The sequence below is a fragment of the Eptesicus fuscus genome, chromosome 5 (genome assembly GCF_027574615.1).
Source record: "Eptesicus fuscus isolate TK198812 chromosome 5, DD_ASM_mEF_20220401, whole genome shotgun sequence".
Lineage (NCBI taxonomy): Eukaryota > Metazoa > Chordata > Mammalia > Chiroptera > Vespertilionidae > Eptesicus > Eptesicus fuscus.
The window spans coordinates 623,256-684,203 of NC_072477.1; the positions used below are offsets into that span (position 1 = coordinate 623,256).

The 60,948-nt window shown below is 65.7% G+C and overlaps 3 protein-coding genes across 10 annotated transcripts in view; all 3 read left to right on the top strand.

Annotated features, from left to right (window-relative positions):
• Positions 1-803, top strand: part of GPR132 (G protein-coupled receptor 132) — a 7,168-nt gene extending 6,365 nt beyond the window's left edge. For both annotated transcript variants that reach the window (XM_054715420.1, XM_054715421.1), the window contains exon 3: positions 1-803. This exon is cut by the window's left edge and continues 1,401 nt beyond it. The gene's annotated coding sequence lies outside the window, so the exon portion shown is untranslated.
• Positions 804-5,679: 4,876 nt separating this feature from the next.
• CDCA4 (cell division cycle associated 4) lies at positions 5,680-14,035 on the top strand. Of its 5 annotated transcripts, XR_008556021.1 has the most exons (4): positions 5,680-5,799; positions 11,581-12,475; positions 12,621-12,667; positions 13,238-14,035. XR_008556021.1 is itself a non-coding variant. In XM_054715686.1 (2 exons), the coding sequence occupies exon 2, from the start codon at positions 11,590-11,592 to the stop codon at positions 12,292-12,294; it is 705 nt and encodes a 234-aa protein (XP_054571661.1). In that variant the 5' UTR covers positions 5,680-5,799; positions 11,581-11,589; the 3' UTR covers positions 12,295-14,035. The 5 variants fall into 5 exon arrangements, 2 of the variants coding, with proteins under 2 accessions (XP_054571661.1, XP_054571662.1); XR_008556020.1 differs by having other exon boundaries at positions 11,581-13,401; positions 13,516-14,035; XR_008556019.1 differs by having other exon boundaries at positions 11,581-12,667.
• Positions 14,036-24,980: 10,945 nt separating this feature from the next.
• Positions 24,981-60,405, top strand: AHNAK2 (AHNAK nucleoprotein 2). Of its 3 annotated transcripts, XM_054715689.1 has the most exons (11): positions 24,981-25,134; positions 38,267-38,325; positions 38,422-38,520; positions 38,982-39,083; positions 39,874-40,015; positions 40,668-40,852; positions 40,975-41,304; positions 42,096-46,943; positions 47,421-49,244; positions 49,749-55,508; positions 56,646-60,405. In XM_054715689.1, exons 1-11 carry the CDS (start codon positions 25,080-25,082, stop codon positions 59,796-59,798), a joined length of 16,557 nt encoding a protein of 5,518 aa, XP_054571664.1. In that variant the 5' UTR covers positions 24,981-25,079; the 3' UTR covers positions 59,799-60,405. The 3 variants fall into 3 exon arrangements, with proteins under 3 accessions (XP_054571664.1, XP_054571663.1, XP_054571665.1); XM_054715688.1 differs by having other exon boundaries at positions 47,421-55,508; XM_054715690.1 differs by lacking the exon at positions 24,981-25,134 and adding an exon at positions 31,540-31,557 and having other exon boundaries at positions 47,421-55,508.
• The last annotated feature ends 543 nt before the right edge of the window (positions 60,406-60,948 follow it).

A 60,948-nucleotide genomic window follows, 5' to 3' on the forward strand; every position in this document is an offset into this window, starting at 1 on the left:
CATGCCGGCACCGCGGAGGTGCCGAGTCAGCATCCAGTGAAGACTTAAAAGAACATGTAGCCCTAACCGGTTTGGCTCAGTGGATAGAGCGTCGGCCTGCAGGCTGCAAGGTCCCGGGTTCGATTCCGGTCAAGGGCATGTACCTTGGTTGCAGGCACATCCCCAGTGGGAGGTGTGCAAGAAGCAGCTGATCGATGTGTCTCTCCCATCGATGTTTCTAACTCTGTAAACCTCTCCCTTTCTCTCTGTTAAAAAAATCAATAAAATAAAAAAAATAAAAAAAAAGAACATGTATATGTTGATATACTGATGTCAGAGAGGAAGCGAGAGGGAGGGGTAGAAACATCCATGATGAGAGGATCATGGATCGCTGCCTCCTGCACGCCCCACACTGGGGACCGAGCCCACAACCCGGGCCTGTGCCCCGACCGGGAATCGAACTTGGCCAACCCCTGAGCCACGCGGCCAGGCCAGCGAAGACTTCATTTCGAGGCTTTCCGGTGGGCGTGGCTCGGACGACCGAGAGTTCGTGGCGGCCGTGCACAGGGAGCGCGCTCGGGCAGGTCACCCTGGGCACCCAGCCCGTGGGCACCCAGGTCACCGTGGGCACCCAGCCCGTGGGCACCCAGGTCACCGTGGGCACCCAGCCCCGAGGGCACCCAGGTCACCGTGGGCACCCAGCCCGTGGGCACCCAGGTCACCGTGGGCACCCAGGTCACCGTGGGCACCCAGCCCGTGGGCACCCAGGTCACCGTGGGCACCCAGCCCGTGGGCACCCAGGTCACCGTGGGCACCCAGGTCACCGTGGGCACCCAGGTCACCGTGGGCACCCAGGTCACCGTGGGCACCCAGCCCGTGGGCACCCAGGTCACCGTGGGCACCCAGCCCGTGGGCACCCAGGTCACCGTGGGCACCCAGGTCACCGTGGGCACCCAGGTCACCGTGGGCACCCAGCCCGTGAGCACCCAGGTCACCGTGGGCACCCAGCCCGTGAGCACCCAGGTCACCGTGGGCACCCAGCCCGTGAGCACCCAGGTCACCGTGGGCACCCAGGTCACCGTGGGCACCCAGGTCACCGTGGGCACCCAGGTCACCGTGGGCACCCAGCCCGTGGGCACCCAGGTCACCGTGGGCACCCAGCCCGTGGGCACCCAGGTCACCGTGGGCACCCAGCCCGTGGGCACCCAGGTCACCCTGGGCACCCAGCCCGTGAGCACCCAGGTCACCGTGGGCACCCAGCCCGTGAGCACCCAGGTCACCGTGGGCACCCAGGTCACCGTGGGCACCCAGCCCGTGGGCACCCAGGTCACCGTGGGCACCCAGCCCGTGGGCACCCAGGTCACCCTGGGCACCCAGCCCCGAGGGCCCTCGCGGGGGTGGCTGCTCTGTGCCGAGAGGTCTGACGCTGAAGGCCACCGAGCCCTCGGGGAGCTGGGGTGCCACGTGTCCTCCGGAGGGAGCCCGGGGCTCCTGTCACCTGGCCATGCTGGGGCGGTGACCGCGGCCGCCGAGGCTCCAAGGCGGTGGGAATCCCTTCACTCGGGCTTCCCGGACTCGCTGTCCGGAGAGCAGCCGGGGGCTGGGACGGGGTGAGTCAGGGCAGGCGCAGGCGGAGCTCGGCCGGCCTGAATGCGGCCGAGAGCGAGTGGGCTCCCCGGAAACCACACAGCTCGGGTCGGACCCAGGCTGGCCCCCGACAAGCCACTTCTGGGCCAAGTCACACCCACCACTGCCTCAGTTTCCCCATCTGCACCAGGGCCAGCGACACCTACCTCACCAGTACCTCCGCCTCGGGCTCCTCACAGCTCGCAGCACAAGGACGGACACAGCAGCCGCCCGGGCCAGGCCCGTCCCTCACCAACCCCCCCCCTCCCTGTTTGGGGGGCCTTTCCCAGGAGGCCGTGCGGGCCGTGTGCTCAGTCACGGTCTCGTGTCTGGAAGGCAGCGCTGGTTGTCTGTTTGTCCTCCCCGGGAGAGGCGCTGAGAAGCACATTTAGAAATAAAACGGGATGCAAGCATGTCGGTCTCAACTTCCCGTTTAAGTGAAATAACGTCCTTCTCCCTTTAGAGTAAAATTTCCCTCTGGGGCGTCCCAGGACTCTCAGGGGGGGGGGGTAAGGGGGGCACGTGACGCTCCGAGGGGCTGCGCAGTCTGCACCACAAACGGGGCGGCCAAAGCGCTCTTTCCCCGAACCTGGGCAGGAAGCCGAGATCAGAGGCGTGTGGGGCCGGTTCCGCCGGAGGCTCCGGGTGCCTGGGCCACATCCCCTCCAGCTCTGGGGCTGCCGCCTCCTGGCCTCATCTCTCCCGGCTCCCCTCCCCCTCTGTGCCCCTGTCTCTTCCATTACTTTATTTCATTTATATATTTTTATAGATTTCTGAGAGGAAGGGAGAGGGAAACATCAATAATGAGAGGGAATCACTGATCAGCTGCCTCCTGCACGCCCCCACTAGGGATCGAACCCACAACCCAGGCATGTGCCCTGACCAGAATCGAACCTGGGACCCTCCAGTCCACAGGCCAGTGCTCTATCCATTGAGCCACACTGGCCAGGGCTCTCTCTTCTATTTATTGTTAAGTTTTCTGGGGTGATTTGTAAGCTTCAAGGGTACAGTTCTCGAAGGTGTCACCTGTGTATCCGTGGTGTGTGCCACGTGCCCCCACGCTTAGCCGTGACCTCATTCGCCGAGACTGTACCGCAGCCACAGCCACAGCCACAGCCACAGCCACAGCCACAGCCTTGGCCTTTCCGCTGACGCGCTGCTTCGGGAAGCTCGGCCGCCTCGTGGCATCTCCCTCCCTCCCTCCCTTCCTCCCCCCTCCCTCCCTCCCTCCTCCCTCCCTCTCACTCTCACTGGTTCTCTCCCATCTCCCCCAGTTCAGTCACTCCCTCCGCTACCCTCTGCCCCGCCCTGTGGTGACCGGCTAGGGAGGAGGCGGCACCCTGAGCTGTGAGGTCCGTGCGGGGAGCCCTGAGAGCCGCCAGGTGTCCCCCCACCAGAGCCCGCCACCGAAGCTCCTGACTCTGCCCACAGGTGTGCCCCGGGGGCTCCAGGGGTCGGGACACCGGGATGTATTCGCTGCCGGACTCCCATCTCCCTGGACAGGACCTGCTCCTGACAGACCCTGGTGTTCCTTCCCGAATCACAACGCGTGAGCCGCGGGCCCGCCGGCTCCTGTGGCGTCCACAGACACACACACACACACACTCACACACGCACACACACGCATACACACACACACACACACTCTCACACACACACACTCACACACACACACACACTCACACTCACACTCACACACACACACACACACACACGCGCGCGCACACACACACATGCACACACTCACACATACACACACACGCGCACACACACACGCATACACACACACACTCACACACACACACTCACACACACACACACACACTCACACACACACACACACACACACACACACACACACACACTCACACACACTCTCTCACACTCACACTCACACACACACACGCCACGTCGACCAGCCGGAGGGCCTTCACCAGACCGCGCCAGCTCCCCACCGCAAGGACATCTGCACACCTGGGGCTCCCCCCGCCCCCCACGATGGTGGCTGGGCCCGCAGGCCGCACACCTGAGGGAGCCCTGGCGGAGAGGCGGCCGCCCGGGGGGTGGGCTCAGAGGGTTGGTGGGAATTCTGGGCTCCCAGCCTCTGGGTCGGACTCCTGACCCCACGGGAGGGTCACGCCAGGGAAGGGCCATGGGGTTCTGCCTTTGCTGGGCCGGGGTGCTGATCACACTGGTGGGCCGACGGCTGTGGGCCGGGGGTGCGGGCGCTGGTGGGGCGCCCCGGCCTCCGGGGAAGCGGCTGGCAGCTGGTGTTGCTCCCACCCCCTGAGGATGCTCCCTGCGCCAGGCTCTCTCGCCCCCGTGCCTCAGGCTCTCGGCCTGTGACTTTTTAAAAATGTTCTTCTAGCCCTGGCTGGTTCGGATCAGTGGGCAGCGCGTTGGCCTGCAGACTGAGGGGTCCCGGCTTCGATTCCAGTCAAGGGCACGTCCCTAGGTTGCGGGCTCGATCCCCACCCCTGGTCGGGGTGCATGCAGGAGGCAACCAATCAATGTGTCTCTCTCATCCTTGATGTTTCTCTCTCTCTCCCACTTCCTTCCTCTCTGAAATCAACACAAATGTATATTTAAGACGCTTTAAAAAATATGTTTTTATTGATTTTAGAGAGGGAGAGGGATAGAGAGATAGCACGCCCCCTACTGGGGATCGAGCCCACAACCCACGCACGTGCCCTGAGGGAATCGAACTGGTGACGGACCTCCTGGCTCCTGAGTCCGCTCAGCCCCTGAGCCCCGCGCCCCGCCGCCTGTGGTTGGGATCGAGCGTGTCCTCCGCTCAGGCCGCCGGACACGGAGGACCGGGGTCACCTCCCCGGGGTCGGTCTTCCCCAGAATCCCAGGGTCGGCACCCGAAGGCCGTGTGTCCCGGGGCCCCTGGAGGGCGCTGGCGGCTGGGAGAGCCCGGGAGTGTCCGATGCCGCCGCTAGTGGGCAGCGTTCCCGGCTGCTGCAGGGAGGGCGTGGGGCGCCGGGCCCACCCTGAGCCCCTGGCCGCGAGCCACCGGGTCGAGCCCCCGCCGAGACGGGGAAGAACCCCAGAGCCTGACCTCAGTGCCAACCCCGGGGCCCGAGAGGCAGGGAGGGCGTCAGGGCGGGGTGCAGGCGGGAGCGGGGCGGGAGCCTAGCCGGCTCCCGGGCGGGTGGGGGCGGGGGGGGCAGGGGCAGCCCACCCTCCTGAGGGGCACCAGCTCTCACCTGCTGAGCGCCCCCATCTCGCAGGAGACCCGGGCTTCCCTCCAACACGCGGCCCCCACACCCACTCGGATGGCCAGTCAAATCCAGACCCTGAGACTGCGCCACGGTGCCGGGGGTGCGGTGGGCAGCTGCGGTGGAAAACGGTCCAGGGCTCCCCGATGGGCAAACCCGGAGTCATCCACTGCTTCCAGGGGACCCCTCCGGCCCGTCCCCTCCCATTCCCGCCTCCTTCCTGCCATACGCCCCGCCCCCTACGGCCCGTCCCCTCCCATTCCCGCCTCCTTCCTGCCATACGCCCCGCCCCCTACGGCCCGTCCACTCCCACGCCCGCCCTCTTTCTGCCATACGCCCCGCCCCCTCCGGCCCGTCCACTCCCACGCCCCGCCCCTTCCTGCCCTGCGCCCCGCCCCTCCTGCCCGTCTCCTCCCACGCCCCGCCTCCTTCCTGCCATACGCCCCGCCCCTCCTGCCCGTCCCCTCCCATGCCCCGCCCCTCCCCTGCCTATCCCTTCCCATGCCCCGCCCTCTTCCTGCCCACGCCCCGCCCCTCCCCTGCCCATCCCTTCCCATGCCCCGCCCTCTTTCTGCCCCACGCCCCGCCCCTCCCCTGCCCATCCCTTCCCATGCCCCGCCCTCTTCCTGCCCTACGCCCCGCCCCTCCACCTGCCTATCCCCTCCCATGCCCGGCCCCCTTCCTGCCCACGTCCCGCCTCCAGGAGGCCCGCGCAGGCGCAGTAGGGCCGCGCGCGGAGACCTGGGAGCCGGCGGGGGCGGGGCGGAGGGCGCGGGCCCAACGGCCAACGCGGCCGCGCGGGAACTCCAGCGGCAGGCCCCGCCCCCGGTTTGAACCAGAGACCCCGCCCCCGATCTCAGCCAATCAGCAGGCGGGGCGGCCGCGTCTGGCGGCCCTTTGTGGGCGCTGAGCGGCCCCGCCCCGGTCCCGCCCCCCCTCGGCGCAGGCGGTGCGGACGGCGGGCGGCCAGGTGAGCAGCGGGTCTGGGCTCCCGGTTCCTCCGCCTTGGGGGGCGGCGGGGCCCGCGGGCGCGGGGAGGCTCGGGTCCGGGGAGGCGGGGAGGCGGCACGTGGTCGCCTGGGTTCCTTGGGTGGCGGGCGGCCTGGGGTCCGGGGTGGCGGGGCGGCCTGGGGGCCTGGGGTGGCGGGGGGCGGCCTGGAATCCTGAGTGGGGGCGGGGGCGGCCCGGGGTCCCGGGGCGGCGGGCGGTGGGCGCCCGGAGGAGGGGCGCGACCTTGTGGACCTCTGCCCCCCCCCCCCACCGCCCCTCCTGCCCCATTTTTACCCAAAAGTAACAGCTCGTGGCTGTAGTCCGGCCCCTTTAGATAGAGACACGCTGAGAGGGTTTGCTGGGCCGGAAGGCGGTGCCTCCGTAGGGAGGCCCCCACCTGCCTCCTTCCCGGGGCCTTGGACCAGGTCGGTGCAGGCTCCCCATCACCCAGGAGATCCTCCGTGAAGTCGGTGGGGACTCGGGGCCGACGCACGTCCCACTGACAAAGTTACAGCTCGACCAGGTGCCCTGTGGCTGCCCGCCTTTCCCACCTACCCACCCACCCAGTCACCCTCCCACCCACCCAGTCACCCTCCCATCCACCCACCCACCCAGTCACCCTACCCTCCCATCCACCCACCCAGTCACCCTCCCATCCACCCACCCAGTCACCCGCTCATCCACCCACCCAGTCACCCTCCCATCCACCCACCCAGTCACTCTCCCACCCACCTAGTCACCCTCCCATACATCCACCCATCCACCCACCCAGTCACCCTCCCATCCAACCACCCACCCAGTCACCCATCCACCCACCCACCCAGTCACCCTCCCATCCATCCACCCACCCAGTCACCCTCCCATCTACCCACCCACCCAGTCACCCTCCCATCTACCCACCCACCCAGTCACCCTCCCATCCATCCAGTCACCCGCCCACCCACCCAGTCACCCTCCCATCCATCCATCCACCCACCCACCCACCCAGTCACCCATCCATCCTTCCATTTATCCGACCGGCCGCCCTTCCACACACCCACCGTGTCGACCAGAGCGGGAGGCTCGGTCCCCCTCCTAACCGCAGTCCTTGCAGAGTGAGTGGTGGCGGGTGTGAGCCATGGGACACTTGCATTTCCTCTCGGGTCTCAGCGAAGCTGGGTCTGCTGGAACATGATGCCTTACAAAGTGGCACCTCCCCGGAGCCGGAGGCCAGGACAGCCTCCCGGAGCCCCGTGGGTGCCCCTTTGTGTCTCGGTCTTGGTTGCCTCGTACACGGACGCTAAGGACATTTTGCAATGGCTTCCCTGCTCCAAACGGCGGTGGGCCCAGCTCTCTCTGGGCTCTCTCTGGTCTGGGAGGGCAGGAGCGAGCGTGCGGCCTCGGGGGTCTGACGCTGGCGCTCTGCCCGCTTCCTGGCAGCCTCCCCAGCGTCCCGGGCCGGTGGAGACTGACGGGGTAGGGTGGGCTGCCCTGTCCCGGAACCGCTGTCTGCTGTGGCTCCTGGTGCCGCCCCGCAGTCAGCCTGGGACGCGGCCCAGCTGTGACTCGGAAAAGTACCAGCAACTCGAGTCCAAGCTCCAGGCCAGCTTAGCTCCACGTCTTCAAAAGCTCATTGTCCCCAAAATAGGGTTACCAGGAAGAGCCCCCGGTGAGGTGCCGGGAGCTGGGGTGCCCAGCCGCCTTTTCTCTGCGGGGCTGTGTGCGCGCTCAGAACGCCGACCGACCGACCGACCGAGGTCACTGACCTCTCCTAGCGAGCCAAGAAAAATACGGAGGTTAATGTCTTAGCGCCTTCCTACCTGCAGCGGCCCAGGTGCCAGTCTGGCCATGTTTTATGGTTAAAGGTGAAACTCAGGACGAAAAGCTCGCAATGACCTTTGCAGGTTTCGCCTGGAAGGAGGGCGGGGAGCCTGTCTCATTCCAGGTGACCAGGCCGGGGTTCCCGGGGGGCTGCCTGTGAGGAGGTCAGGCCACCGCGGGTCGGCCTCGCCTTGTGCCCGTCTCACCGCGCCGGCGCCCTGCTCCTCTCTGATGGAGGGTCCGCAGTGGGTCTGACTGTGGCAGACAGAGTCGCGTTGCCTTAGAAACCTGAGGCCCGTGGGGTGCCTGGCAGTGGCTGAAGGTCACGGTGATGGGTCAGGTCAGAGTCGGTCCTGTCCGCCCTCCTGCTCAGAATTGGGCCTGTGTTCCCATCAGCCTCCCTGAGATTGGCGTGGGCCTGGGTCCCCTCTGCGTGGGGGTGCCGCTCCCCAGGTGAACTCAGCCTTCCCTCCTCTGTCCGGCCAGCGCCTGGGCAGAGGCGGCCTTGGCCATGCACGCTGACGGGGAGAGGTGCCGTGGACTCGGGCATTTAACTAGACGTGCGAACTGGCCGATCCCAGAGGGAATGGCGGTGGGTGAGACCCACGTGTTGTTCATCCTGAACAGGGAGCCGGCGGGCCGTGTCCCCCGTGAGGAGGGTGTGGGCTTTGCCGAGGGCTGTGCTGGGCCAGGCCCACCGAAGGGACGTCCCACCTCCGCCCCGACCTCTCCGGGCCCCTTCAGAGCCACACCACACCGGCTGACTGTCCCAGCACAAGTGTGCGGCGTGCGGCCCGCCCAGGCCACCTCTGGGCCGTCCGTGCGGCACCTGCCTGCTGGGCACGGGGTGAGCAGCTGCTGAGGAGATGTGGACGGAGCACGCCTGGGCCGGCCGGGATCGGAGCTCTGATGTGCGTCCTGGGCGGCGTCCGGCTTAAGCAGCGCGTGGCAGGCTCCTCTCGCCGGTTCGTCCGTCTCGGCCACCAGGTGTGACTAGGGCGTGGCCTGAACGGCCAGCACTCGCCCTGCGTTCTGACAGGCGCACGCGCTGGTGGCGTGCTCAGCGGGCGCTCGGTCAGCCTCCCGTTCTGTGGGCCGAGCGGACAGTCCTATGGCCTCCGTTTGGTTCTTGCTGCCTCATTCGCCATGTGGTGGCCTCGGTTACCCGTGGCCTCTGGTGGAAACAGGCTGGTGGCAGCGGCCCGGGGCGAGTGGGCTTGTGGGCAGGAGCAGTGGGGAGCACGGGCGGGGGACCCGTGCTGGAGGGTCCGGAAGGGAGGGCGGTGCGGAGAACCTGGGGGGGGGCGCGGACTGCTTCCAGTGGGCAGCGTGATGGGGTGCACGGCCCCTCCCCAGTCCTGGTGGAGGCTCCGAGGAGTCCGTGCTGGGCTGTGGGGGGCGGGGGGGGAGGTGAGAGCCCCACATTTGGACGTTGGGGTAAACGTGCAGTGTCGGGAGTGGTCGTGACCTTGCACCTGACAGAACCGTGTGATCAGCAAGAACGCAGGTGAACTCAACTCCACAAACAGAGAAAACGCAGGGAGAACCCGCCGATGGGGTCCCGTCCGCGCCCGGGGGCGTCCAGTGCTTTCTGATCCTCTTCCCCGGAGTCACAGCAGGACGGCCACCAGATGCAAAGCGGCCAGTTCAGAGCTGCGGGCAGCCCCCCTGCTTGGCAGGCACGCAGGCAGGGGAGGAGAAGGGGGCTCAGGGCGACATTGCGTCCTCTGGTGGGCCCGCGGGCGGAATGGGGACGAGGCTTGTCCTCCCGGAGAGACCCGCCTTCTGCAGTCCCGGGTGCCTGCCGCGCTCTGAGGGTGAGCCGGCCCTCGTGCACCCCCGCTCCTGAGTGGGGGCGGGGACCAGTTATGCTAGTCCAGTCGCCAGGCAGAGGCGGGACTGGAGCTTTTGCTGGAAACACTACCGAGAGCCAGAGCTGCAGGCCTCGACCTGGCGTCCGATAGTCTGACATGATCGCATGGTCTCAGCACAGTGTTCGCGTGGAAGTGATGCAGTGACTGATAGGTGACAACACCAGAGCACACGGAATACACGTCTGCGCACGGGCAGCTGTGCACGGCCCGCCGGTGCTAGTGCTTAGCGGGTTTAGCTAGCGACTTCACCAGGTGGTGCGGGCGGTGAGCGCTGGACTAGCTGCTAAGACAGAAAACGTGAACCCGCTACCAGAGGGGTTGGATCGGTCTGAGGAGCTTGGTGGTGACTCCCTGATGTGCGCACAGCCCCTGCGATGGTGTGAGGACGGACGGACGGACGGACAGTGCTGCCGGCTGTGTTGATGCGTTCGACCTGCTTGCTCTTGGGGGAACTAGTCTCGTAGGGGAATAAGCTATGGTCACTCAGGTTTTTGTTTGTGTGGGTTTTAGTTTTTTAAATTGATTTTTAGAGAGAGAGGAAGGGAGAGGGAGAGAGAAATACCCTTGTGAGAGCAAAACAAAACATGGATCGGCTGCCTCCTGCCCGCGCCCTGCTGGGGACCGAGCCCGCAGTCCGGGCCTGTGCCCTGACCGGGAATTGAACTGGCGACCGACCTTTTGGTGCACAGATGACGCCCACACTGGCCAGCGCTGTGGTCACTCGCATTTTAAACCCCCCGGGTGGTCACAGATCTGAATCTGATGGCGTGTGTGTGCGTGTGCACATGTGTGGTTCTGTGCACTTAGCAGGTGCCTGGCTTGTGGACCCACCATGCAGACCTGGTCTGGCCACGCCCGCCCGTCCCCGTCTCTGTTGGAATGTCACCGCCGTGGGGCCAGCGCCCGCGTTCTTTGAGATTGGCTTTCTCACGTGGCAGTTCCCTGGGGTCCCAGGCCACTCCCGTTGCCGGGGGAGGGGGTGCGTGGTGTGGGCCCCGAGAACCCTAGCCACGCCGGTGCGAGCCTGTTCCGTGTTCAGCTCTGAGTGCAGCTGCAGTGAACATGCCTGTACATGTTTGTACGTGAACGTTGGTGTTCATTCCCGGGTTAAATGCCCACGGTCGCTTAAGTTTTACACGTTAAGTACACGGGAGTGAGGTCGAGGGTGTTGAAACTCAGGACAGGGCCCTCAGTCTGCAGGGCTGGCGGGGGGCCTTGCCAGGGGCTCCGGGGGAGGCCTCAGCCCCTCCTTCCTTCACTGCAGACCCCATCGCCACCCCCCCCCCCGGGACTCCCCTCCCAGCACCTTCACGCAGCCTCAGGTTTGGTGTTTTAAAAAGGAAATCCAATAATGGGCAAACGCAGGGTCTAACCCTCACCCACAACGCGAGGGAGTTATCTGAAGTCAAGACGTTGAGCTCCTTGACCAAGCTGGGAAGAGAGACGTCACGCGGTGTGGGCGCCTCTCCTGGAAGGGGCCCGGGTGGGAGGCGCCCACCCACGGTGCTCGGCTTTGTGACGCCAACATGTCAGCTGAGCGCGCTGGTGGCGGCGGTGCCACCCTGAGCGCCAGGCCCTGCAGCCAGCCCTCTGGAGCCCAGGGCACCTGCCCGCAGCCTTTGTCCCTGCAGCGTGCCGGCCCGATGGCCCCGGGGCCCTGGAGAGGAGCCTGGGGGGACAGACGGGGCAGAGGCCCGCTCTCCCGAAGGTGAAGGTGAGGGTCCTCCCCGCACGCGGGACTCGGGGTGCGCGGCAGCGCCTCCTGCCTGCGGGTTCTCTGCACCTCTTCGCAGGGCTGTTTGCGGGTGGGGTGCCGGCGGCTGGCCGGTCAGAGGAAGACGCGCCCTGCCTGGCGCCGCCCTGGGCGTGTGCCTCCGTTTCTAGTCCGTCGTCTTTGCGGGTGGAGACGGCTGTGCGGGGTCAGAGGCTGCGGTTCATGGGCGCACTCGGAGCTCCGCGTGGCTGTGCGTGGCGTAGACGCGCTCTGGAAGCGGCCTCTGGTCTCCGCTCCGCGCCCCGCCCCGGCCCCGGCCCCGCAGACTGGAGGGGCTCTGGAAGGGGCTGAGGGTCTTCCTCGGTCTCCGCAGGACACCACGATGTTCGCCCGCGGGCTGAAGAGGAAGAGCGCGGACGGCGAGGACAGCCCCCCGGCCCCGCCCTCCTACAGCCTGCAGCGCCAGTCGCTGCTGGACATGTCGCTGGTCAAGCTGCAGCTGTGCCACATGCTGGTGGAGCCCAACCTCTGCCGCTCGGTGCTCATCGCCAACACGGTCCGGCAGCTGCAGGAGGAGATGAGCCAGGACGGGACTTGGCGGGTGCCGGCGCCCCCGAGCGCGGGGCAGGGGCCGCTGGAGCGCCTCGTCTCCACCGAGATCCTGTGTCGAACCCCCTGGGAGCAGCAGGGGGGGCACTCGGCTCCTGACTCGGGGGGCAGCCCTGCGCCAGACCTCCTGTCCGAACTGCCGGGGGCCGCGAGTGCGCAGGCGCCGAGGAGCGCCCCCAGCTGCGTGTGGGAGGCGGACAGCCCCCGGGAGGGCAGGGGCAGCTTCCAGAAGTCGCTGGACCAGATATTCGAGACCCTGGAGAGCAGAGCCCCCCGCGCGGGGGAAGGGCTGTTTGCGGACGTGGACGGTCCCTACTACGACCTGGACGCCGTGCTGACGGGCATGGTGGGCGCCAAGTCCGTCCCTGGCGACGGGTTCGAGACCTTGGCCTCCGCGGGCGCCCCGCCCCCTGGCTCCAGCTGCAAGCGGGACCTGGGCGAGCTGGACCACGTGGTGGAGATCCTGGTGGAGACCTGAGCCTGTGCCCTGCCGCCCGCACACGGCCCGGCCCCGCCTGCCCACGGGCAGCCCGCTGCCTGACCACAGGACACCCGGAGTGGCCCCGGCCGCCGCCGCTCGCCCTCCGGCCGGGCTGGGCCGCACTCAGCCGGCGGCTCCCTGAGGACCGGCCACCAGCGGACAGCGCCTGCCTCTCCTGGTGAAGTTTCAAAGATTGAGTTTTATACGTTTTGGGCAACATTTTGGCTTAAGATATATTTTGTAAACTTTTTATTATCTCTAGACTTTCTCGGCTATTTTCTGAAAAGTATATTTTTTCTATGAACGTCCTCTGCTGCTAATAGACCGTCTGTGACCCGAGCACCTGCAGTTGGTGTGTTTACTTCCCAAGGTCAGTTCTTTCTTACGAGTGTCGCTCCCTCCCGAGTCGGGCTTCCCTGTAAACTCACGTGATCCGCCCCACGTGCTGCCACGGCCCTGAGGCCACTCATCTGCTGAGGGAGCCAGCCCACCTTCCAGCTGGGTGGGAAGTGTACAATCTGTAGGGTTTAATGGATGCCTATCCTACATCCTACATGATAAAAGGCTAATATGCAAATTGACCGAATGGCGGACCATGGGTCGCTATGCCACGCACTGACGACCACGGGGGAGACCTCGGCGCAGGAGCTGCCCCCTGGTGGTCAGTGCGCTCCCACAGGGAGGGCTCCGCTCAGCCAGAAGCCGGGCTCACGGCTGGCGAGGGAGCCTCTCCTGGCTCCGAGGCAGCGCTAAGGACCCCTCGGGGGATGTCTGACTGCCGGCTTAGGCTCAGGGTCACTCCCTGCCGGCAGGCGGACGTCCCCCGAGGGGTCCCGGACTGCGAGAGGGCACAGGCCGGGCTGAGGGACCCCCCACCCCCAGTGCACGAATGTCACGCACCGGGCCTCCAGTTTATATATAAATGCTCTTGGGGGCAAAGGTCAGATTGCTGTCTGGCCCTCGTGGATCTTCAGACACCTAAGGGGTCTCTGGTGCCCCCGAGGACCCAGCGCCGGCCTCGGCACAACGGCCTGTGCACACGCTTGCTGTTGGCGGGCTGGGCCGTGCCTGCGCCTGCTCGTACTGCTGGGACCCGCTGTCAAGGTCAGTGTACATCTCGGGTTAAAGCAGCGTGGACGGGTCATCGATGCCCCTCGGTCTTGAGGGTGTGGGCGGGGGGTTGGCGGGGTGCCTGCCCCTCCTCCTCTTTCTCTCCAGCTCGCAAGGCGCTGCCCTCCCCACCATCTTCTGGGCACGGGATGATTTCGTGTCAGTGCTGTCGCCGCGCTTGATCCAAGATGACTCAGTGAAGTGGGGACGCGCAGTGTCCACCGGCCCTCCGGAGGGCGTCTGCTGGCTCGGCTCCGGTGCCCGTGGGCGGGAGGAATGTCACTGGATGTTCAGGGGCAGTGGGACCGCCTGGGCCAAGGACGCGGTCGCTCCCTTCAGGCTTTGAAATCCTCCCTCTCGGGGGACAGTGGTTCCAAGTGTGTGTCTTGGAAGCAGTAAACCAGCCTTCTGTGTCTGCCGGCATTTCTGCCTTTTAACTGGATCCCGATTAGAAGTAGCTGCGGGTCTATCTTGCCGGCCTTCAAAGTGAAGACTCCCAGAGTGACAGGGAGCCCGGCAGGCTCGGCTTCTGGCTTGGGCTCTGGGGTCCCAATTTCTGGGTTCAGGTTTGGCCAATGGGGAGGTGGCTCATGGCAGGGGGCAGGGAGGCGCGGAGGGAATGGGTGAAGTGCGGCATCCAGTCTGAATCGGGGGGTCAGCTCCAAACGCCACCTCCTTCTGGCTGAAGGTGACGGCGACACACAGGCCCCAGGCCCAGCCACAGCCTGCGGGGCGGCCCCACCGGGGTCTGACCCCTGGGAAAGGTGCTGGCCCCACTGTGGTCTCCGGGCCTCAGACCCCCAGACCCCAGGGGTGGGGCAGCCCCCACAGAGCGGTGAGTCAGCCAGAATGCGGCTTATCCAGGCAGTTTTATGTAATAAAGTTTTATAAAAGTCGGTGCTGACTGCCGCTCTGTGAGAAGGGGTTTCCTCAGCTGGTAGCAGGGAAAGCTCGCCCTCTGGGTTGGGGGACGCTGTGGGCACACAGCTGCCCCGGGCAGCGGCACAGGCCGTCGGGCCTGGGTTCCTCAGAGGCCCCCAGGGGCTGGCAGCACTTGCTCGGGCAGAGGGCCCTCGGTGCCCCTTGGAGCCTCCATCTAAACTGATCCGTGGGCACAGGACGGGTCTACCCAGCGGACCCCGGAAGCTGACCTGGACTTGGAAAACCCCACAAAACAGCCCTGGGCTCCACCACCACCAACCAGTGAGGCCGCACAGCAGACGGAGCGCCTGGGAGCCTTCCTCCTGGCGCTGGGACGCACCGCCTGTGGGGGGGCAGGGGTCTGCAGGGACAGGCCGGGTGCGATCAGGAGCCCCTGCGAACTGCCTGGCAGTCCTGAGAGCTGACGGGAGACAGGACATGGCAGGTGCCTGCACACGCGACAGGAAGTGCCGGGCCCGTTGCCTGCCTCCCGCCCCGTATGCCCTCCTGCTGAGACCTCACCCCAGCGGGACCGCAGAGGCGCCCGGGACACAGTGCACAGCTGCTGGCATCCCCCAGAGCACACAGGCCCGGGGCTGTGACTGGCCGGTGGCCCCAGGACAGTGGTGTCGTGCTGGGTCTGGCCTCGCGGGGGACCCCACCGCCCGCCTGCTCTCGCCCCGCTGCGGCCACCTGGCATGTTCTGCTCTGAGATGCCTCCGCCTGCACCTCGGGCGTCCCCACCTCCTGCCCCGGTGCTGTCCTAGGGCAGATGGGCCAAGTGTCGGGCGCCCTGCAGCGAGCCCTGGACGCGGCTGTCCCCTGCTTGCCAGTATCAGGTCACACCGGCCTGCTCCCGCTGGGCCCCCCCGCTGCCCTCCTGCCGGCCCCCGCCCCACAGGGCACTGTCCATGCCCACCCTCCAAGCAGACCCTCCTGGACCCACCACTACCTGCCACTCCGCCTTCTCGGGGAGGGGGGTGTACAAAGCAAACCCAGCTGTGCTCTGGGGTCCCAGGCAGCGCGGCCCCTCCAGGCTGCAGCTGGGCGGCCATGTGCTCCTCGGTCCCGTGCCGGGTGGGCGGAGCCCCTAACAAGAGGACTTCTCTCCGGAGCCCCTCCCGCCATCCTTCCTGCCATGAGCCCCGTGACAGGTGACAGGTGACCGTGCGGCCGGGGCAGGCACTTCGGACCCTGCGGGAGAGCTGTGAGCAGCCTGCAGCCCTGCCCACGGTCTGACAGTAAGGACAGAATGTTCATACGCACGTTTTAATAAGGAAAAAGCGGCTCACGCCGAGATCAGGCGGCCAGCGCGGCCACGGCGGCTCACCTTGGTCTGGGTCAGGGCTCCGCAGAGGGGCAGGCGCAAGCCTCACGGGGACCCCGACTTCTTCAGGCCCTTGGAGCTCGGAACCTTCCAAAACGTGACCCAGCTCCCGGAAAGGGTCTGAGGACACAGCGCCGTCAGCCGGGACAGGGGGGGGGGTGGGGGTCCGCTCCCTGCCCGCCGCCCGCGGAGGAGGGGCCGCTGCCGCTGTCTGAGAACCCCCGCGCTGTCGCCCGCTGTGCTGCCTGCGGGCCCTGCACCTTCTCCACCTCCAGGCCAGGCTGTCACCTCCGCCCCTGCCCAGGCCTCCCCTCCCCTGCCGCCCTGTCCTCCCGGCACCAGGACAGCCAGGTGGCCCTCGTCAGGGTCTGATCCTTCCGGCCCAGTGTGGCCCTCCCCCACACGGCCAGCACTGCCCTGCCCCGTCTTCAGGCGCCTGCCCCCTGCGTCTTCCCCGCGGGGGAGGCTGTGGCCACTCGTGCTGAAGCCAGCCCTCAGCACGGTGCACGAGCCAGGCTGTGCCCGCTGGGTCTCCCGCCGCCCGGCCCTGCCCTGGCTGCCAGGCATCGGGTCAGCTACCACCTCCGTCCTTCACCCGCACCCAGGGCTGCACAGGGCACCGCCAAGGCCACTGCCCTCGGCCCTCCTGCCCACCCGGCTCCCCGCCCACCACAGGAAAGGCTGGGCCTCGGGTCCTGGGGCAGGTGGCCCTGCAGACCAGCCGCTGTTCCTGGCAGCCGCTCCGAGGGGCCGGCCGTGGCCACGGGGTGGCTGGCACCGTCGCTAAGTCCCCGCCCCAGGAGCCCCATCCACCGAGATGACGTCACTGGGCAGCACTGGTGCCAAGAGCGAGGAGGAGGCGTTCCTGGCAGCGGACGCGCTCCAGAGGCTTCGGGAAGTGGCTGTGCTGTCTGCGTTCTGCAGAGCCCTCCAGAACTTTCTAGATTCCGAGCTGGAAAGGATGCATGAGTTAGAAGGCAACCTCGAACACCTTCAGAACAGAAACGGGGGGCCTTCCCTCCGGGCGGGCCCGCGCCCACTCTGCCCTGCACCCCGCACGCCCTCCCGCTCTCCTCCCCCCACAGCACGCCCTGCACCAGAGGACTTACTTCCAAGGGGCAGAGCCGAGGCCCCGTCCTGTTCCCCGGGGTCCCAGGTGCCGAGGCCCGGCTGGCGGCACCAGTGAGAGCAGCACAGCGCTTGGCGGAGTGGAGAGACGGATGAGCGTCCCTGTGCCCCCCCGCCGCCGCCAGGCACCCGGGAAGGGGAGGGCGGCGCCCCCACAGGAGGGGCGAGCGCCACGTGCCTGGGTCCTTCCCAGTCACTCGGGCTCCGCGCCCCAAGTAACACGGACCTTCTGCCTCAGCCCAGTGGGGCGCTGGGAGGAGGCGGGATGTGGCTTCAAGAGGAGGGGCCAGCCCTGGCGGTTTGCTCAGTGGATAGAGCACCCGCCTGCGACTGAAAGGTCCCGGGTTCGATTCTGGTCAGGCCCGGGTTGCAGGCTCCATCCCCAGTAGGGGGCGTGCAGGAGGCGGCCGATCCATGATTCTCATCATTGATGTTTCTATCTCCCTCTCCCTCTTCGAAATCAATAAAAAATATATTTAAACACACACACACACACACACACACACACAGTAGCATTAGTCCCAACTTCAGGCCATTACTACCGTGTGTGCCCAGACCCAAGGCCTGGCTTTTCCTCTGCTCCTCCCCAAGCCTGGCCTCGCCGGAGACCCCTCCACTGCCTGCCGGACGGCACGTCCAGAAAAGCAAACCTGGAAGTGTCCTGGCTGAGACCGGGCAGGAGGAGAGGAGAAACACCAAGCTCAGGGGGAGCACCGATGACGTTTGTAGAATGGGCGCACGTCTCTGCCATCGCACCGTCTTCAGTGAGAACCACGGCGTGAGGGACACGGGGGAGAAGGGTCCCCTGTAGATGCCGGCACCCTTCCCACGCCTGCACTGGCTGTGGACCCCCCCCCCCATGACTGGGGCGCTTTTGCGCTAAGGCCTGGGGTCCGCGGGTCGCGCTAGCGGGAGGTGGGGCGGGGTAGAGGTGCAGTGGCCGCCGCTCCGCGTCGCCGGTGATTCTCGCCAACTTCCGCGGCATCAGTCAGTTTCCTGCTTCAAAGCCGGGGAGCGAGTCCGGCGGCCACAGCCCGGGCTGAGCATCCACCTGTGGACAGGAGGCCCCGGTTCCATTCCGGTCAGGGCGCAGGCCCGGCTTGCGGGCTCGGTCCCAGTCCCAGGTGTGCGGCAATGATTCTCATCCCTCTCTCCCTCCCTTCCCCTCTGAAATCAATAAAAATATATTCAAACCAACAATCAAACGAAAACGCTGCGGGAGCTGCGCTGAGGGCGGGTGCGGACCTCGCCGGAGGCCCAGGCCGGTCCCTGGAAGCAGCCCCGCCTTCTCCCTGCCTTTCCTTCCTCTGTGTCTGGGAAGCGACTCCGGGAAGGGGCAGTGGGGGAAGGAGGAAGGCAGGGAGGGCAGAGGCAGCCAAGAACCAAACCCAAACACGGGTGGTCAGGTCCGGAGACGGGGGTGGGGACCCTGGGGACGGCCCGGCGCCCCCTCACGACACGCAGACTGAGTGGGGCTTCAGCTCCCTGCGCTGCCCCGCGTGCCCTGGGCGGGTGGGTGGCCGTGGGGCCGGAGCCGGGAGGAGTGGGCAGGGAGGCGGCCCCGCTCTTCCCTGGCTCCGGAGGACGGGCAGACGGCCCCAGGCAGGGGACCCCTGCGTAGCCAGTACTTGAGGAATGCCTCCGAGGCGGAGGTGACGGCTCCTGTCCCCCGGGTCCCCCTGGGCGGTTGGTGGGAGCCGCACTCCTGGGCAGCAGTGGCTCTGGGCGGCCGAGGTGCTGCGGGCCGCTCAGCCTCGGCCAGGATCCCCAGCCTTCAGACCCCCCAGGCGCTGCTCCCCTGGGTCCAGGCACCAGCGATGCGGGGGGGAAGCCCCGCACGGAGCCTGCAGGTCCTGGCTTCCCCTCGGACGGAGGAGGTGGGGGCGGGCCCGCACCCGCTGCCCTGGCTCCCAGGGGTCTTGCCCGCTGTCTTGGAAGCCTGGGGGTCAGAGACCTCGCCTGCTGGGTGTGCCATCTGCACCCTGAGGGTCACAGTGCTGTCCTCACTCCCACCCAGGTCCACACGGGTGAGGCCACGCGGAGACCCGCTTAGAGCGGCCGTCTGGCCAGGCTCTCGCCCGGCTCCCACGCGCGTGTGTGGGTGTGGCCAGCCGCGCAGCCGGGAGGACGCCAGGAGACTGGGCGGCCCTGGGGCCGCTGCTCGCCCTCGGCCCAGTCGCTGCTGGTGGCTTCCCCGGAGGGCGGTGGCCGGCCGGCCCGGTGTCGCTGCGGAACGCACACAGGCAGCCGGGACCGTCGGCACACGGGCGTGTCCTCAGGCAGCTGGGGACTCCGGGCCGGGCGGGCAGGGGTCAGCGAGGTCCGGGCGGCCAAGCAAGGGAGAGTCCGGGCGCTCGGGGACGGGGCTCCGGGGGTCCCCGGGCGGGGCGGACGGGAGGGCAGCCGGAGTTCGGGGTCGGCCACTGACCCCCCTCGGGGCCCGGGTGTGCGGCTCCCGAGGGGCGAGCTGGGCGCGCTCAGGGCCGGGGTCGGCTCGGGCCGCACCCACTGGGCCGCGTCGTCCCAGGGCCGGCGATCGCGTCCGGCTCCCGCCGGTTGCCCGGCAACAACGCTCACCAGTCCCACTTCCGGCGTCACCACCGTGACGTCACGCTCTGGCGCAGAGAGGGGCGGGGCAGCTCCAGGCCACGCCCCCTCTGAGCTCCGCCCCCGACGCTGTGGGAAGCGGGCGCGGATTTCGCGGTGCGAGGCCTGGTGCCACGCGCTCCACGCGGACTGCCCGGCGGCTGCGTGACGCCTTCCCCGCAGGCTCCCGACCTCGTCCTTCCCGCTGCCCCCGAGCCCCCGGCAGTGCCTCGGTCCCGCCGGCCCTCCTGCTGCTGCCGTCCCAGGCGAGGGGCGCCGCTGCGCCAGCCGTGCCCTTTGCCGGCGCCCCTCCAGGCAGTCCCGGCTTTCCCTCCGGCCCGCCCCGGGTCCCGCACTCAGCCTCGGAGAGGGAGCCGCCCGGACCTCACCCCGGCCAGTCTGCCTGCGCTCCCCTCTCCCCTCCCTGGGACCTCCGGGCTCTGCTCGGCCCGTCCTGTTTGCACGAACCGCCCTCTCCCTGGTCCGCAGCCAAGCTACGGAAATATTAACTTAAAAAGTCACCGATGAGATCATTCTCTGAACGCTGGCCCGCAGCCTCCTGCTCCCCACCCTGCTTCCCGCACAACAGCCGGCTCTGCAGTGTGAGCAACCACACCGCCGTCAGACTGCCCGGCCTGGGCAGACTCCGGGGGACCTGCAGGCGGTGGCCAGGCGCCGGGCGGCCGCTTCTGGGACCCCTGGTCCACTGTCCTTGCTGTCTGCACAGCCCAGGGCCTGGCAGGAGTGTTGCCCCCACCTCAGGGGCGGGTGGGGAAGCCCAGGCCCCCGCCCAAGGTCCAGGTCCAGGCCCTAGGCCCGAGGGAGGGGTGGCCAGGGCTGGAGCCAGCTCTTCCCAGGCTCCCCATGCCCCGTGTGGACCTGGGTGGGGGTGAGGACAGCACTGTGACCCTCAGGGTGCGGGATGGCAGCACCCAGGCACACAGCAGCACCTGGCGTCCCAGACTAGTCCGAGTCCTGACCCCCAACCCGTGAACAGGGAACTTACAAGGTAAAAGGAACTTCCCAGACGTGTTAAGACTCCTGGGATGGGGAGATGGTCCTGGGAGATGGCTATGCTGTTGAGCCCAGTGATCACAGGGTCCTTCCCAGAGGGAGACGGGGGAGAGGGTGAGGGAGGTGGAGAGGGGAGAGGGGGGTACATGGTGGTGGAAGGAGACCTGATTGGGGTGCTGAACACACAGTACAACGTACAGATGATGTGTTGTAAGATTGTACACCGGACACCTATACAATCCTATTAGCCAATGTCACCCCAATAAATGCAATAAAAGTAAGTTGTTTTAAGAGAGGGGGGCAGCCCTGGCTGGAGTGGTTAGAGCATCGGCCCACGGACCGAAAGGTCGCGGGTTGGGTTCCCAGTCAAGGGCACATACCTGGGTTTCAGGTTCAATTCCCACCTGGTCCGTCTGGGCGAGTTCAGGAGGCAACCAATCAATGTGTCTCTCTGGCATTGATGTCTCTCTCTCTCTCCCTCTCTTCCCCTCCCTCCCTCCTCCTCTCTCCCTTCCTCTCTCCCTTCCACTCTCTCTAAAAGATCAATGGCTCAGAGTCAGAGAGGATGGAAGGTGGGAGCAGGGGTCGGAGTGAGGAATGCAGGTGGCCTTGAGAGGCTGGAAAGGCAAGGCAGTGGTCTTCCCTGAACCCCCAAAGGAACACAGCCCCCCCCCACCCCCCGACTGAAAAAATGAACGAACTGTAACTCTGTGCGCGGTTACTTGTCTCAGTGGCCACAGGACATCATACCTGGTGACCCCACTCAGCAGGTGCTCCGAGGGTGAGCCAAGACCCAGAGGGGGCAGCAGAGGGGACCCCGACATTGGGTGCTCAGCCCGGCGGAAGGAGGGGGTGAGGGCAGCCCAGGCTGCTGATAGGTGACCCCTGCTCCTCAGGTCAGCATCTGGACAGACAGACCCGGCATGACATGGGTCCCAGCCAAAGGCCAGGCCTCCACGGGGGTGGGCAGGGCAGGCAGCTGTTCAAGGTAAGCATGCTTCACCAGCTGGGAGAGACTGGCCAGCGAGGCAGGTCCCCCTTAAAGTGGGGGTACAGGGGCCACGAAGTGGGGTGCAGTGTGGTCAGGAGAAAGAGCCCATGTGGCCCTCCCAGGCCCCTCAGGAAGGACACCCCGGCTGCATGGGGTGGGGGTAGCTGTGGAGGTCCAGATACACCCGCCCCCCCTCCCCCGTGCCCCTCGGGGTGGGCAGGGCCAGGGCAGGGACTCGGCGAGCTATTTTTGCTTATGCTGCTGCGGCTGCTGCAAAGATGCATCAATCATTGATGCTCCTCGCGTCCCTGCTGCCTGGAGCGGCGGAGAGCCCGGTGCGGGAGGGTGGGGCTCTGCCCAGAGCCAGGCCTGCAGAGATGTGGCTGGAGCCCCAGCTCCTCGCCCTGCCTCCAACAGTGCCCTGCACCCCAGTACCAGCACCCAGGTGCCCAACTCTGGGAGGCGGCAGGCAAGCCTGGACCCCTGACCCGCGGGCCAAGGCCAGGGCTGGGGGTCCTGGGGAGGAGGGCCTGTTTGTCATGGAGAGAGCACTGCAGGACCGCACGGCCCCACCCCGGGGGTGGTCCCCAGAGGCGGTGTGTGTGCCGAGGGCTGTGAGGTGGGCCCTCGTCTCCATGACTCCGGGGGACAGCGATTCCTGAGCACGCCCAGGTGCTGTGCGGTCTGGGGTGGGGCATCTGTCCCAAGGGGCACTGGGTCAGGCTGCAGCTGAGGGGGACGAGGAGGCTCCCGGCAGCACAGGGCTCTGCGGCAGGCGCGTGGCCAGGCCTCGCTGGGGGTCCGGCCGGGCGGGGAGGCACCGAGGAGTTTCCTGGGTCCCACTGGGCGCCTTCTCCCGTCGGGCCCTGGGATCTGGGGCCTGCAGGCGGGAGGAGGGTGGGAGGGGAGGGGTCCCGCAGGAGGAGGCAGGGCCTGACCGGCTGGCCTGGGGGCAATAGCCAACTTCCAGGGGGAGAGATCAACCAAAGGACCTGTGTGCATGCATATGAGCCTATCCAATGGTTAAGTTCAACAGGGGGTTGGGGCATCCGTGGGGAGGGGTGTGGGATGGGAATGGGGGGATGAGGACAAATATGTGACACCTTAATCAATAAAGAAATTAAAAAAAATAGCCAACTTCTGGCAGACTCCCCCTGCACACTGTGGGGTGCACTGCCTGTGGAGCCAGGGCCTCCCAGGGATAAAATGGGGCCCACGTGGCCCTAGGGCAGTGGTCGGCAAACTCGTTAGTCAACAGAGCGGCAAACCGAGGCTCGAAAGCCGCAGTTTGCCGACCACTGCCCTAGGGGGTACTAGGAGTGAGCACAGCAGGTGGTGTTCGTCTCTGCTTCAGAGCAGGCAGGAGAGGGGAAAGGGCAGCCCCTGGGGTGGGGGTCCCTGCCCCCCATCCTGAATCTGGGGCCCCAGGGACCACCCAGCTGCACGGGGGCCAGCAGTGCATGGTTCAGCCCCTTCCTCGGTGCTCAGGCCAGGCAGCCCCAGCCTCTCGCCAGGCCCCCCCCCCCGCCCCGGCCCCGCCCCACGGAGCTGCTGGGAGCCACCACAGGCCCGCGTGCATCCTGCTTGACAATCAGGATGTGCCACTTTGTCACATGGAGTGAGGCTGCTTCATTTGGGTGGGGGCCCAGGGTCCCCACAACTTCACCAAGGTCACACGCCCAATGGGGACACAGAGCTGTGCCCCAAGGTCTCCTAAGACTGCCCCGTGTCCCCCGCACCCACCGCCAGATGGGCGGGCTCAGACCCTTGACAGACCTGCGCAGGCGCCGGACTGGACTCGCATCGGGCAGAGCAAGGCCGGTCTCGGGCGGGGGCGGAGGGGCTCTGGCCCAGGGCGCGCTGCCCAGCCTGAGGGGACAGCAGGCAGGAGGGGTGCGACCGTGCCGTGTCCCTCCTGAAGGACAGGCTGTGCCCATCACGCCACGGGCTGGAGACGCAGGAGGCCGCCAGGGCCTCTTCCCGGCAGTGAAGCCGCGTCTGTCCGGCCGCTGCTGGAAGGCTGCCCGCGGCGGCCGCTGCCGGGAACCGGAGTGTGAGTCATGCAGAGTGCTCACCTGGGCCTGCGTGTGCACCAGGGAGCCAGGACGATGTGCACCTGCGTGTGCGTGCGAGCTGTGCATGTGCATGTGTGTGTGCGTGTCCCATCCCAGCAGGTGGGCTGGGGTGGGTGCACGTGTGTGAGTGCGTGTGCCTTCTCTGAGTGCAGGGGGACCTGTCCAAGCAGATCTGTATCTGGGTATTGGGCCCAGTGTGTGTGTGTGTGTGAGAGTGTATGAGTGTGAGTGTGTGTGTGAGAGTGTGTGAGTGTGTGAGTTGTGAGTGTGTGTGTGTGTGTGTGTGTGTGTATGAGTGTGTGTGTATGTGTGTGTGTGTGAGTGAGTGTGTGAGTGTGTGTGTATGAGTGTGTGTGTTTGTGAGAGTGTGTGTGTGAGTGTGTGTGTGTGTGTGTGTGTGTATGTGTGTGTGTGAGTGTGTGTGTGTGTGTATGAGTGTGTGTGTGAGTGTGTGTGAGTGTGTGTGTATGAGTGTGTGAGTGTCTGTGTTTCAAGGCCGTGTGTCTGAGGGGCCTCTGTTGCAGTCCCGCCTGCCAGTAAAGGGGCCGTGTGTCCATCTGCCATCCCTGACCGGCCGGCAGCCGGCAGTGCCCCTCGGGGTGGCTGTGCTCTCCTGGGTCTGTTCTGGCCCCAGCTCCCCCAACCCCAGCAGGACTTGTCCTCCAAGGTGCCCGGCCACAGCCTGAGCCTCAGCTCACCCCCGACTCCATGGAGACACCTCCCCTGGGCTCCCCACTCACTGGCCACTTCCCCAGGGGAGCCGCCCTCTGCACAGCAACCGTGGCCCCCAACTGTCCTGCCGCCCTCACCAGCTCCCCTCTGCCCGACGCCCCTCCTCCCACCCCCTGGAGCTCTCCAGACTGGCACCCCACCCAGCGGGTGGTCTTTCCTCAGCCTCCACTGCCCCCGCCCACGGGCCTGCCAGCGGGTGGGCCAGCCTCGGTCACCGTCCTCCGCACACACCGCTCTGCTGCCTGTTCCCGCCTCCTGAGGGCGTGGCCCCTAGACTGTGGGCCCCGGGCCTTCCAGGACCCCCCCCCCTCGGCCGCACCGCGCCACCTGGGGGAGCGCATCCGGAGCCCCCAGGGCAGGGGTCAGATCACCAGTCACAGCCTCCTCCCTGCAGCCCCCCAGGGCGCCCGCACCCGCCTGTGACGAACATGCCCGTCTGGACTAGACGGTTAGACGGCGGCTCCGGGGTCCAAGGCAACTCTCTGGGCCGGAAAGTGGGGGCGGGGCGCCAGGCGGGGCCGAGCCAGGGCGGGGCTGGCCCGCAGCGGAGACCGGCGGGGTCCGGCGGGAGGCCCGACGTGGGCGGGGCCTGAGGGCGGGCATGGGGGCGGGGCCTGAGGGCCTCCCTGGAAGGGGCGTGGTCTGGTCACCACGGGGCGGGGCCTGTGCCCCCGCAGCCAATGGGCTGAATGAGGCCGGCGGCACCGCCCCCACTGGCTCGCAGGGGCGGGGCCGGGGCGGGGCCGGGCGGTGGCGGGGTCGCGGGGCGCGGGCTCGGTCCGCAGTCGGAGGCCGGCCGTCCGCGGCCGCAGAGCCGCAGAGCTGAGCCGCTCGCGCGCCGGATCCGGACCAGCGACTGAAGGCGCCGGGCCGCCGGCCGCCCCGCCCGGCCGCCGCGATGTGCGACTGCTTCCACGTGGTGCTGCCCGCCTGGCCCGGAGCCCCCGGCAGCGGTGCGCCCCTCCGCCTGCAGCCCGCGCCCCGGGGCGGGTGGGGTCCGCGCCGGGTGCGGGAGGGCGCCTCGGGGACCGGCCCGCGGTGCCGCGCGCGTCCGTGCGTCTCGGGAGCCTCTCGGGCCTCTGCCTGCCTCCTCCGGGGCCTCGCCGTCCACCTGTGCCGCCTCTCCCGCCCCCATCCCGCCCTTGGCTCTCCGGCCGCCCATCCATCTGACCGCCTCCTCCGCGGCGCCTGCCTCTCCCCACTCGCTGCCCACACCTGTCTCTCTGTCGTGTCCCCCGCCGTCCCCCCGGGAAGTTGTCTTGTCCCTGGAGATGCCGCACGCGTGAGCGGGGCGTGAGGGCGATGGGCCACCAGGCCTGCCGTCGAACCCGTTTTGGGGGTGCTTTCTGGGGTGCGCGAGATTGAGAGCTGTTGGTCTCGGTCCAGGACTGCCAGGCTGGCTGGGCCGGGTCCGTGGGGTGGCTCCTCTGTGGCTGGGCCCCTGGGCGGCTGGTGGCTGTGGCAGGAACGGACCCGAGGTCTGGGGTTCGGTGAGGGACCTGAGGGGGTCAGAGGTCAGGCCACAGTGCTGGGCGAGGGAAGGTGGGTGTTGGGCCTCGTCCTCGGAACGAGCACCAGGTGGTCTCGGTCACCTGCCTGCCGGGCACTGGGCCTGGCTCCAGGGCGTCTTGCAGGGAGGGCGGGGCAGAGGCAGTCCTCCCGCCCCGGGTTGGGGATGCGGCCCCGGGTCGGGTCAGGGATGCGGCCCCGGGTCAGGGATGCGGCCCCGGGTCGGGTCAGGGATGCGGCAGGCTGGCCACACCCGGCACCTGGCCCGCTGCCGGCGCGGGGGCTGGGCTCGGTGCGTCGGTGCAGGGTGGACCTCACTCTGTGGGGAAAGCAGATCAATGACGTGATGGCGCTGCTGGTGCAGGGGACGGGGTGCCGCTGGCCTGGGCACACCCCTCCAGCCACAGCAGGCCCTGCCGGGGCCCCTCCTGTTCCCCATTTGTCTGATGATTCTGAGGCCCAGCTGGCCTCCTGAGCGGGCCTCCCCCACCCAGATGGGAGCCGGCGGGAGACTAATAGCCACTGTGGTCAAGAGCCCCCAGCCGCCTCCTCCAGGGCGGGCCGGCCCGCACCCCGGGGATCCAGCACATCGCGGGAGAGCGGCGGGGGGCCTGAAGGACACGGGGGGGGCGTTGCTCTGCCTCCGCCCAGACTCGAGGGTCCATCTCGCCAGCCTCCTGCCTCTCAGAGGCCTGGGCCCCGCCCCGTCGGAGGCCCTCATCCTCTGCTTGGTCTTGGTGGTTCCCTGGCTTCCTGGCGGCCAGCGAGGCGTCCGCTCTTAGGGGTGGAGGTCAGCGCCTCTCGTGGGCAGTGGTGGGAGACCTGCTGCATCAGAGGGGGGTGCCCAGCACACAGAGGCGGAGCCTGCACCCCCTCCCCCCATAAGGCCCCAGGGGGTTGGTCCAGGCCTTTTCCAGCGGAGATTCCTCCCTAGCGGGCTTGGAGGGACCACACCCCTGGTCTCTCCATTCACCCACGCCTGCCCCCTGCACCAGCCACGCAGGGCCGGTCTGCACCCCTGTCCCACGTCTAGGGCAGTGGTCGGCAAACTCATCAGTCAACAGAGCCAAATATCAACAGTCCAACGACTGAAATTTCTCTTGAGAGGAGAAAACCGACTTCTGTGCATGGGCCACGAAGTTTCAATCGCACCGTACGTGCGCGCCCGCACTTGGTATTTTGTGGAAGAGCCACACTCAAGGGGCCAAAGAGCCGCATGTGGCTCGTGAGCCACAGTTTGCCGACCACTGGTCTAGGGGGAGAGAGCCATATCCCCTGCAGCCTGCGTGTAAAGGCTGCCCCCTGGTGGCTGTGCAGGGAACATACCCGAGCAGGGATCTGCCCAGCCTCCCAGCACCAGACCAGGTCCAGCTCCCTCCCCACATCCCAAACCGCCCTCCCAGGTGACCTTCCCTATTCCAGAATGCCCTGTGCCACCCCCACGCAGGACACGGAATCCCTCACCTGCGATGGCTCCCGTGGCCACACCCCTTCCTCTCCCGGGCCATGGCTCCTTCCAGAGGCACAGCAGGGTCTGGACAGCTGGGCGACAGGGAGCCCCCTGACCTGCGGCCTCACACCTGAAAGCCCCTGGCTTGGCCGGAGAAGCTCCCACGAGGGCCAGGGAGGCCCCAGGGGCAGTGCTGACCATGCAGGGGGTCTGGGTGGCTCTGGGAATGTCAAGGCCTCCCCAAGGGCAGTGCAGTGCTGGGCCCCCGTGGCCCCGCCCTCCTGCCCGGCCCTGGGCTGGAGGACTGGAGGCTGGATCTCGCATCTGTGAACAGGAGTGACCACAGCTGCCACGGCCAAGGTCAGGCAGAGCTGGGCAGCCGGGCGGACAGTCTTTGCGCCGTCCACACTAGCGCAGGGCTGTGTCCCCATCTTGCAGACGGGAACACTGAGTCCCGGAGCAGCGAGGCAGAGTCCCGGAGCAGCGTGGAGGCTCTCTGGCCTCTGCAGGGCCCAGAGCGGCCATGTCACATGCTTTACGCAGTGACCTATGACCGGGGCAGGGGCGCCCTCGCGTGCCCCTCTCCAGCCTAGAAGTGTGCCTGGCAGGGCGGGCATGGAGGAGGAGGCACACGCCCAGCCCTCCCGCCACCTTAATGAGATGGACCCTCAGAGCCGCTGCTGGGGATGGCTGTGCCCTGACAGCACCCCTGGGTCTGGGACAGCTGGGCGTGTGCCCCAAGTCCTGGGAAAGGGGTGGGGTGGGGCCCAGGCAGTGTGTGCCCCCCCCCCCCCGCTCCCCCCGGCCCATGGCGTGTGGACCTGCGGCAGGAATGCCCTGTGGGCTCGTCTCCCTCAGTCCAAGCTCTTCTGTCCTGGACCAGCCAGGAGCCGCCTCTTCCAGGAAGGCCCCCTGACTGCTGGGCCCACCCACTCTCCTTCAGGCTCTGACCCTCTCTGCCTCCTTCCGGGCGGCCCTTTGCTGAAGGCCCCTGTGTTTTAGGTTCGGCCTGGGGGTGAGCCCCAGGCAGGCGGGGTGAGGCCCTGCCACCCACCTCAGGGCTGAAAAACCCAGACCTTCCCAGCTTGGTCCTGTGCCTGGGAGGAGGCGACCCTGCGCTCAGAGCTAATGTGAGGGGTGCCTGCCTGCGTCTGTCTGCATTCCAAAGGCCCCGCACTTGGAGGCCATGCAGCAGAGGCGAGTCAGGCAGCCTCGGGGGCAGGAGCAGTCAGGGAGGGCTGCTCGGAGGAGGATGGCGACAGCCGCACTGCAGGAGGCCTGGAGAGTGTCAGCTGGGGGAGCGGCAGGTGGCCAACAGGGTGGGGTGGGGTGGGGTGGGGGTTCAGGGGAGCGGGCAGGGGCCGGGCTGTCAGCAGGGGGGGCTCTTTTGAGGGCACCAGGTTGCTCCAAAGGGGTTCAGGGCAGGTCCTGAGGGGAGGGGGGAGGCTGGACGAGAAGATGGGGGGCTGAGGGCTGAGAGGGGGGCTGGGGTGAGCCCAGAGCGGGCTGAGTGTGCACACGGGGAGTGTGCACCGCTGCCTCCCTGACCCCCACCCCCCAGCTCCACTCCAAGGCAGCTGCCACCCGTGCCGGGTCAGAGCCTTGGGGGCGCCTCTGCCAGGCCTCCCCCCCCACCCCCCCACCTCCAGGCTCCCCGTGTTTTTCTTTTTTTGGAAGCCCAGGGGCCGGGAGCCAGAGGCGGCCTCGCTGGGATGAATATTTAATGGCAGGAGCACTTTCTAAAATGGAAAAATGGATCTGGGCCCGGAGCTGGAAGGTGGGGCGGGCGGAGGCAGCGCCCCTGGGCCCGCACTCCCCACCGCTGGTCCCTGCCCTGCAGGAGCCCCACGGGAGGGCGCCTGGCAGGCCCACGGCCCGGGGCTGGGAGGGGCCGGCCTCGAGCTGCTGAGTGCAGGGAGGGTCCTCCAGCCGCATCCTGCCTGGCCCCGGGGTGTCCGCGTCTCCCGTGGGCACCGCGGGTGGTGGGCGGCTCAGGCCCACTGGCCGCTGGGAGCTGTGCGTGGGTCCGACCACGTCCTCTGGAATCTGCCCCTCCCACCCAGCCTCGGCCCTGCCGGACCCCCGTTTCCCGAGCTCCGCGGGCCTTGCTGGACCCTCGGGGGCGGGACGAGGGTGGCCTCACGGGGCCTGGCTGTAGGACCCTCCGGGGCACCCCCTTCCCAGCAGGCCTTGCTCCTGGGTGGTGCCCGCACCCGAGGGCGCCTCGTGACACATCCCCTGAGAATGGCACGCTCAGTCCCGGCCGCCTTGCCAGCTGATTCACTATCAGCTGCCCCGGCCCTGCCCTCCCGCCCGCAGCGCCTTCCGAGGGCCGTCTGCAGGGGCCGGGCTGCAGCGCCGGGCAGGGCACTGGCTGGGCAGTGGGGCTCAGGCCCGCACACTGCAGCTCCCACCTGCCCGCCGGGCCTGGCCGCGGGGAGCCAGGGGTCGGGGCCGGCGTGTCCCTGCAGGACTGGAGCCAGCGGGGGCAGCGGTGAGGGCAGCCCCCGGCTTGAGCCTCTACAAGGTCACGGTGGTCTTGACCCTGAGCCCCGTGCTCCCAGCCTGACCCTCCCTCCCTGCCCAGGGTTCCCGGCCTGTGCAGCCGCGTCTCCCACCCCCACCTCCCGCCAGTCCATCTGGGAGCCGCGGTGCACAGCCTGGGCCGGGCTGCTGGTGCTGCCCCCGGGGGCGGGGCCCGGGGTGGGGGGAGTCCGGTCCGAGCTGGAGGGCGCCTCAGGCCCAGGCAGCGGCATGAGCACAGGCCTGAGTCAGGGGGGGCCTGTGGTGGGGGAACCGGGCCTGGGCTCAGGGAGGGGCCCAGCTCGCAGGCCCCAGAGCATTAGGGCTGGAGGTGCCGCCCTCAGCTTCCCAGGTGGGGGCCTGACAAAGGTGACCCCAAGGTGCAGGGGCTGAGGTCAAGGAGGACGTGGGGTTCAGGAGACGGAGGCTGAGGAGGGGGTGCGGCGACCCTGCCCCCTGCCAGCCCCCTCCCACTCAGCCAGCACCCCGACCTGCCCCGGGGCGGTGAGGGTCTGGTGGGGTGTCAGGCTGTAAACCGGGAGCTCCCCGGTGAGAGCGTGGGGCTGGGAGGGGTGTCCTCTCACCGGCAGTAAAGTTGTTTGTGGCTGTTAAGGTGTTGGGGTGCAGGGGCCAGGGTGGCACTCCCCAGGGCCTCTGACCCGTCTCGTCTGCCCACCCGGCTCCCTGCCCGGGGGCTGGAGCTTTCTCGGGGAGCCCTCGGAGGAGCCGGGCCTTCTCTGCCCGTCGCCCCACCTCCCACTGCTCCCGGCTCCTTGCGTCCGGGTGGGGGCCCCTCTCCAGCAGCTGCTTTTGTGCCTGGGGACCCCAGCCGCCCAGGGCCCCCCGGCCTGCAGCCACCACTGCCCTCCCTGCAGGGCTGGGCCTGGCCACTCGCTCCCCCGCCCGCGGCTCGGCCTGCTGCGACCTGCTTTCGGGGGGCAGCGCCCCAGCCGCGGGCCCACCTGCAGGCCTGGGCGAGGGCGGACGGCCCTGCACGCGGCAGACGGAGGGCTGTGGGCCGTCCGCCCTCCTGCCCGGGCCTGCACCGGCCGCCTGCCAGGGCTCCGGAGCTGGGAGGAGGCTTTCCCGGGTGTGGGCTGGTCCCGAGGACGGCAGCGGGGGGGCGGCGGGGGGGTGACAGGTGGCAGGTCTCTGTCGGACCCCTGGGGACCTGGGTCCTCAGACTTGGGGTGTGTGTTCCCAGCCACCACGTATCTGCAGGTGCCTGGGTGGGGGTGTGAAGGTGCCCCCCGATGCCTGCTCCCCGCCCCCCAAAGCTCTGAGTGGCGGGGCTGCTGAGCTTGGGCTGAGAGGGCCGGAGGGGTCAGGCTGCCCTCCGGGGCGGGCGGGGGGGGGGGGGCGGCAGGCCCAGGCCACTCCCCCGGCCCCGTGGGCGGGCGTGTCCAGCCCCGCTGGCCTGGGTGGCAGGGGTCTCCGCAGCCTGGGGCCCCAGATGGAGCAGGATCGGTGCCCGGCTGCGGTCCCTCCTGGAAGGGCACCGACAGGGAGACTGAGGCAGAGGGCTGTGTGTGGCCTGTCTGAAGGGTCCCCTCTGACACGCGGGTCTGGCGGCACAGCAGGAGTGGGCCGGGCCGGGCCGGGCGGGCAGAACTGGCCTGGCTTGGGCTGGGCCGTGGGTGCAGTGACTCACATCCCCACGCCGGGCTGGGCGGTGTTTCCTTCCCCAGTCAGCTGCTCGGGCTGGGGGCTGGGGGAGGGGCGGGTCCCCACTCTCAGACACAGAGCGGCCTGGAAGGGGCGGCCCCCTCCCTCGTGCCAGGGAGGAGGCCTGAGGGAGGGGCCGCGGAGGGAGGGGCCCAGGAGGGCAGCTGGGCGAGCCACGGGCGGGCGGCGGGAGCTTCACTCCTGGGCCGGCCGAGAGGACGTGGGCTGGGTAAGTGGCTGCAGCTGTGCCCCGTCCCACCCTGCCCCTGCCTCCCCCGCTGCTGTTGGAGGGGCACCCCCAAAGTTGGACCATGTGACCTGGGCGGGGGGGTTTCCTGAACTTGTTTGGCATCTGGGGACCCTAGAGTTTGTGGAGGGCGTTCAGGCAGCCGCCTGCTTACCTGAAGGTTATGGGGGGGTCGGGGGGGGGGCCTGGGGCCGCGGGGTCAGCCACCGTCAGGGCACCCTGTGCTGGGCACCTGGGGGCTGGCCTCTCAGCCCGAGAGAGGCAGGCTCTGCCCCCTGTCCCATCGGGGGGGCCACTCCTTTTGGCCGTTGGGCCCGTGGAGTTGGGGGCCGCCTGCCCGCCCCGTGCCTCAGTTTCCCCAGTTACCGCGGGAGACGCGCTGAGCCCACCTGCTTCCTCTCAGGCCCCGGAGCTTGGCTGCACCCTCAGGCTGGGCAGGGCCCTGCTCGGTCCGGGAGGTCTGCCCGCTCCTTCCCCGCTCCGCGCATCACTCCCTGCTGTAGCGTTTATTAGGCACCGACTGTGTGCCTGCTCTGGTGCCGGCTGAGCCAGTGCCGGGGGCCGGGAGCTGCGGGGCGGGAGTGATGGCCGCGGGCCTGTGCGCTGGCAGAGGAAACAGGTGAGAAGCTGAGGGTGGGGGGAGCCCGGGCTGGGGCGGCGGCTGGGAAGGTTGGGGCACAGGTGCAGCCGTGTGGCTTGGGGGGCTCCAAGCCTCGCTGACCGGGAGGTAGCAGGGAGCTTTCTTTAAAAAAAATATATATTTATTGATTTTTTACAGAGAGGAAGGGAGAGGGATAGAGAGTTAGAAACATCGATGAGAGAGAAACATCGATCAGCTGCCTCCTGCACATACTGGGGATGTGCCCACAACCAAGGTACATGCCCTTGACCAGAATCGAACCTGGGACCCCTCAGTCCGCAGGCCGACGCTCTATCCACTGAGCCACACCGGTCAGGGCTAGCAGGGAGCTTTGAGGGGTGCCGTGGAAAGGGTCCCCTGTGAGCCCTGATGGGGTGGCTGACCACAGGGGCCGCTGAGAGGGCTGGAGCGGGGAGGCACGAGCCCCCCCAGATCTCGGGGACCCAGGCTGGTCCCGGCCCCCCTGGAGCCCGGGGGCACCTCCTGGCCACAGTTATCTCGAGAGACAGCGGGAGGGGTGCCGCCCGGGTCTGAAGGTCTCATGACCGTCAGCCCAGCACTGTCCTCGCGCAGCTCCCGGACGAGGGGGGCCGGGTCCCGGGGTGAGCCCACGGGGGGTACGGTGCGCCGGAGCTCGAAGCAGGGTCCTAGGCCCAAACACACTTGTCCACCCCTCTCCCCCCCCCCCGCCCCCCCCCGGACCTCTCAGGCCACCTGGGGCCCCCTTGGCAGCCCTCCTCCCAGCAGGTCTCACGCCCGCCGTTGCCCCGGGAACATGCAAATGCGCCCCCACACCTGGCCCCCCTGGAGGCCGGTGCTGGGCCAGGGGCTGGATGCAAACGGGGGTTTTGTTTAAGCAACACAGCCGCCCGCAGGCCACCACCTGGGCGCTGCTGGGGTGCTGTGGGGGGGCTGCCCCCTCCAGCCCCCTCCTGGGACCCCTGCCCAAGGATTCCAATTCCTGGGACTGCAGCTTTTGGGCTATAGGGGTGCCCACCTCCATGCACCCCAAGTCCAGGGCCTCCTCCCTGGATTGTTTACGGCCTGATCAGGTGGCGTCTGAGGCGGCAGAGGGTGGGGGCGGGCTGGATGGCGGAGCACCAGCCGGGCGGGGCCTGCGCCATGAGGAGGGGGGAGGGGCGTGCCACCTCCACACCCTCCCTGTGCAGGGGGCTCTGGTGACCTTATAGTGACCCTCACTGTCTGAGGGGACTGCTGGGCCGCGTCTCCAGTGTCTGACTTTGGGCTGCGGGTGGGGCCTGGCCCGGCCGGGCAGCTGATGGGGTGCCCTGCGCTGGGGGCGGAGGGGTGGCGCCCTCAGGAAGGGACGGCAGTGAGATGCTCGGGGCCTGGGCGCCCTCCTCGCCCTCCGCAGGGCTGTGGGGCCTGGCACGTGGCCTCGCCGGGCAGCCAGCATTGCCTCCTTCCTGTGGGTGCCCTGGGCGGCCGGCTCTCCCTCAGGGGCGCAGAGGGACCCAGAGCTTGAACCTGCAGCCTGGCCACCCCACACTGGCCCAGCCCGCTCCCTGCCCGTGCAGAGGGCTCGGCGGAGGGCCCGCGAGGGGGTGGCCTGAGGGTGGACCCGGCCGCGTGGGGCAGGAGCCTCCCCCCTCAGCTTCCCAGCCGGGTGTGCCCGCCTCCCGCTGTCAACACCGCCCTCCGGCCCTTGTCGCCCACGATGCTCCCGGAGCAGATCTGGGGGACAGCTTCCCAGGGGCCCTCCCACCACGGTGCCCCCTGCACGGGGCGCCCCCCGCACGGCGCCCAGCCCGAAGCCCCGCTGGCCGGGGCCGCCCCCTGCCCGGGGTCCCAGGGCCTCTCCCAGGTCGGTGCGGGCGCCGCCCCCTCGGGACCCGGACGCCTGCCAGGCCGCCTGCGCAGGAGGCGGTCACGGCTTGTTTTGTTGTGACTCAGAGTCAGGCCGCGGAGGCTGCGCCACGCCGCGGGGGGGCGGGTTTCTGGGCTGCGAGCCCTCCCAGACCGCCCACCCTCTGCCAGCCCAGCGGGCCCCCCTGCTGGCCGGCCCTGGGCAGGCGGCTTCCCCTCTGCAGCCTCAGTTCCCTCATCGCCTGCCCGCTCACTCTCCGTGGGGGCGGGTGAGGGGAGAGCCTGGGATCGGCTGCTGGGGGGCGGGCAGGCTCCGCAGGATGGGGCCCAGTTCCCACCCCTCCCCGACTAGGCCAGAATGGGGTCCAGGACTCGCTCTGCTCCCCGAGCTCCCCGCTCCCCATTGCTTCCCAGCTCCCCCCCCCCCCCCCCCCGTGGCCAGGGTGGCCTGGGACAGTGCCAGGGAAATGGAGGCTCAGAGGGGACAGGCTCGCTCAGGGTCATCAGCCAATGGGCCAGGGAGCCGCTGCCAAACTCGCCCCCCCCCCAGCACCGGCCTCCCGTCTGCTCTGGAGCGACAGCCCCCCGCCCCCCAATCCCCAGCGGCGTGCTCAGGGCTGGCGGGAGCTTAGTGGGTTTGGGGGGGCAGAGTGGAGGGATGGGGGCCGGGTTTGAGGGCTGAGTCAGCACAGACCGGTGCGTCTCCCGGGCCGCGGCTTTCAGATGGTCGGTGGGTCGGCGTCACGCGTGCAGGTTCCTCTCTCCACTTCCATGGTGCAGGGAGTGCTGTTTGCTTAAACGGCTGCCGGAGCGTCCGTCAGTTAGAGGCTGCCGCTCCCCCAGCGCGGGGAGCCCCCCCCCCCCCCGCCTGCAGCGGGCGCCCCTGCTCACAGCGAATGGGCGTGTCTGAGTCCTGGGGGTGCTGAGCCCCTCCTGGGCCAGCTGACCCTCCCCGAGCTCCCCCTCCCACTGCTGCCCCTGGACGGCTCTGTGAGGGGCCGGCTCAGTGTTCTGCCCGTTTTTCGGTTTTGCCGCGTCTCTCCCTTTGGGGTGCAGCTCCCTGCGCACTGGGGGAGGGTGTGGGGGGGGGGCGGGGGGCTGGTAAACTATTGTCTCTTCGCCCAGGGACGGCTTGACCTTCACCCCCTCGGAGGTGCCCTGTGACTCAGAGAAGCCCCTTACGGCTTCAGCTGGCTTTCCGGCCGCTCGGGTCCTGGTTCAGGACTGTTCGCGCCCGGAGCCGTTTCCACGAAGTGGATTGGTTTTGTGTTTGTTGTTGTAAATCCTCCGCGAGGATGTTTTCCATTGGTTTTCAGAGAGAGCGGGAGGGAGAGGGAGAGACAGGGAGAAACACCGATGGGCTGCCTCCTGCACGCACCCCGACCAGGGCCCGGCCGGGGAGGAGCCTGCAACCCAGTCCGTGCCCCTGACCTCAAAGGGGCCCGGGGCCCTTCCATCCGACGGCCGGCGCTCTACCCACTGAGCCACCGGCCCGGGCCTGATGGTGAAACCAGGCCCTCGGCTCTGCCTCTCGCGGGAGGCGCACACTTCCTGTGGCCGACGTGGGTGCCAGGCGGGCGGTGGGGGGGGGTCCCGGCTCCTGAAGGACCTGCCATCTCCCGCCGCCTGCTGTCTGTCTGTCTGCCTGTCTGCCTGCTCCTGGGGTTTTGTCTGTTCCCTCGGTCTGAATTCGCATTTGCCCGAGGACTACCGATGCCGACCTCGTCCCGTCTGGTGCATCCGTGTTCTAGACTCCGGGCAGGTGTACACAGATCAGGTGCGTGTTGGAGGTGTGGCCGCCGGTCGGCCCACGCTGGGCACGGCCATGGGACGCGCCTCACCCGCCCCATCCTTCCACCGTCTGCTGTCCCCGCCCTGCCAATCACACCAACACCCGCCCCTCGAGGGGCCGCCCTTCCCGTGGTCCCTGCTGCTCCGCCCACACGGGCCATTCGCACCTGGGACGCCCCGAGGTCGCAGACTGACAGTTTATTATGATTTTTGGATGAATTACCCCCTCTCTATCATTATGAAGTATAATTCTCCATGGCACTAGATGTGCACATAACTTCTTTGGTTTTACCTTATTTTTTATTCTTGTTTTCCTGTGGTTCCACTGTAAAACGGCCTATCTACCTGTATATATTTAGTTCTAGCTTACAGCTAGGTCTTGCTTCTTTATCTCATCTGACAATCTCTACCTTTTGTCTCAACTCTTAAACTCCCTAGGTTTAACGTAATTGTTAATATGGTTGGTTTAAATCCTACTGTCTTGCTAATTGCTCCCTATTTTATCCCATCCATTCTCCGCTCCTCTTTCCGTACCTGGTTTTTAGGATTAATTAACATATTTACGTACATAATCACACAGTAACATACATACTATGTATACATCCTATATGTTTATATGTAATACTAGAGGCCCGATGCACGAAATTCGTGCAAGAATAGGCCTTCCTTCCCTGGCTGCCGGCACCGGCTTCCCTCTGGCACCTGGGACCCGGGCTTCCCTCGCAGCCCCTGCTTCATCTGGAAGGTCGTCTGGAAGGACATCTGGTCTAATTAGCATATTATGCTTTTATTATTATAGACTAGTAGCCCATTTGCAGGAAAAATCCTGCAAGTGGCCGCTGCAGCCGCATGCGCTGCTGCTGCTGCCGCTGTTGCGGCCGCTGTGCCTGCACCTGCCGCGCCTGCACCCGCCCGCCTCTGCCACCCGCCCCACTCCGCCCCTCCCCGCCCCGCCCCGCCCGGGCTTTCCCTCTGGCAGCCATCTTGCTTTCAGCTTTTCCTCCGTCTTCCTTCTAAGTTGTCTTCAGTCTTCACTCCTCCCTCCCTCAGCGTATGCAAATTAACCGCCATCTTTGTTGGGCAATTTGCATACTCACCCTGATTGGCTGGTGGGCGTGGCTTGGGCGTAGCGAGGGTGCGGTCAATTTGCATATTACTATTTTATTAGGTAGGATGTTATTCGTATTCCGTTTTACTTCCACTATTAGCCTTTTTTTCTTTTCTTTCTTAAACATATATTTCTTTATTGATTTCAGAGAGGAAGGGAGAGGAAGAGAGAGAGACATCAACGAGAGAGAATCATGGATCGGCTGCCTCCTGAACGCCCCCTACTGGGGATCGAGCCCGCAACCCAGGCACGTGCCCTTGGCCGGAATCAAACCTGGGACCCTTCAGTCCTCAGGCTGACGCTCTATCCACTGAGCCAAGCCGGCCAGGGCTGTTAGCCTCTGTTTCTAATGGGCTTATGGTTCGCATGATGTGTTTATTAATTTTTTTTGTTAATCCTCACCCAAGGATATTTTCCCATTACCTTTTAGAGAGAGTGGAAGGGAGGGAGGGAGAGGGAGGGAGAGAAACATCAATGTGAGAGAGACACATCGATGGGTTGCCTCGCACACGCACCCCCACCTGGGCCGGGGATCGAGCCTGCAACCCAGGAACGTGCCCTTGTCCGGAATCGAACCCGAGGCCCTTGGGTTCAGGGGCTGACGCTCGAACCAATGAGCGCACGGCCAGGGCTTCTGGCCCCTCGCTCTGCTGTCCGATCCCGGAGTGAATTTTCAACGCCAGGGCTGTCCGCGGGGTTTTTGTTTTTTATAATTTCTGTTTCTTTATGACCGGCTCCCTTCACGGATGCCGTCCATTTCCCAGGAATCCTTTAGCATGTTTCCCTTAGCGTTCTGGACAATTTTATTTTATTTTTCAGGTTTCCAGTCCGTTCTCGATCACTTTATTCTCATTTTATTGTTTTAAATCTTTATTGCTGGAAGTGTTACACAGGCCCTCCTCCGCCCCCTCAGCCTCTGCCAGCTGCCCGTCCGCCTCCCGAGCAGATGTGCAGCTGCCCTGAGGCCTGTGGGCCGGAGACAGGCCGGCCCTGCTCCGCTCCGGCCGCGGCCCCTGCCTGCCGCGGTTTCCGCCCAACGCCGGGCCTTGCCGGCTGCATCCTGCGCTGCTCGGCTTCCCCTGGGGCTGGGATGAGTTGGTTTAGCCACTTCCTTGGAGACACCTGTGAAGTCTGTCGCGTTGTCTGAGCTCCGTGCATTCTGGCTCCCTGCCCCGCCCGCCTGTGATCTCGGACTCAGCGTCCAGGACGGGGCGACCCCCCCTGGATGTACACCTGCTCCCCGGGCCCCACCGCCAGGTGCCCGCCTGCCCCGCCCCGCACCCCCCCCTCCCCCGCAGGCTCACTGACCCAGCCTCTCTCCGCAGTGTCTGGACGGCAGCTGCAGGCCGAGGATCCGGACGCGGACACCGAGGAGGACCGCTCTGTACGTGAGGCCCCGGGGACACTGCCCTCCGCACCCCTTCCCTGGGCCTGGGCAGGGCCCGGCGGAGGTAACCCCACTCTCCCCCCCCCCCACCAGGTGACTGAAGGGCCCGGGGAGGAGACCATCCGGCCCCGGCCACAGGGCTCCTCGCCTGTCTACGAGTGCGCGACTGAAGGCAGCGGCTTCGGACGCCGGGTAAGGCCGCTGGACGGAGACCCCGGGCTGAGGGAAGGCTCCGGCGGGGCCCGTGGCCGCCTCTCCTCCCGCATCGCCCTGAACGGGCAGCTCACAGGCGTGTCTGCCCAGCCCCGCCGCCCCGCCCCCGCCCAGGGTCTCGGCTGTGCCTGATCGGCTGCCCTCTCTGCCCCCACCCCTCCCTTCAGCTGGTCAAGGAGGTGTGTGCACACGTGTGTACATATATGTGTGTGCACGCACATTTATGTATATGTATGCATGTGTGCCCGTATGTGCATGTATGTGCATGTGTGTGAGGAGCAGACCTCATGCTCCTGTGGGCGGCAGGGGAGGAGACAGGTGGTGTCCCACAGCCGCGGCCCTGAGCCCCCTCTGCAGGCAGCCCCGCCCGGGGGTTCCTGCCTCCCCAGGTCACTCGGTCCCCGGGCGGGGCAGGAGGGTGACCCTGTCTGTGGCCGTAGGAAGACACGCAGAGCAGGCCAGGCTCCTCCGGGCGACGGAGGTCCTGGTGGAAGCGGGATTCCGGGGACTCACGGACGTTTTCCAGGATGAGCCGTTCGGAGGTGGGTCTGGTGGGAACGGGGGCGGGGGGGGGGGTCAGGGAGGTGGATCCCCCACAGGGCTCCAGGCCTAACACCCACAGCCCCAGATCACCTTCTGCTCACAGGCTGCCTCTGACCCCGTGGGGAGGGCGGCCAGCAGAGGCCCAGGCAGAGCAGGAGGAGCGGTGCGGGGAGCTGGGCGTGCACCCCGTCAGGCCTGGGGTCGGGGCTCCAGGGGCTGGGCCAGGCTGCGGGCCGGGGACCTGGGTGCACACACCTCCCTGCTCAGCCGCGTGCGGGTGGGGCTGCTGCACAGGCTGCGGAAGGTGCTGGGTTCCGTGGGCTCCCGGAGAGGAGGGGCACTGCCCTGAGGCCGCCTGTCTGTCATGGGGTCCCGGGCAGTCCTGCAGCCCCAGGCCAGGCATTTGTGACCCTGGCCGTTTGAGCACCAGCGGCCTCACTGGCGACCAGAGCTCACAGCCGGTGAACAATGACTGAGGGGCCGTGAAGGCTCTGACAGCTGGGAGCAGAAGCCCCTCCCCTTTGCTCCCCAAGCCCCTGGGGCTGCCCCTGAGTCCTGGCGGGTGGGGGCGGGGACAGGAGGAGGCCATGCCCCCCAGGCGGCTGCAGCTGGCTTCCTGCAAAACTGGGCCACAGCAACCCAGGCCCGCCTGGCGGTGCCTGCCCGTGCCCTCTGCGCTGGAGGTGGGCAGGACTGGGCTCTGTCCCGAGGAGGCAGCCCCGGCTCTGGGCCCGGCGCAGGACGGCACGCGCTCACCCCGGCCCCGTGTGCTCTGCTCCGTCCATGCAGGAGGCGACCGAGGTGACCCTGAAGACCGAGGTGGAGGCCGGCGCCAGCGGCTACAGCGTCACGGGCGGCGGGGACCAGGGCATCTTTGTCAAGCAAGTGCTGAAGGGCTCCTCGGCTGCCAAGCTCTTCAGCCTGAGAGAAGGTGCCCTGGTCGCGTCCCTGCTCCCCTGCTCCCCAGCAGGATGGGCGGGTCTGCAGGGGGCCAGGCCAGCCCGGAGCTCAGGATGTCACCCCTATGCTGGGCTCTCTCCCCTGTGACGGTTGGGGTCGGGGTGTGGGGGGGGACGACGCCTGCCCGCACAGGGCTCCATGGAGGGAAGGGCTGGGCATGTGGCGACTCCCTCTCGTGCACCACACCCCTCCACACCCCTGCAGGCCCCTCCGCACCCCTGCAGGCCCTCCGCACCCCTGCAGGCCCTCCCACACCCCTCCACACCCCCACAGGCCCCTCCACACCCCTGCAGGCCCTCCACACCCCTGCAGGCCCTCCCACACCCCTCCACACCCCCACAGGCCCCTCCACACCCCTGCAGGCCCTCCACACCCCTGCAGGCCCTCCACACCCATCCAGGCCCTCCACACCCATCCAGGCCCTCCCACACCCCTCCTCACCCCTGCAGGCCCTCCCACACCCCTGCAGGCCCTCCCACACCTCTGCAGGCCCCTCCGCACCCCTGCAGGCCCCTCCACACCCCTCCGCACCCCTGCAGGCCCCTCCACACCCATCCAGGCCCCTCCGTCCCAGGAAGGACAAACCTGGGAGCTATGGCCATGACGACTCTGTCTCTGTCTAGGGGATCAGCTGCTCAGCGCAACCGTCTTCTTTGACCACATTAACTATGAGGATGCTCTCAAAATCCTCCAGTACTCAGAGCCGTACAAGGTCCAGTTCAAGATCAAACGGAAGCTCCCAGCCGCAGGGGCCGAGGACTGGGCCTCCAGCACCGCTCAGCACACCCCAAAGCACATGGGGACCCAGGTGAGCCCGCCGTGACCCCAGGGAGGCCGGGGGGGGGGGGGGGGCGGGGAGGCGGGGGGCCCTGAGCCCAGGCCACGGACTGCTTGTCCCGGCTCCAACAGGCTCCTCTCCCTGCGTTTCAGGACGAAGATGTCGCCGAGGGGGGCACAGACACGCCCGTGAAGACGCTGGAGAGAGACGGGGACCAAGAGCGGCTCATCGCCAAGTCCAGGGGAGGCCGCGGCCGGCGGGCCCAGCGGGAGAGGCTGTCCTGGCCCAAATTCCAAGCCACAAGGAGCCAGCGAGGGCCCCGGAGGTCGCACAGCTCCTCCGAGGCCTACGAGGGGGGCCAGGCCCCCGACGGGTCCCCCACGAGCTCGGACACGGAGGCCCAGTTCCTGGCGGAGGAGCGGGAGCGGATGGCAGGGGCCGGCAGCCAGCGGAGAAGGAGGTTCCTGAACCTGAGGTTCAAGGTGGGCTCCGGGAAGGGACCATCGCCGGGGGGGGGGGGGGGGCGCCGAGGCAGAGGGGCCCGAGGCGGGACGGTCCAGACCCCCCGCCTTGCGGAGGCAGGGTCCTGGGGTGACAGCCGACAGGACACGAGGGCTGTGGCACAGGCCAGCACGGAGGGCAGGGCAGCAGAGACCCCGGAGGGGACACCTGTTCTGAGCATGGAGGGAGGGACGGGCAGACGCCGAAAGAAGACAGGCGGGGAAGGGCCAGGGGGAGAGGGTGCCCCAGGGGGCAGCTGGGGTGGGCCCAGCCCCCGGATGAGGTGGGGCGGGCCACGGGGAGGGAGGCGGAGGCTGGACACGGGCATGGCCAGGTTATCCCTGGAACACCCTGCGGGTGAGGCCGCCCAGGGTCCCACCAGCCGAGTGCCAGGCCCGAACACACCGACAGACGCCCACCTTCAGCTTTTCCAAAGGAAAAGAGCTGGGCACCGAAGCAGGAATGGAGGCCCGTGAGCCGGGGCCCAGGCAGGAGCAGCCGGCCGCTGCGGCCACGGAGGAGGGGGACCAGGGCCCAGACACCCCAGGGGACAGAGTCCCCACAGCGCACGGCCCACACGGGGAGGATGCCAGAGCAGAGAGGGGCCGGGCAGGACTCAGAGAGGACAGCAAAAGTGGGGACAGCGACGTGGGGGGCAGGGAGGAGGAGAGGAATGGTCCGCCGAGGAGGCAAAGCCAAGGGCAGGGACACAGGGACAGGAAGCAGACAGAGAGACCCAGGGACACAGACACTCACGGCTGTCCATTTGCAGACGGACCCGGAGGACGCGGACGGGAAAGAGCGCAGAGCCCTGAGGCAGCCCGCAAGGACCGCAGCAGAGAGGGGCCGGGGGGCAAAGCCGGAGGGCAGCCCCGGCCTCGGGGACAAGGAGGTGGTCGCCCACGACAGCAAGTTCAAGATGCCCAAGTTCAGGATGCCTTCCTTCTGCACCTCAGGGGCAGCCACGGAGGCCTCGGGGGACGTGTCCCTGCCCTCCATCCAGGCTGACCTCAAGACCAGTGACCTCAGTATTGACTTGCCTTCTGCCGACGTGGACATCAAGACAGGCGAGCTGGGAGTGAAGCTCCCGGAGGGTCACCTGCCTGAGGGAGAGCTCGAGGGACCCGCCTCTGGAGTTGGACTCAGAGGGCACCTGCCTGGGGTTCAGATGCCCAGCATGAAGATGCCCAAAGTAGACTTCAAGGGCCCCCAGGTGGACATCAAGGGGCCCAAACTCGACCTGAAAGGCGCCAAAGGGGAGGTGACCGTCCCCGACATGGAGGTGTCGCTGCCCGGTGTGGAGGCGAGCATCCAGGCTCCAGGCCCAGTGGTGGAGGGAGACATTGTCCTGAGGGACAAGGAGGTGGCCACCTGGGATGGGAAGTTCAAGATACCCAAGTTCAAGATGCCATCCTTCGGGGTATCGAGGCCAGAGACAAATTGGGGGACGTCCGTGGACATGCCCGAGACCAAGTCGACAGGGGAGGCGAGACTTCCCTCCCTGGAAGGTGAGATGCACGTCCGAGGGGGTAGCCTCCACGTGCCATCTGCTGACCTCGAGCTCCCTGGGGGAGAGTTGCAGGTGGCCGTCCCCGAGGGAGAGGTGACCCTGGGAGAGATGAAGGGCAAAGCAGGAGGAGCCAGGTTCAAAGGCCACCTGCCCCAGGTGCAGATGCCCAGCATGAAGATGCCCCAAGTCGACTTCCAGGGCCCCCAGGTGGACATCAAGGGGCCCAAACTGGACCTGAAGGGCGCCAAAGGGGAGGTGACCGTCGCTGACATGGAGGTGTCACTGCCCAGCGTGGAGGACATTCAGGCACCAGCACCCACACTTGAGGGTGACATCATCCTGGGGGATAAAGAAGTGACCGCCAAGGAGAGCAAATTCAAGATGCCCAAGTTCAAAATGCCTTCGTTCGCCACATCTGCACCGAGCAAGGACTGGGGAACATCCGTGGACATGCCACTGCCCAAGGCCACAGGGAAGATGACCCTGCCTTCCTTCCCAGGTGAGACTGGAGTCGCAGAGGGCAGCGTCCAACTGTCATCTGCTGATCTCCAGCTCCCTGGGGGAGAGATGGAGGTGGCCCTCCCTGATGGAGAGGTGACCCTGGGAGACATGAAGGGCAAAGCAGAAGGAGCCAGGTTCAAAGGCCACATGCCCAAGGTGCAGATGCCCAGCATGAAGATGCCCAAAGTCGACTTCCAGGGCCCCCAGGTGGACATTAAGGGGCCCAAAGTTGACCTGAAGGACGCCAAAGCAGAGAGGACAGCCCGGGACATGGAGGTGTCACTTCCCAGCGTGGAGATGGGACTCCAGGCAGGAGAGGACCAGCTGCAAGGTGATATCGTCCTAGGGGGCAAGCATGTGGCCACCAAGGACAGCAAGTTCAAGATGCCCAAGTTCAAGATGCCTTCCTTTGGTACGTCTGGGCCAGGCAAGTCCATTGAGGCCTCAGTAGACGTGACCATGCCCTCCATCCAGACTGACATCAAGACCAGTGACCTCAGTATTGACTTGCCTTCTGCCGACATGGACATCAAGTCAGGCGAGCTGGGAGTGAAGCTACCGGAGGGTCACCTGCCTGAGGGAGAGCTCAAGGGACGCGCCTCTGGAGTTGGACTCAGAGGGCACCTGCCTGGGGTTCACCTGCCCAGCATGAAGATGCCCAAAGTAGACTTCAAGGGCCCCCAGGTGGACATCAAGGGGCCCAAAGTTGACCTGAAAGACGCCAAAGGTAAAGTGACCGTCCCCGAGGGAGAAGTGAAGCTTGGAGAAGTGAAGGGCAAAGCAGAAGGGGCCACGTTTAAGGGCCACATGCCCCAGGTGCAGATGCCCAGCATGAAGATGCCCAAAGTAGACTTCAAGGGCCCCCAGGTGGACATCAAGGGGCCCAAACTCGACCTGAAGGGCGCCAAAGGGGAGGTAATTGTCCCTGAGGGAGAAGTGAAGCTTGGAGAAGTGAAGGGCAAAGCAGAAGGGGCCACGTTTAAGGGCCACATGCCCCAGGTGCAGATGCCCAGCATGAAGATGCCCAAAGTAGACTTCAAGGGCCCCCAGGTGGACATCAAGGGGCCCAAACTTGACCTGAAGGACGCCAAAGGGAAGGTGACCGTCCCCGACATGGAGGTGTCGCTGCCCAGTGTGGACGTGGACATTCAGGCTCCGGGCGCCAAGGTGGAGGGAGACATCGTTGTGGGGGACACAGAGGTGGCCACAAAAGACAGCAAGTTCAAGATGCCCAAGTTTAAGATGCCTTCCTTCGGTACGTCTGGGCTAGGCAAGTCCATTGAGGCCTCAGTAGACGTGACCCTGCCAAAGGCTGAGGCAGACGTGTCCCTACCCTCCATCCAGACTGACATCAAGACCAGTGACCTCAGTATTGACTTGCCTTCTGCCGACGTGGACATCAAGACAGGCGAGCTGGGAGTGAAGCTACCGGAGGGTCACCTGCCTGAGGGAGAGCTCGAGGGACGCGCCTCTGGAGTTGGACTCAGAGGGCACCTGCCTGGGGTTCACCTGCCCAGCATGAAGATGCCGAAGGTAGACTTCAAGGGCCCCAAGGTGGACATCAAGGGGCCCAAAGTTGACCTGAAAGACGCCAAAGGTAAGGTGACCGTCCCCGACATGGAGGTGTCGCTGCCCAGTGTGGACGTGGACATTCAGGCTCCGGGCGCCAAGCTGGAGGGAGACATTGTTGTGGGCGACATAGAGGTGTCCACAAAAGACAGCAAGTTCAAGATGCCCAAGTTCAAGATGCCTTCCTTCGGTACATCTGGGCCAGGCAAGTCCATTGAGGCCTCAGTAGACGTGACCCTGCCCTCCATCCAGACTGACATCAAGACCAGTGACCTCAGTATTGACTTGCCTTCTGCCGACGTGGACATCAAGACAGGCGAGCTGGGAGTGAAGCTCCCGGAGGGTCACCTGCCTGAGGGAGAGCTCGAGGGACCCGCCTCTGGAGTTGGACTCAAAGGGCACCTGCCTGGGGTTCACCTGCCCAGCATGAAGATGCCTAAAGTAGACTTCAAGGGCCCCCAGGTGGACATCAAGGGGCCCAAACTCGACCTGAAGGGCGCCAAAGCGGAGGTGACCGTCCCCGAGGGAGAAGTGAAGCTTGGAGAAGTGAAGGGCAAAGCAGAAGGGGCCACATTCAAGGGCCACATGCCCCAGGTGCAGATGCCCAGCATGAAGATGCCCAAAGTAGACTTCAAGGGCCCCCAGGTGGACATCAAGGGGCCCAAACTCGACCTGCAGGGCGCCAAAGCGGAGGTGACCGTCCCCGACATGGAGGTGTCGCTGCCCAGTGTGGACGTGGACATTCAGGCTCCGGGTGCCAAGCTGGAGGGAGACATCGTTGTGGGGGACACAGAGGTGGCCACAAAAGACAGCAAGTTCAAGATGCCCAAGTTCAAGATGCCTTCCTTCGGTACGTCTGGGCCAGGCAAGTCCATTGAGGCCTCAGTGGACGTGTCCTTGCCCTCCATCCAGACTGACATCAAGACCAGTGACCTCAGTATTGACTTGCCTTCTGCCGACATGGACATCAAGACAGGCGAGCTGGGAGTGAAGCTACCGGAGGGTCACCTGCCTGAGGGAGAGCTCGAGGGACCCGCCTCTGGAGTTGGACTCAGAGGGCACCTGCCTGGGGTTCACCTGCCCAGCATGAAGATGCCTAAAGTAGACTTCAAGGGCCCCAAGGTGGACATCAAGGGGCCCAAACTCGACCTGAAGGGCGCCAAAGCGGAGGTGACCGTCCCCGAGGGAGAAGTGAAGCTTGGAGAAGTGAAGGGCAAAGCAGAAGGGGACACGTTTAAGGGCCACATGCCCCAGGTGCAGATGCCCAGCATGAAGATGCCCAAAGTAGACTTCAAGGGCCCCCAGGTCGACATCAAGGGGCCCAAACTCGACCTGAAGGGCGCCAAAGGGAAGGTGACCGTCCCCGACATGGAGGTGTCGCTGCCCAGTGTGGAGGTGGACATTCAGGCTCCGGGCGCCAAGCTGGAGGGAGACATCGTTGTGGGGGACACAGAGGTGGCCACAAAAGACAGCAAGTTCAAGATGCCCAAGTTTAAGATGCCTTCCTTCGGTACTTCTGGGCCAGGCAAGTCCATTGAGGCCTCAGTGGACGTGACCCTGCCAAAGGCTGAGGCAGACGTGTCCCTACCCTCCATCCAGACTGACATCAAGACCAGTGACCTCAGTATTGACTTGCCTTCTGCCGACGTGGACATCAAGACAGGCGAGCTGGGAGTGAAGCTACCGGAGGGTCACCTGCCTGAGGGAGAGCTCGAAGGACGCGCCTCTGGAGTTGGACTCAAAGGGCACCTGCCTGGGGTTCACCTGCCCAGCATGAAGATGCCGAAGGTAGACTTCAAGGGCCCCCAGGTGGACATCAAGGGGCCCAAACTCGACCTGAAGGGCGCCAAAGGGGAGGTGACCGTCCCCGAGGGAGAAGTGAAGCTTGGAGAAGTGAAGGGCAAAGCAGAAGGGGCCACATTCAAGGGCCACATGCCCCAGGTGCAGATGCCCAGCATGAAGATGCCCAAAGTAGACTTCAAGGGCCCCAAGGTGGACATCAAGGGGCCCAAAGTTGACCTGAAGGACGCCAAAGGGAAGGTGACCGTCCCCGACATGCAGGTGTCGCTGCCCAGTGTGGAGGTGGACATTCAGGCTCCGGGTGCCAAGCTGGAGGGAGACATCGTTGTGAGGGACACAGAGGTGGCCACAAAAGACAGCAAGTTCAAGATGCCCAAGTTCAAGATGCCTTCCTTCGGTACATCTGGGCCAGGCAAGTCCATTGAGGCCTCAGTGGACGTGTCCTTGCCCTCCATTCAGACTGACATCAAGACCAGTGACCTCAGCATTGACCTGCCTTCTGCCGACGTGGACATCAAGTCAGGCGAGCTGGCAGTGAAGCTACCGGAGGGTCACCTGCCTGAGGGAGAGCTCGAGGGACCCGCCTCTGGAGTTGGACTAAGAGGGCACCTGCCTGGGGTTCACCTGCCCAGCATGAAGATGCCCAAAGTAGACTTCAAGGGCCCCCAGGTGGACATCAAGGGGCCCAGAATCGACCTGAAGGGCGCCAAAGCGGAGGTGACCGTCCCCGAGGGAGAAGTGAAGCTTGGAGAAGTGAAGGGCAAAGCAGAAGGAGCCAGGTTCAAAGGCCACATGCCCCAGGTGCAGATGCCCAGCATGAAGATGCCCAAAGTCGACTTCAAGGGCCCCCAGGTGGACATCAAGGGGCCCAAACTCGACCTGAAGGGCGCCAAAGGGAAGGTGACCGTCCCCGACATGGAGGTGTCGCTGCCCAGTGTGGACGTGGACATTCAGGCTCCGGGTGCCAAGCTGGAGGGAGACATTGTTGTGGGCGACATAGAGGTGTCCACAAAAGACAGCAAGTTCAAGATGCCCAAGTTCAAGATGCCTTCCTTCGGTACGTCTGGGCCAGGCAAGTCCATTGAGGCCTCAGTGGACGTGACCCTGCCCTCCATCCAGACTGACATCAAGACCAGTGACCTCAGTATTGACTTGCCTTCTGCCGACGTGGACATCAAGACAGGCGAGCTGGGAGTGAAGCTCCCGGAGGGTCACCTGCCTGAGGGAGAGCTCGAGGGACCCTCCTCTGGAGTTGGACTCAGAGGGCACCTGCCTGGGGTTCACCTGCCCAGCATGAAGATGCCTAAAGTAGACTTCAAGGGCCCCAAGGTGGACATCAAGGGGCCCAAACTCGACCGTAAGGACGCCAAAGGGAAGGTGACCGTCCCCGACATGCAGGTGTCTCTGCCCAGTGTGGAGGTGGACATTCAGGCTCCGGGTGCCAAGCTGGAGGGAGACATCGTTGTGGGGGACACAGAGGTGGCCACAAAAGACAGCAAGTTCAAGATGCCCAAGTTTAAGATGCCTTCCTTCGGTACGTCTGGGCCAGGCAAGTCCATTGAGGCCTCAGTGGACGTGACCCTGCCAAAGGCTGAGGCAGACGTGTCCCTACCCTCCATCCAGACTGACATCAAGACCAGTGACCTCAGTATTGACTTGCCTTCTGCCGACGTGGACATCAAGACAGGCGAGCTGGGAGTGAAGCTACCGGAGGGTCACCTGCCTGAGGGAGAGCTTGAGGGACGCGCCTCTGGAGTTGGACTAAAAGGGCACCTGCCTGGGGTTCACCTGCCCAGCATGAAGATGCCGAAGGTAGACTTCAAGGGCCCCCAGGTGGACATCAAGGGGCCCAAAGTTGACCTGAAAGACGCCAAAGGGGAGGTGACCGTCCCCGACATGGAGGTGTCGCTGCCCAGTGTGGAGGTGGACATTCAGGCTCCGGGCGCCAAGCTGGAGGGAGACATTGTTGTGGGGGACATAGAGGTGGCCACAAAAGACAGCAAGTTCAAGATGCCCAAGTTCAAGATGCCTTCCTTCGGTACGTCTGGGCCAGGCAAGTCCATTGAGGCCTCAGTGAATGTGTCCTTGCCCTCCATCCAGACTGACATCAAGACCAGTGACCCTGGTATTGACTTGCCTTCTGCCGACGTGGACATCAAGACAGGCGAGCTGGGAGTGAAGCTACCGGAGGGTCATCTGCCTGAGGGAGAGCTCGAAGGACGCGCCTCTGGAGTTGGACTCAGAGGGCACCTGCCTGGGGTTCACCTGCCCAGCATGAAGATGCCCAAAGTAGACTTCAAGGGCCCCCAGGTGGACATCAAGGGGCCCAAACTCGACCTGAAGGGCGCCAAAGCGGAGGTGACCGTCCCCGAGGGAGAAGTGAAGCTTGGAGAAGTGAAGGGCAAAGCAGAAGGGGCCACATTCAAGGGCCACATGCCCCAGGTGCAGATGCCCAGCATGAAGATGCCCAAAGTAGACTTCAAGGGCCCCAAGGTGGACATCAAGGGGCCCAAAGTTGACCTGAAGGACGCCAAAGGGAAGGTGACCGTCCCCGACATGGAGGTGTCGCTGCCCAGTGTGGAGGTGGACATTCAGGCTCCGGGCGCCAAGGTGGAGGGAGACATTGTTGTGGGGGACACAGAGGTGGCCACAAAAGACAGCAAGTTCAAGATGCCCAAGTTCAAGATGCCTTCCTTCGGTACGTCTGGGCCAGGCAAGTCCATTGAGGCCTCAGTGGACGTGACCCTGCCAAAGGCTGAGGCAGACGTGTCCCTACCCTCCATTCAGACTGACATCAAGACCAGTGACCTCAGTATTGACTTGCCTTCTGCCGACGTGGACATCAAGACCGGCGAGCTGGGAGTGAAGCTACCGGAGGGTCACCTGCCTGAGGGAGAGCTCGAGGGACGCGCCTCTGGAGTTGGACTCAAAGGGCACCTGCCTGGGGTTCACCTGCCCAGCATGAAGATGCCTAAAGTAGACTTCAAGGGCCCCAAGGTGGACATCAAGGGGCCCAAACTCGACCTGAAGGGCGCCAAAGGGGAGGTGACCGTCCCCGAGGGAGAAGTGAAGCTTGGAGAAGTGAAGGGCAAAGCAGAAGGGGCCACATTCAAGGGCCACATGCCCCAGGTGCAGATGCCCAGCATGAAGATGCCCAAAGTAGACTTCAAGGGCCCCAAGGTGGACATCAAGGGGCCCAAAGTTGACCTGAAGGACGCCAAAGGGAAGGTGACCGTCCCCGACATGGAGGTGTCGCTGCCCAGTGTGGACGTGGACATTCAGGCTCCGGGTGCCAAGCTGGAGGGAGACATCGTTGTGGGGGACACAGAGGTGGCCACAAAAGACAGCAAGTTCAAGATGCCCAAGTTCAAGATGCCTTCCTTCGGTACATCTGGGCCAGGCAAGTCCATTGAGGCCTCAGTGGACGTGTCCTTGCCCTCCATCCAGACTGACATCAAGACCAGTGACCCCAGTATTGACTTGCCTTCTGCCGACGTGGACATCAAGACAGGCGAGCTGGGAGTGAAGCTACCGGAGGGTCACCTGCCTGAGGGAGAGCTCGAGGGACCCGCCTCTGGAGTTGGACTCAGAGGGCACCTGCCTGGGGTTCACCTGCCCAGCATGAAGATGCCCAAAGTAGACTTCAAGGGCCCCCAGGTCGACATCAAGGGGCCCAAACTTGACCTGAAGGACGCCAAAGCGGAGGTGACCGTCCCCGACATGGAGGTGTCGCTGCCCAGTGTGGACGTGGACATTCAGGCTCCAGGAGCCAAGGTGGAGGGAGACATTGTTGTGGGGGTCACAGAGGTGGCCACAAAAGACAGCAAGTTCAAGATGCCCAAGTTCAAGATGCCTTCCTTCGGTACGTCTGGGCCAGGCAAGTCCATTGAGGCCTCAGTGGATGTGTCCTTGCCCTCCATCCAGACTGACATCAAGACCAGTGACCTCAGTATTGACTTGCCTTCTGCCGACGTGGACATCAAGACAGGCGAGCTGGGAGTGAAGCTACCGGAGGGTCACCTGCCTGAGGGAGAGCTCGAGGGACGCGCCTCTGGAGTTGGACTCAGAGGGCACCTGCCTGGGGTTCACCTGCCCAGCATGAAGATGCCGAAGGTAGACTTCAAGGGCCCCCAGGTGGACATCAAGGGGCCCAAACTCGACCTGAAAGACGCCAAAGGGGAGGTGACCGTCCCCGACATGGAGGTGTCGCTGCCCAGTGTGGACGTGGACATTCAGGCTCCGGGTGCCAAGCTGGAGGGAGACATTGTTGTGGGGGACATAGAGGTGGCCACAAAAGACAGCAAGTTCAAGATGCCCAAGTTCAAGATGCCTTCCTTCGGTACGTCTGGGCCAGGCAAGTCCATTGAGGCCTCAGTGGACGTGTCCTTGCCCTCCATCCAGACTGACATCAAGACCAGTGACCCCGGTATTGACTTGCCTTCTGCCGACGTGGACATCAAGACAGGCGAGCTGGGAGTGAAGCTACCGGAGGGTCACCTGCCTGAGGGAGAGCTCGAAGGACGCGCCTCTGGAGTTGGACTCAAAGGGCACCTGCCTGGGGTTCACCTGCCCAGCATGAAGATGCCCAAAGTAGACTTCAAGGGCCCCCAGGTGGACATCAAGGGGCCCAAACTCGACCTGAAGGGCGCCAAAGCGGAGGTGACCGTCCCGGAGGGAGAAGTGAAGCTTGGAGAAGTGAAGGGCAAAGCAGAAGGGGCCACATTCAAGGGCCACATGCCCCAGGTGCAGATGCCCAGCATGAAGATGCCCAAGGTAGACTTCAAGGGCCCCAAGGTGGACATCAAGGGGCCCAAAGTTGACCTGAAGGGCGCCAAAGGGAAGGTGACCGTCCCCGACATGGAGGTGTCGCTGCCCAGTGTGGACGTGGACATTCAGGCTCCGGGTGCCAAGCTGGAGGGAGACATTGTTGTGGGGGACATAGAGGTGTCCACAAAAGACAGCAAGTTCAAGATGCCCAAGTTCAAGATGCCTTCCTTCGGTACATCTGGGCCAGGCAAGTCCATTGAGGCCTCAGTAGACGTGACCCTGTCCTCCATCCAGACTGACATCAAGACCAGTGACCTCAGTATTGACTTGCCTTCTGCCGACGTGGACATCAAGACAGGCGAGCTGGGAGTGAAGCTACCGGAGGGTCACCTGCCTGAGGGAGAGCTCGAGGGACCCTCCTCTGGAGTTGGACTCAGAGGGCACCTGCCTGGGGTTCACCTGCCCAGCATGAAGATGCCTAAAGTAGACTTCAAGGGCCCCCAGGTCGACATCAAGGGGCCCAAACTCGACCTGAAAGACGCCAAAGGTAAGGTGACCGTCCCCGACATGGAGGTGTCGCTGCCCAGTGTGGACGTGGACATTCAGGCTCCGGGTGCCAAGCTGGAGGGAGACATCGTTGTGGGGGACACAGAGGTGGCCACAAAAGACAGCAAGTTCAAGATGCCCAAGTTCAAGATGCCTTCCTTCGGTACGTCTGGGCCAGGCAAGTCCATTGAGGCCTCAGTGGACGTGACCCTGCCAAAGGCTGAGGCAGACGTGTCCCTACCCTCCATCCAGACTGACATCAAGACCAGTGACCTCAGTATTGACTTGCCTTCTGCCGACGTGGACATCAAGACAGGCGAGCTGGGAGTGAAGCTACCGGAGGGTCACCTGCCTGAGGGAGAGCTCGAGGGACGCGCCTCTGGAGTTGGACTCAAAGGGCACCTGCCTGGGGTTCACCTGCCCAGCATGAAGATGCCTAAAGTAGACTTCAAGGGCCCCAAGGTGGACATCAAGGGGCCCAAACTCGACCTGAAGGACGCCAAAGGGAAGGTGACCGTTCCCGAGGGAGAAGTGAAGCTTGGAGAAGTGAAGGGCAAAGCAGAAGGGGCCACATTCAAGGGCCACATGCCCCAGGTGCAGATGCCCAGCATGAAGATGCCTAAAGTAGACTTCAAGGGCCCCCAGGTGGACATCAAGGGGCCCAAACTGGACCTGAAGGGCGCCAAAGGGGAGGTGACCATACCCGACATGGAGGTGTCGCTGCCCAGTGTGGAGGTGGACATTCAGGCTCCAGGCGCCAAGGTGGAGGGAGACATCGTTGTGGGGGACACAGATGTGGCCACAAAAGATAGCAAGTTCAAGATGCCCAAGTTCAAGATGCCTTCCTTCGGTACGTCTGGGCCAGGCAAGTCCATTGAGGCCTCAGTGGATGTGTCCTTGCCCTCCATCCAGACTGACATCAAGACCAGTGACCTCAGTATTGACTTGCCTTCTGCCGACGTGGACATCAAGACAGGCGAGCTGGGAGTGAAGCTACTGGAGGGTCACCTGCCTGAGGGAGAGCTCGAAGGACGCGCCTCTGGAGTTGGACTCAGAGGGCACCTGCCTGGGGTTCACCTGCCCAGCATGAAGATGCCGAAGGTAGACTTCAAGGGCCCCCAGGTGGACATCAAGGGGCCCAAACTCGACCTGCAGGGCGCCAAAGCGGAGGTGACCGTCCCCGACATGGAGGTGTCGCTGCCCAGTGTGGACGTGGACATTCAGGCTCCAGGTTCCAAGCTTGAGGGAGACATTGTCCTGGGGGATAAGGGAGTGGCCTCCAAAGACAGCAAGTTCAAGATGCCCAAGTTCAAGATGCCTTCCTTCGGTACGTCTGGGCCAGGCAAGTCCATTGAGGCCTCAGTGAATGTGTCCTTGCCCTCCATCCAGACTGACATCAAGACCAGTGACCCCGGTATTGACTTGCCTTCTGCCGACGTGGACATCAAGACAGGCGAGCTGGGAGTGAAGCTACCGGAGGGTCACCTGCCTGAGGGAGAGCTCGAAGGACGCGCCTCTGGAGTTGGACTCAAAGGGCACCTGCCTGGGGTTCACCTGCCCAGCATGAAGATGCCCAAAGTAGACTTCAAGGGCCCCCAGGTGGACATCAAGGGGCCCAAACTCGACCTGAAGGGCGCCAAAGCGGAGGTGACCGTCCCCGAGGGAGAAGTGAAGCTTGGAGAAGTGAAGGGCAAAGCAGAAGGGGCCACATTCAAGGGCCACATGCCCCAGGTGCAGATGCCCAGCATGAAGATGCCCAAGGTAGACTTCAAGGGCCCCCAGGTGGACATCAAGGGGCCCAAACTCGACCTGAAGGGCGCCAAAGGGAAGGTGACCGTCCCCGACATGGAGGTGTCGCTGCCCAGTGTGGACGTGGACATTCAGGCTCCGGGCGCCAAGCTGGAGGGAGACATCGTTGTGGGGGACATAGAGGTGTCCACAAAAGACAGCAAGTTCAAGATGCCCAAGTTCAAGATGCCTTCCTTCGGTACGTCTGGGCCAGGCAAGTCCATTGAGGCCTCAGTGGACGTGACCCTGCCCTCCATCCAGACTGACATCAAGACCAGTGACCTCAGTATTGACTTGCCTTCTGCCGACGTGGACATCAAGACAGGCGAGCTGGGAGTGAAGCTACCGGAGGGTCACCTGCCTGAGGGAGAGCTCGAGGGACCCTCCTCTGGAGTTGGACTCAGAGGGCACCTGCCTGGGGTTCACCTGCCCAGCATGAAGATGCCTAAAGTAGACTTCAAGGGCCCCCAGGTGGACATCAAGGGGCCCAAACTCGACCTGAAGGACGCCAAAGGGAAGGTGACCGTCCCCGACATGGAGGTGTCGCTGCCCAGTGTGGAGGTGGACATTAAGGCTCCGGGTGCCAAGCTGGAGGGAGACATCGTTGTGGGGGACACAGAGGTGGCCACAAAAGACAGCAAGTTCAAGATGCCCAAGTTCAAGATGCCTTCCTTCGGTACGTCTGGGCCAGGCAAGTCCATTGAGGCCTCAGTGGACGTGACCCTGCCAAAGGCTGAGGCAGACGTGTCCCTACCCTCCATTCAGACTGACATCAAGACCAGTGACCTCAGTATTGACTTGCCTTCTGCCGACGTGGACATCAAGACAGGCGAGCTGGGAGTGAAGCTACCGGAGGGTCACCTGCCTGAGGGAGAGCTCGAGGGACGCGCCTCTGGAGTTGGACTCAAAGGGCACCTGCCTGGGGTTCACCTGCCCAGCATGAAGATGCCTAAAGTAGACTTCAAGGGCCCCAAGGTGGACATCAAGGGGCCCAAACTCGACCTGAAGGACGCCAAAGGGAAGGTGACCGTCCCCGAGGGAGAAGTGAAGCTTGGAGAAGTGAAGGGCAAAGCAGAAGGGGCCACATTCAAGGGCCACATGCCCCAGGTGCAGATGCCCAGCATGAAGATGCCCAAAGTAGACTTCAAGGGTCCCCAGGTGGACATCAAGGGGCCCAAACTCGACCTGAAGGACGCCAAAGGGAAGGTGACCGTCCCCGACATGGAGGTGTCGCTGCCCAGTGTGGAGGTGGACATTCAGGCTCTGGGCGCCAAGGTGGAGGGAGACATCGTTGTGGGGGACACAGAGGTGGCCACAAAAGACAGCAAGTTCAAGATGCCCAAGTTCAAGATGCCTTCCTTCGGTACGTCTGGGCCAGGCAAGTCCATTGAGGCCTCAGTAGACGTGACCCTGCCCTCCATCCAGACTGACATCAAGACCAGTGACCTCAGTATTGACTTGCCTTCTGCCGACGTGGACATCAAGACAGGCGAGCTGGGAGTGAAGCTCCCGGAGGGTCACCTGCCTGAGGGAGAGCTCGAGGGACGCACCTCTGGAGTTGGACTCAGAGGGCACCTGCCTGGGGTTCACCTGCCCAGCATGAAGATGCCTAAAGTAGACTTCAAGGGCCCCCAGGTGGACATCAAGGGGCCCAAACTCGACCTGCAGGGCGCCAAAGTGGAGGTGACCGTCCCCGACATGGAGGTGTCGCTGCCCAGTGTGGAGGTGGATATTAAAGCTCCGGGCGCCAAGCTGGAGGGAGACATCGTTGTGGGGGACACAGAGGTGGCCACAAAAGACAGCAAGTTCAAGATGCCCAAGTTCAAGATGCCTTCCTTCGGTACATCTGGGCCAGGCAAGTCCATTGAGGCCTCAGTAGACGTGACCCTGCCCTCCATCCAGACTGACATCAAGACCAGTGACCTCAGTATTGACTTGCCTTCTGCCGACGTGGACATCAAGACAGGCGAGCTGGGAGTGAAGCTACCGGAGGGTCACCTGCCTGAGGGAGAGCTCGAAGGACGCGCCTCTGGAGTTGGACTCAAAGGGCACCTGCCTGGGGTTCACCTGCCCAGCATGAAGATGCCCAAGGTAGACTTCAAGGGCCCCAAGGTGGACATCAAGGGGCCCAAACTCGACCTGAAGGACGCCAAAGGGGAGGTGACCGTCCCCGAGGGAGAAGTGAAGCTTGGAGAAGTGAAGGGCAAAGCAGAAGGGGCCACATTCAAGGGCCACATGCCCCAGGTGCAGATGCCCAGCATGAAGATGCCCAAAGTAGACTTCAAGGGCCCCCAGGTCGACATCAAGGGGCCCAAACTCGACCTGAAGGACGCCAAAGGGGAAGTGACCATACCCGACATGGAGGTGTCGCTGCCCAGTGTGGAGGTGGACATTCAGGCTCCGGGTGCCAAGCTGGAGGGAGACATCGTTGTGGGGGACACAGAGGTGGCCACAAAAGACAGCAAGTTCAAGATGCCCAAGTTCAAGATGCCTTCCTTCGGTACGTCTGGGCCAGGCAAGTCCATTGAGGCCTCAGTAGACGTGACCCTGCCCTCCGTCCAGACTGACATCAAGACCAGTGACCTCAGTATTGACGTGCCTTCTGCCGACGTGGACATCAAGACAGGCGAGCTGGGAGTGAAGCTACCGGAGGGTCACCTGCCTGAGGGAGAGCTCGAGGGACCCTCCTCTGGAGTTGGACTCAGAGGGCACCTGCCTGGGGTTCACCTGCCCAGCATGAAGATGCCCAAAGTAGACTTCAAGGGCCCCCAGGTGGACATCAAGGGGCCCAAACTCGACCTGAAGGACGCCAAAGGAGAGGTGTCGGCCCCTGACTTGGAGGTGTCGCTGCCCAGTGTGGAGGTTGAAATCCAGGCTCCAGGTTCCAAGCTTGAGGGAGACATTGTCCTGGGGGATAAGGGAGTGGCCTCCAAAGACAGCAAGTTCAAGATGCCCAAGTTCAAGATGCCTTCCTTCGGTGTATCTCCACCAAGCAAGGATTGGGGAACATCGGTGGATGTGTCCATGTCCCAAACCACCGGGCCGGCACCCCCGCCCTCCCTGGTTGGTGAGATTCCAGCCCCAGCGGGCAGCATCCACCTGCCATCTGCTGACCTCGAGCTCCCTGGGGGCGAGGTGGCAGTGCCCCTGACGGAGGGAGTGGTGACGCTGGGGGAGCTGAAGGGCAAAGGAGAAGGGGCCAGGTTCAAAGGCCATCTGCCCAAAATGCAGATGCCCAGCATCAAGGTGCCCAAGGTGGATATCAAGGGGCCAAAACTGGACCTTAAATGCGCCAAAGGGGAGGTGACCCCTCCTGACTCAGAGACGTCGCCTCCCCGTGTGGAGGTGGCTATCCAGGAGCCCCACGCCAAGGTCGCGGGTGACACTGGCCTGGAGGGCAAGGAGGTGGCTGCCCGAGAGAGCAAGTTCAAGATGCCCAAGGTCAGCATGCCGTTCTTCCGACCATCGTCCAGTAAGACTTACTCCGTGTCAGCTGATCACTCTGTTTCCAGGGGCGACACGGGTGGGGCCTCGTCGGGAGCAAAAGGTGGAGAGCAGGGCAGCATGGAGAAACCCCAATTACCAACACCCCAAGTCTTCTCTCCTCCAGGAAAACCCCCGACGGGCCTGGCCCCGCTGGGTGAGGCCCCTGGGCTTCCTCTACCTGGGAGCTCCTCTGTGGTGGGCGTGGGGGTGACTCTCAGGGAGCCCGGGGCTGCCGTGGCGCCGTCTGTGCAGGCGGCCCTGCCGGGCTGGCCTGGCGTTTCTGCAGCCGGACTTGATATCGGTGGCCACCACGCCGAGTCCTCGGCCCTCGGGGTCCGTGAGGGTGTCACACTTACAAAGTGCCAGGCGACTCTCCCCGGAGCCGGCGTCTCCCCAGAGCGGCCTCAGGAAACCCCCTCTGAGTCCAAGGGGGATGCGCACCTGTTCAGCGCCCCACGCGCTGCCGACCTCCCGACCTGGGAGCCTGTTCCTTCGTCCCAAACTGACAGCCGCCCTGGCCCGGCGGACCCCCCGATTCACACATCTTATGGCCGCGTGACTTTTCCTAAATTCCATCGACCAAAGTTCCGGTTTTCAGTCGCAGCGGCAGCCGAGGCCGAGGGAGAGCCCGGCGCCTTGGAGGGCGCCCCCTCCCCTCGCAGCCCCGCACAGGCCCTGGACGTGGAGGAAGCCACAGTGTTCCCGTGGTCGGCCAATCCCCTGCCACCGGCAGGCGTGTCCGTGTCCCAGGGGACGGAGGAGCCCACAGGCGGTGCTGGGACACCCGCCATGGCTGCTGAGGGGGAGCCCGCGGGGGACGCGGCCGCGGGAGCCGTGCGGGCCAGCTCGCAGGACAGCTGGTTCAGGGTGCCCTCGCTCCGCCTGCCCAGCTTCTGGCGCTCCTCCAAGGAGCAGGGGGGGGCGGGGGGCCTGGGGGCACCGAGGGAAGGGGAGGCCCCGGCTGCGGCCCAGAGTCCAGGGGTCTGTGCTTCTGGGTCAGAGGCGGAGGCAGCCGTGGCCCTGTCGCCCCCAGAGGCAGAGACGGAGACGGATGCAGCGGGAGCTCTCCGGGGAGGTCTGCTCAGCCCAGGCCCAGGCTCGGAGCTGCCCCTGCCTCCTGCCAGCACGTCCCCCGAGGAGCCTCCCACTTCCCAGGCCCGGCCGGGTCCAGGCGAAGGGCCCCTTTCCCTGCAGATGCCTGGAGGGAGACCTGCAGAAACCCAAGCTCCTGCCAGGGGGGCAGGGGGCACGGAGCCCCCCTCCCCCCCGCCGGAAGGCCCTCTCAGGCTGAAGGCGTCGAGGACAGACATGCCAGCCCAAATTTCCATCGTGGGTCAGGTCTGGGAGGATTCTGTGCTCACCGTCAAGTTCCCCAAGTTAAAGGTGCCCAGGTTCACCTTCCCGGCCCCCAGCGGCGAGGCCGACATCTTCATCCCCCCGGCCCTGCGAGAGGCGTGGTGCCCGGACGGCAGCCTGGATCTGGCCCTGCGCAAGGAACACCCTGGGGTGTGGGGCGTGAGCATCCTGCAGGCAGGCGCTGGGGTCCCCGGGCAGCAGCAGCCGGTGGCCCTGGACCTCCCCGCGGAGGCCGGCCCCATTTCCAAGGTCAGAGTCCACATCCAAGGCGCTCGGGTGGAGAGCCGGGAGGTGACCGTACACAGCAGGGTCCTCACAGAGTCTGCCGACGGGCCGGGCCCGCAGGCTTGCTCCACGCAGATCGTGCGGGAGTCGGAGATCCCGGCCTCCGAGGTCCAGACGCCGTCTTACGGGTTCTCCTTGCTCAAGGGGAAGGTCCCCCAGAGCCCCTTGCGGGCTCGGGTGCAGGTGGTCACGCAGGGCACCCACGCGGCTTCCGAAGGTGAAGGCGGGGCCCTGCAGCCCGACACAGAGACGTTTGAAATCCTCTCTTCTGGCACCGACGCGGGTCCGCAGACGGCCACGTCGGAGTCGGAAGGGAGCTCCGGCCTCCGGCCTGCAGACAGCGGTTCCGACGAGGAGCCCGCGGAAATCCTGGAGTTCCCCCCGGAAGAAGGCCGAGAGGGAGCCGGGGCTGCCAGCGAGAAGCCGGAAAGCAAGCGGTCCTCCGGGCGGTTCAGGTTTTGGCTTCCGAGCATCGGGTTCTCCTCGGCGGCCCAGGACTCCAGCGCCGCAGCCCCGGCAGAGGAACCCACACCCGCTCCCGTCCAAACGCAGCCCGAGGCCCGCCCCGCGGCCGAGCTGCCCAAGAAGCCGGAGAAGGCGGGCTGGTTCCGATTTCCCAAACTGGGCTTCTCCGCGGCCGCCAGCAAGAAGAGCGAGGGCGCCGGGGACGAGGCGGGCCTGGCCGAGGCCAAGCTCCCGGAAGAGGCGGTCACGTTTTTCGATGCCCGAGAAAGCCTCTCCGCCGAGGACCCGGAGGAGCCCGCGGAGCCCGCGGGGGCGGCAGGCGCCTGGCCCGGCCCCAGCGCCGCGGAGACGCCCAGCGGGAAGGCCGGTGCCCAGCCCGCGCCCGGGCCCCAGGCCCAGTGAGGTCGCAGGCGCGGCTCTGCAGGGGACAGAGGTGCACGTGTCCGCCGCCGGCCGAAGCCGTGCGCCACCGCGGAGCCTGCGAAACACGGACCGACGCTGGAGGCACAGGGCCCCGCGGGCGGGGGGCTCTCGAAGGCGTGGCGGGGGTCTGATCCAACGGGGACCGGCGCGCACCCCCTGCGGGGCCTGCTGGTGCGCACGTGGCCGTGGCCTTGGCGCGCGCGGCTGTGACCGCATGGGCGTGGCCTCTGGTGGGCGTGGCCTCTGGTGGGCGTGGCCTCTGGTGGGCGTGGCCCTGCCCTGCTCTGCAACCCGGCTGCCCCAGCTTCCTCCTGCGGACAGAGTCCCCCGTGTTCCCGGGAGCCCCGCCGCCTGCTCGCACACACGTGTAACCAGCTCACTCCTTTGTTCACCGCCCCCCCCCCCCCCCGGCCTCGGGCGCTCCCTGCGGCGTGCGCAGCCCCGGCAGGAGGGCGGCGCCAGGTGCTGGCCGGGCCGCTCAGGGCGCTGTGGGGTGAGCCTGCTGGGCTGTGGGTGTGAGGGGACTGCCCCCCCCCAGCCCCTCGCCGTCCACCCGCTGTTCCCCGCCGGACAATAAAGGAGGTGACGCCCACGTGCGGCTGCGAGGGCTTTTGTTCCGGAAGCGCGTCCCCCCCCAGGCACTGCTGGTCCCAGGGCGAGTCTGAGCGGCGGTCATGGCTCCCTTGTCGGCGCAGACCCTCCCGGGAGGCCGAGGCGGTGGCGTGGGGCTACCATGTCCCCTCCCGCCGGCGGCACAGCCGAGACAGTGCAGAGGGGCCTGGCCTGGCCGGTCAGCAGGGAGGGGGCCATCGCGGAAGCTCCCCAAGCCCACGCTGGGGGGGGGGGTAGGGGTTTCCCACAGTGGCCGGCTCCCGGCATGCAGTGTTCTCGGGAGCCCGGCCCACATGCCCGCCGGGCGGGCTCCCCCTGGAGGGGCTGCTGCTCCCCTGGCTGAGGGTGCGGGGCAGGAGCTGGGCTCTAAGCCCCCCTGGTGGCCTCCTGCCCCCGAGACTGCCCCCCCTAACCCCCACCCCCGTGCGCCCCGGGGCAGCAGGAGGCAGCGTCCACCGGGACATGGAGGTCAGGTCGGGAGGAGGGCTGGGTCCCGGCCTGTGGCGGTGGGAAGGGT

Excerpts from the sequence above, each read along its gene's own strand:
- CDCA4 (XM_054715686.1), top strand. The coding sequence starts at position 11,590 with ATGTTCGCCCGCGGGCTGAAGAGGAAGAGCGCGGACGGCGAGGACAGC.
- AHNAK2 (XM_054715688.1), top strand. The coding sequence starts at position 25,080 with ATGTGCGACTGCTTCCACGTGGTGCTGCCCGCCTGGCCCGGAGCCCCC. Across the intron at positions 38,521-38,981 it reads GCAGCGGCTTCGGACGCCGG|GAAGACACGCAGAGCAGGCC; the intron begins GTAAGGCCGCTG and ends CTGTGGCCGTAG. Across the intron at positions 39,084-39,873 it reads CCAGGATGAGCCGTTCGGAG|GAGGCGACCGAGGTGACCCT; the intron begins GTGGGTCTGGTG and ends CCGTCCATGCAG.